The following is a 72,089-nucleotide window of genomic DNA, read 5'->3' on the forward strand; positions in this document are numbered from 1 at the left end:
ATTTTCAAATAAAATTAAAATAAAAACAGAAACAAATTTAAAATAAAAACAGAAACAAAATAAAATTTGTTTCTACACTATTAGATTTGAAATAAAATGAAACTTCAATTTGAAAAAATTCAAAGAAAAACCTAAATCAAATTTGTTACTATTTTTATATTTTTCTTTGTTTAAATAAAAATAAAACTTAAATAAAACAAAAAAATTCAATCGTTTTGAAAATTTTCAAAAAATTTAAAAAAATCACACGATTTTCAATTTTCCATCCTTATTTTTAGTAAGTTTTATTACATTTTGTATTTACACTATAATATTTTTTAATTTTATTTGAAAATTTTGACATGTCGTTTTACTGAATATTATAGTGTGTAGCCAGCTTAAATATTAAACAACCCAAAATAAATAATTTATATGAAAATATGTACGTACAATGAATTGATAAAAAATGCAACCAGTATTTAGTTAGATAAAGATTTAATACAAATAAAACATTAATTAACAAATTACATACATATGTAGTTAGTTAGTTAGTTAGTTAGTTTGAAAGGAGGGTGTATACACATCAAATCCGAAGAAATACACATAGGCCTCAATCGGCCCTCAACCAGAGCCACAGGTGGGAATCGAACCCACCACCTCCGGTCTACCAGACTAGAACACTAACCACTAACCTACCGGAGGCCACACATACATATGTATGTATATTAGAGTGCTCCAAGCTTGTATGAAGGAAAAAAAAATTATCCTACAGGCCGTCCCCTCCCCTAAAATTGTTCTACGGGTTATAAAAATAAGTCGTGCAAAAAATTAGGTCAATAGGATTACGTTAACTGTTGCCGCAACGGCTCTGAAGTTTGAATATGCATTTACAAGGGGAAAATATGCATTTTTTCAGTTTTCACAAAAGTTTAATCATTAACAATTGTATTTGTATTTTATTATCAAAGAATCGTAATGTACACAGAATTAGCGTTACAAAAAGATAAAAAACACAAAAATTGGTTAAAAAATTTAAAAGTTATTAAAAATTCCCCAGGCCATTATCGTGTCTCAGAGCACTTGAATTTGAAATGTGATAAAAAAATAAACATATTTTTGAAAATATTCTAATAAAACAATTGTATTACTTAAAATACATCTGTAGTTTCTTGAATATGAGTTTTTGTCCTTATAGAATAACGTAAACCTGTTCTCAGCTATGGTCGAAAAATTTCGATATTTTTAGCGGTCGTTTCAAAATTCAAATTTTAGTTTTTTTGATACTTTGTTAAACAAATTTAAAAAAAAAAATAAGAGTTTCATTCAATTTGGACGCCATTTACCCATAAACTTTTAAGGCCAAAGGTCATTTTTAGGCAGATTATCATAAAACCTAGGAAATGTATTTATTACCAACCGATATATACAACAATAGTGAAAAAAATAAATTAACCCTTAAGCAGCCTTGGGTTATATTGTTGCGTATTTTAAATGGAACCTTTTGTAAATTTATTAGTCCACATATTTCTAAATAAAAATCAAGAGTTTCTGCAATTTGAACGCCATTAACCCATAAACTTTAAAGGTCAAATTTTGTAATATTTGCAATTTTTGATTGAAACTAGTCGAAATTGTTTCCATTTTTATTATCATAAAACTTAAGAAATTTATTTATTAATAACCGATATTTACAATAATAGTGCAAAAAAATAAATTAACCCTTAAACAGCCTTGGGCCCTTTTATTATATTGTTGCGTATTTTAAATGGAACCTTTTGTAAATTTATTAGTCCACATATTTCTAAATAAAAATCAAGAGTTTCGTGCAATTTGAACGCCATTAACCCATAAACTTTAAAGGTCAAATTTTTTAATATTTGCAATTTTTGATTGAAACTATTCGAAATTGTTTCTATTTTTATTATCATAAAACTTAAGAAATTTATTTATTAACAACCGATATTTACAATAATAGTGCAAAAAATAAATTAACCCTTAAACGGCCTTGGGTCATTTTGACCCCGATGTTTTAAAAACATACCAATTTGGATATATTTCAATAAAACCCGTTTGCAATCCCATTAATTCAGCAAATTGATAAAAAACAATTGGATATTAAAAAAAATATAATATATATAAAATATAATATATCTAAAAATTTCAATATTATTTGCATTAAATATTTTTTAAAATAAAAATAAAACTGGAAAATTATATCACAAATATAAATTATGATATCTTAGTTTTTAATATCAAATTTACATCAACTACAAAAAGTATTACTGAAAAAAATACTTTGATTCAAATTGACACCATATTCAAAAAAATTTAATTTAATTTTTTTAAGCTGAATTAATGGGATTGCAAACGGGTTTTATTGAAATATGTCCAAATTGGCATGTTTTTAAAACATCGGGGTCAAAATGACCCAAGTCCGTTTAAGGGTAAATTTATTTTTTTGCACTATTGTTGTAAATATCGGTTGTTAATAAATAAATTTCTTAAGTTTCAAATCTACCTAAAAATAGAAACAATTTCGACTAGTTTCTATCAAAAATTACAAATATTACAAAATTTGACCTTTAAAATTTATGGCGTTCAAATTGCATGAAACTTAATTTTTATTAAGAAATATGTGGACTAATACATTTACAAAAGGTTCCATTTAAAATACACAACAATATATAAAAAGTCTAATTTTGCAAAATATTACATAAAAATGGGGTTTTCTCAAAATCCGTTGAATTCAAATTGCAGGTACAGGCAAACTATAAGAGGTATTGACCTAATTTTTTTTACTGTTTTATTCTCTAATAAAACATGAGTTGTCCCAAAAATATTGAAATTTATTCAACAAAGTATCAAAAAAACTAAAATTTGAATTTTGAAACGACCGTTAAAAATATAATTTTTTTTTCGACCATAGCTGAGAACAGGTTTACGTTTATTCTATAAGGACAAAAACTCATATTCAAGTAACTACAGATGTAAAATATGTTTATTTTTTATCACATTCAAGTGCTCTGAGACACTATAATGGCCTGGAATTTTTAATAACTTTTACATTTTTCAACCAATTTTCTTTTTGTAACGCTAATTCTGTGTACATTACGATTCTTTGACAATAAAGTGCAAAAAAAATTATTTAATGACAAAACTTTTGTGAAAACTGAAAAAATGCATATTTTCCCCTTGTAAATGCATCTTCAAACTTCAGAGCCGTTGTGGCACCAGTTAGCGTAGTCCTATTGACCTAATTTTTTGCACGACTTATTTGTATAACCCGTAGAACAATTTTAGGGGGACGGGAAGGGTAAAATTCAAATCTTAGTTTTTTGGAGCACTCTAATGTACATACATACATATAACTGAACACATATAACCCTACAAACATTTGGAAGATATCTTCCATAGAAGATATCAAAGCATTTTTATAATTTGGAAGAAAATCACCCAAGCAATATTTTTTGATATCGCAATGTTAATATTTAAAAGTAAAATCGGCAATAAACAATAAAAATATTTAAATTAATATTTTTTTGATTTTGTAAAGTATTTTTTGTTGCCAAATTGTTGTATTTATTTCTGTAAGAGGATTTTCATCCTACGCAATACGTTTAGGATATCGTTATGTTATCTCAATAAGTTAATACACGATAAATCAAGACGACATCATTACAATGGTAATGATGTCGTCTAATGTAAGTTTATCTTTATTTTCACATAAAAAATGGATAGTCATGATGTTTTGGTTTTCAGAGTACTTAAAAGAAATCAATATTAAAAGAATCTTCCTGTGGGTAAAACAAAATTGTGCTGGGGAAACGTTAATTTGGCATATTTATATATTTATATATTTTCCATATTGTAATATTTTATTGCTAACACTAATAAATGTGTATTCAAATTGCCAATTTTTTAATTTCTTATACTTTTCTTCCTAAAGATAATAGGAGAATATCTCAATATATCTTCCAGATGATTATCTGAAGATATCTTCTTATTTTCACCATTCTGATTATCTAGCAATGTCTCTTTTTTGTCTTCTAGGAGTATTGCTTTTGACGTCTGCAAAATAATTCTGTATTATAGCGGACATAGGATCATAATTGGCCCTACCCCCATATAAGGTCCCCTTTAGAAAATGACGAAAAAGCTGATTACTGGGTTAAAATTGGGAATAAAGCGATGAAATTCGACACACATAATTCATGCGAGCCAATATCTCTCCACCAAATTTTATGTGGATCGGTCTATAATTGACCCTACCCCTCCATAAAATTACTTTAACGCTCATTACTGGCTTAAAAATTCGACTATAGTGTTGAAATTTAACAGAAGTAAGACTGATACTAGCCAAAACCTCTCTATTAAATTTTATTAGGATCGGTCCATAATTGACCCTACCCCCCATATAAGGTCCTCATTACTGGCTTAAACAAACGAATATTGCGATGAAATTGTGCATGTGACCCTACTCCCCATATAAGATAACAGAAAAATACTTTAAGGCCCATTACTGGCTTAGTAATACAAGTATAGTAATAAAATTCGACTAAATTAAGTTCCTAGTCAAAAACTCTTAACTTAACTTTATATGGATCGAGCCTAAATTGACTCTACCCCCATATAATGTCCCCATCAAAAAATTAATTACTGGGCTAAAAAAACGAGTAAAGCTATGAAATTCGATATAAATATGAGTTGTACGAACCAAGATCGTTCTACAAATTTTTACGAAGATCGGTCTATAATTGACGCTACCCCCATATAAGGTCCCTTCAGAAAATGACTTTAAAGCTCAGTACTGGCTTAAAAATACTAGTAGATTTATGAAATTTGACATAAACTAGTTTTGTGTAAGTTAATATCTCTATCTCTTCTATAGGAACCGAAATCTCTCTACCAATTTTTATGAGAATCAGTCCGATATAAATTCCCCCCAGAAAATGACGCGAAAAATACGCAGTGCAATTCGACATAAAACAATTTTGATTTATAATCTCTCTATCATATTTTATGACTTTAATGCTCCTTAATGGCTTTAAAATACAAGTAGATCTATGAAATTTTAAATAAATAAAGAACTGAAATCTTTCTACAGACTTTTATGAGATTTGGTACATATATGTATGGATAAAATAATCCTACTCCCTATATAAATTAGCACTGTCAATAGTAAAACCCCTACTAATGGACCTCTTTCAAATGTTACCCTGATGTTCTCACTAACATCGATATATTATAATAAAAAAATCAAAATATCAAAGTTCATTTATATGGCAGTGATTTGATGGTGAGTATAAAAGATTCGGCATAGCCGAATATAACACTCTTACTTGTTCCTCTTAATTTTTTTTCTATATTTGCTTTGTGTACAGTAAACAAGCAACTGATTCCGTATGGCATATGTGGACAACGTCGCTCTCTACTTAAGCAAATACAAATTGACGAAACTCTCTTAAGTACATTATAGTTTGCAACATAAATTTTATATGTATTCGCACAGTTGCTTAAGCTGACTTGAGCTAGTGTATGAATATTATAGTTAGGCCTTTTTTCTGCTAGTTCGTGCATTTACATAAGTTGATAAAAATGGCAAACATTTGTCGTGCAAAATTTATTATATCAAAATGATGGTTTTTAGTAAAATTTCTTTATTCTTTAGGAAAATGATTAGGGATGTAACATAACTTAATCCTCGAAAGTTGTTTTTGAGTACTAGTTAGTTAATTTTATTTGCTAGTTTAAGTGTCCAAAAGTGTAAACAGCTGATGCAAAAAAAAAAAGAGATACAAATTTTATAAAAATAGCAATTAAAATGTTTAATTCAATGTTTATTTAAGTCTTCATAAATTTTCATGTTACATTTATCTTCTTCTTTATAAAACATGCATTGTTTGATAACAAACAGTGACGAATTATATTGCTGTGTTTGTATGCAGTGCAAAATGTAATAAAAAATATCAAAGGGGATTAACATCAGATTAAATTTTTTAGATTGACCTATCTGATTATTAATTGGCATTTGATTGTCAAATCAAAAACTAACTCTTAATAAACAAAATCCCATACCAAAAAACGAATAAGAACACTAAAGATTTGTCTGGACATTTGAAAAACTAGATGATAAATTTTTGTTTTCAAACATATTCATATCATTTTATTTGCTAGATTAAAATTTAATCTAAAAGATAAAATTAAATTTTTTGTTAGAAAAGATGAAGTTGAGAATATATAATTAAATTAGTGTCATACTGACAATTTCATTTTTCCTCGAAATAATTTGTTGTGTTGTAAAATTGTATTAGTTCAATGTAATTAAACTTTATTCAAGAATAACTTATCATAAATTTCACATCTTACAGATTCAGGTTTTTACTTTTTGAAAATAAAGTGAATATTTTAATCAGTTGAACGAATTCTTTAATTTTACTGTTTCAACATTATATTATATCTGCTGTATAATATTGCCAATGTCAAAAAACAGATTTTTTTTATTTTTTAACTCTATTTTATATCGTCATATGAAATCCACAAAACCCTAAGTCACATTGAAAAAAATTTTGAGGAGAAGCAAAAAATAAAATAAGTTACATTAAACAATAGTAAGATTTAACATTTTTAACTAAATTCAATATTCAGGTAATTTTAGAACATAACATTTTAGAATTTTGATAGGGATATAAATAACTTTTTGGTAACTAACGAAAGTTACCGTTCGTAACACCAAGTTTAATGTCAATTGCTTCCATGCGTTATATATTTTATAAAATTCTAAAAAATTTTAGAACAAATATAATAAATTAAACATTTTTCTAAAATAGTCAAGAATTACAATACTAAATATTTAAGGAAAAAAAGGATTATAATTTCACATATTTATAAGTTAAAAATGTCGATTAAAAAGTGATATATATTTAGCTGAGCCATATTCTAAATACCCTCCACCAATTCTTTTATTATTAATGAAATATTTGTGTAAATAATTTTTCTCATGTTTCATAGACAAGATTTATTGAATATTTTAAATACCATTATATTTTATATAGCGATATTTAATAATTTGCATAAGTGCGTGAAACATTTAAGGAAATTCAAATATATTGTTGTACATAAATTGATTATACCAAACTAATTTTACTGAAGATAATGCAACTAGCAAAATAATGTGTTATATGCGTTTAGGTGTGTTATAGGCGTTTAGGTGATTTTCGGGATTCAATAGTGAATATTTTTGCCGAATTTCAATAATTTACTTAGCTTCGTTTATAAGTGATCATGTTTTAAACATCTTTTATAAATTTTAAATTTTTTCCCGACTACATTATTACATCAAAAGCTAAACAAAAAGAACAACAACAACGCTAAACGAAATAAAACACAAAATACACAAGGCATCTAAACCAGCAGACATCTAAACATACATAACGAAAAACACAGAATAACAAAAACAAAAAAATAACAACGCAATGACGCCAACAGCATCCAAACCAAGGGTGCCCAAGTCCTATGCGCTTGGTACTCTTTTGTTTTTGTAAATGCGCTTAGCTATAGGCAGTGTTTTTTATACACTTATATGCGCTTAACACTAGAAATACGTTGTTGTTGTTGTTCTTAACAGTATACAAGCAAGAGTAAAACAACAACACTTTCGTATTCATTGCTGGTAAACATTGACGAGACGTAGATTTTGTTTTTGTTTATAGTAAAAAAACTGTTTTAAAAAGCACTTGGAAAAAATTTGTGTTAGTTTTAAATTTCAAACTTACATTATTCGCATAAAAATTATTATACAATAACTCACAATCTACTCTCATATAATTGAAAACGTTTTAAATACTTTTTTCTATTCATTAAAAAATATATTTGCAAAACAAAAGGGAAAATTATTTTATTTTAACAAAAAATGCAATTCATATTTTTTTGCTGTGTATTTTTGGATTACAAACATACAAAAAATACACAACTGAATAAAACCAAATACATCTGCACACACACGTGTACATCTTTTTCTATGTACAGTGCTGTTGTTGCTTTTATAGCAATTTTTTTTATAAAATTTTCAGAGGTTGTCTCGGATTTTTGCTCATATCTCCGTTATTTACCGACCGATTTTGCTGATTTTAAATAGCGGATCTCGCCGATATCTGGGGTCCTCTAAAAACTGATTTCAACAGACAGACAGACGGACATGGCTTAATCGGACATGGCTTGAACTCACTAATCTCCCACTGATGCTTATTTTATATTAAACTATGTTTTAGATATATTGAATTTTATATTAACACAACACAGAAAAATATATTCAGTAATTTTTTTTCAATAAAGACGTTAATCAGTATTAAATTTTAATTGAATTATATTTTTAATTAATTTGATTATTTTTTGTAATTGGTTTTTGAATTTTTGAAATTTTTAATATTTTGACATTTGTAAAAATAAAATAAAAAGAAAAAACAGTTTAAAACTTTTGCAGAAAAGAATTTTTTCATTATTTTATAAAAAAAATGTGTTATTTCAATTCAAACACAAAATGGACGGAAATTTATTCATCTCTGTTATGTGGACCTACGTAAGTAAAAAAAGTTCTCATTCAAAAATATGTGTACGCAATTTAATATAGTGTCTTTTAGATATTTTGTGGGATGGGATGCTATATTTAGACGCATTATATGCCTGATACATTTAAAAAAAGCAGTGAACTTAACACAAGGTAAGCTTTAATCAAGATTTCTCAAACGTATTTCCAAGTTTTCTTTTGTTGTCTCTTTTTAGATCATTATTTCTTGGCGCATGATCCGGCGGATGGTAGGAGTTTTTATAAGTTATGAAAATATCGTGGCGATTGCATACATACATACAAACATACATACATACATACATACATACATACATACATACATACATACATACATACATACATACATACATACATACATACATACATACATACATACATACATACATACATACATACATAAATACATACATACATACAAACATACAAACATAAATACATACTTCATGTATTTTAATTATGTATAATAATTTATGTATATTCAATAAAAACAATTTAGATAAATCTTCAATTGGAATAATTATTTTTAGTCGATATTTAAAATTACAAGGATTAGGAATTTAATCGAATTCATTAAAGACGTATTTGAAATATGCCACCAGTTCTAATTAAACGAATTAATTACAATAATACTGTTTTAATTGAAATTTTTGCCACGTTTTTTCCAATTAACATTTTTAATTTTCAGTTAATCAATAGTATCATTTTGATGATTAGAGAAAAATCAAAACTTTTTTTAATTAATATGAGCAATTTCATAATTGAAATTCATTTTTATTTTTTCTGTGAATTTATTACAAAATCTAAATTTTACAATATATCACACAACTGATCACAATGAAATGTGCAAATACTTTTCCTTCTGAATTTTGAGAGCAAGAATGATTCTGCATTAAACTATCTTTTTAGTGTATTAAAAAGTGTTAGTTTTTGAAATTTTTATTCTATCTACTTATTATCATTTAATTTTCCTTTTGGTATATTAAAACGCACTAAAATTTAACAAAATTATGATCAAAATTAGAAAGTAATGTATTTTGTTTTTGTAAATTTTTTAACTTAGCACTGACAAACATAAAATTGAGCCTTTATAGTGACTATTCAGTTCATGTATCCAAAATTAAACTCAAATTTGCTGGCAGGGCACAGCTGAATAAAACCAAATACATCTACACACGCACATGTACATCTTTATCTAGGCTTTTTTAACAAAGCATAAAAAATATGGCTATTTTGATGAAATTTTCTAGGTTGTCTCGGATTTTTGCTCAGATTCGGATCTCGCCGATATCTGGGGACCTCTAAAAACTGATTCCAACAGACAGACAGACAGACATGGCTTAATCGACTCCGCTATCTATAAGGATCCAGAATATATATACTTTATAGGGTCGGAAAATTATATTATAGAAATTACAAACGGAATGACAAACTTATATATAATCTTCTCACGAAGGTGAAGGGCATAAAAAAGATATAACCCTTAAATCGCCAATTTACCATAATGTGCTAAAAATCTCTTTAGGGACAATAGATCTGGTTATTATTATTATGTTTTTTAATAATTACAAATTTGTATTACTTAGCAACAAATCATTTTATTGTAATTTGTAAAAAATTTGGACTTTTTATAACAATACACTTATTAAGAAACTGGGCAGCAGCAGTTTTGTGGTCATAGACCCACAAAATTCTGGGTCCTCATTAAATTCTGAGACGATCTAGCCTTGTCTGTCTGTCGAAAGCACGATAGAGTTCAAATGGAACGAGCTAGAGGGTTGAAATATAAATATTTCATATAGGTAAGGTTTGTTTGATTTTTGCTAAAAATATTTACCCATACAAGCTATTGCATATTGCAGCTTACAGACAAATATAAAATGTTTTTACAAGCAATATATTACGCAGCAACTCGCTAACATATTTATAATACCCACATATATTTCAAAATGAACAACAACAACGCTAAACGAAATAAAAAACAAAATACACAAGGCATCTAAACCCACAGACATCTAAACATACATAACGAAAAACACAGAAAAACAATAAACAACGCAATAAACCGAACCTACATCCAAATATACTAACAGAATTAACAAAAACAAAATCCACAACTCAATGACGCCAACAGCATCCAAACATACAAAACAAAATACACGGCTGAATAAAACCAAATACATCTACACACATGTGTACATCTTTATCCAATATACAGTGTTGTTGTTGCTTATTTAACCAAGCATGAAAAAATATGATATTTTTTGATGAAATTTTTAGAGGTTGTCTCGGATTTTTGCTCATATCTCCGTTATTTACCGACCCATTTCTGGAGTCCTCTAAAAACTGATTTCAACAGACATAAAAAAATTTTAATAAAATTGCTTTAAATCACAAATTATAAGCAATCGCTTGTTTTAAAAATAAAATTAAATTAAAATTTTACGAAAAATTTTGCGGCAATTAATAAAAAAAATTGCTTTGATTTTCAATTAAATCAAGAAATAATTAATAATCGAGTATTAAAAAAAGAAAATAAACTATACTTTGAGAAGATTATCGATTCATACGATAATCGATCAAACTTAAAAAAAAAAAAACAACTGAGAGTGTTATATACACATATACACACCATCAAACAGTATGTCTTAAAAGGAATGCTCTTCTATAAACATCAGGGTGATATTACTCATCAAATTAACTGACGAGGACCTTATATGAGAGATAGGGTTAATAATTGACCGTTTTTCATAAAAATTTTTTATACCAATTTAGGTTCATACAAAACATCTTTACATCGAATATCACTTCCCGACACTTTCCGCATGAAATTCGGTAGGAAGATTTACGTTCTTAAAACGTTTCTTATATAAAATTTCATAACTGTTCAACTGTGGGGAACAGCCTCCTCATCTAATGTTGAAAAATTACAAAGAAAGCAGTGAGCACTGTTAAGGTCAATAACAGGTGCCCCGTGGTACATATAACAATTTTATAGTTTTCTAAAAGGTATACAATTCCCAAGGTAGACAATTCGTAATTTTTTACTTTGGAATACCTGTATCGGAAATGACAACTTTTTAAAACTTTTTGATGTAATAAGTAAACTTCCCAGATTTTATGTACCATATTTAATAAATCTACAATGAAGATTACATTAAAGTACGAAGAGTTGTGTTCCGTTTTATGGAGTGTATCTTCAAAAGGGCCAGAAAGAATTTAAGACATTTCAAATTATATAAAAACTACATATAGTAGAAAAGTAGATAAAAAACAGGCATATCAAAAATTTAAAACTTTTTGATGTAAAAAGTAAGTCTGTGGATGGAAATCAAAAGAAATTTCGATTACAATTTTGTAGTTGGATGGAAACTACTTCGGAAATCTCAACTTACAACACATCAGCAGGAGCGCCTTGCACTTCTTCCTGACAACGACGGTTCATAGATCCCACAAGATTCGCACAGACGTCGGGGGGAATTGAATACCATGTCTCCTGAATTTTTTCCCACAATTCCTGTTTATTTCTTGATTTATAGTTGCCGATTTTATTTTTTAGGACTCCCCATAGGTGTTCAATGGGGTTTAAGTCCGGTGATTGGGATTTACAGGCACCTCATTCTGTTGAAACCACAATGCTTCGGATCATTATCCTGCATAAATTCCCATTTTAGTGCCATTTCGTCCTCGGCAAATGGAAGCATTTTATTCTGTAGAATATTTATGTAGTCAACAGCATTCATTTTTCCCTGAATCCAAACAATATGGCCAACGCCAGATGCCGAAAAACACCCCCATAGCATTATCGACCCTCCACCATGTTTGATTGTCTTTTTTGTATATTTTGGGTTAAATTCTGTATTTACAGGACGACGTACGAATGATTTTCCGTCCGAACCAAACAAATTGACCTTTGTTTCATCTGACCACAGTACATTATTCCAGTTTTTACGACACATATGTCGTCTGGCAAATTGCAGCCTTTTTTCTATATTTGTTTTTTGCTCAACAGTGGTACTTTTCTTTTTTTTAGAAAGTCGCACTAAATGTTGGTCAAAACGAGGTGATGTTTTACGCTTTCTACCTCTAGTTTCACGGCTTTTCTTTAAGTGAATGGCATTAAAAACTTTATTTTTGGAACAATTCATTATCTGTGCAATTTTTCTTATAGATAATACGTCTGAATTTAATTTAAGAATATCATTTTTTTCAGAATCAGTGCAATGAACTCCACGACCCATTTTCAAAATGATTAATAGGAAGCACTCAACATAAACATAAATCAAATGTGTTTAAATTAATCTCATACACTTCACTTTATGCACTTTTAATTAGTTTTTGTTAAAAAAATAATTTTAATTGACAAAATAAAACTTATTAAATTGTGTACCTATTATTTTTTCTAGACAAGACAATGACTCTTCTGAGTTTTTTGCAAAATAAAATAATATAAAGACCTATTTTTTATCAAAACTTCAACTTTGGGCGACATGTTCTAAAATCCCAAAGCTGGGATCAGAAAACTGAAAGCAGTTTTGGAAACCTCAATATGTTTTCTATTTACTCCAAAAGTATTTTCCCAGCCCTGAAAGAAATGTGGACCCTATGGGCAAAAATGTAAAAAATCCCATTTTTGGGATTTTCATTCCTATTTTTGGGAATTGCGGGATGCCCTTTGACCTTTTCAATTTTTTTTTGCATTTTCTTATTTGAAATGACAAATTTAACAAGCGTTGAAGATTTCATTGAGTTTTGTTCATAAATAAATATTTTGTCATATATTACATATTTGTTAAATTTCTAAAACTATGATTTATATCAAAATTTTAATAGGGTCGCAGATAGCTACAACAATTTAGTCCATATTTATCCCTTAATATCTATTTTAGTTAGATATGGAAATTCTCGACCCTTTACAAAAATTTCAAGCCAATATCTCAATTACATTCAAAAATATGTTCATTTAAACCTGTATCCTTTAATTTCATATTTTTCATATTTTAGTATTAAATATGACAGAACATGTTTAAATCTTATATTTACCTTTTTTCTATTTGTTTGCTTATCCTTATAATTGAAAGGTCCTATTATGCTTAAATTTTCGGAAATTTATAACTATTTTTTACCAAATTTTTTTCGACAGATCATTTCGTTCTGTTCGTCGTTTTTGATCATGTAGGTAAAAATATACAGGTAATGATAATTTCGATTCATTCACTAATAAGAAATATCAATGACTGAATTACAGGTTATAGTAATATAGTCCTAAATGTTAATAGGTAGACAGTTCGTAATTTTTTTACTTTGGAATACCTGTATCGGAAATGACAAGAATTGGTATATAAGTAAACTTCTCAGATTTTAAGTACCATATGTAATAAATCTACAATGAAGATTACATTAAAGTACGAAGAGTTGAGTTCCGTTTTATGGAGTGTATCTTCAAAAGGGTCAGAAAGAATTGAAGACATTTCAAATTATATAAAAACTACATATAGTAGAAAAGTAGACAAAACAGGCATATCAAAAATTGAAAACTTATTGATGTAAAAATTAAGTCTGTGGATTGAAATCAAAAGAAATTTCGATTAAAATTTTGTAGTTGGATGGAAACTACTACGGAAATCTCAACTTACAACACATCAGCAGGAGCGCCTTGCAAGTCATACGAAGACTTATGTTCAAGGTAAAAAAAAGAGGGTCACACAAAAACTTTTTTCAATCTCAAATGAGGAAATTGCTGATACATTTAACGAAATGCTGAAAAAGGAAAACCAACCTATGGATGCCGTACATATTGCAACTATTATTCCTAATGCATCACCAAAACGACTTAAGCGAATTGTGGAAAGTATACCAACTCCAACATCACAATCAAATTTTACTGAAGAGGAAGCAATAGCGCTTATGTTGGAACTGGGTCTCAGTCGAAATAAGTACCAAATATTAAGGAAAGCTCTCCATGAAAAAGGACACAATATATTACCATCATACAAGGCGATCCAGGAAAAAACAAGCTATCCTACCATCACCTATTGCTGTTAATGATGTGGAAGCTTGTATTGATATATCATCTTTGCTCGAAAAAACAGCATCAAGAATTGTGTCAGACTTTTCAGAAGACCAACTAAGGAAAATTCATAACTGTGATGTTGTCTTAATGTGTAAGTGGGGATGTGACGGTTTATCAGCACTTCCAGAATACAAACAAGCTTGTGGAAGTCGGACATTAGCAGACTACAAAAGTGTATTTATGTCATCATTAGTGCCATTACGAATTCGTTCATATTCCCTTAATCCATCATCGTCAAGCATCGGAAATTCATTTGAAGATATATGGATCAATACAACTCCGGGTTCTAAAAATTTTTGTAGACCCATTGGGTTAGAATATATAAAGGAGTCAAAGAAAACAACAAAAGATTTAGTGGAATATTTAAAAGATGAAATAAATGCACTGGAGCCCATTTGCATAAAAATAAAGGAATTCTCTATTAACGTATCATATCAGCTAAGCTTAACAATGATTGATGGAAAGGTCAGCAATACCATAACAGAAACTTCTTCCTTCTGGAGATGCTCAATATGTAATGAGAAAAAGTCGCAATTCTCAAATATAGACAAAGCAGAAGTATTAATGAAGAAGTCCTGTCTTTCGGAATGCCAGAATACGATTTTTGGATTACTTTTTACACATAGCATACGACCTCAAATATAGAAGTGTGCCAGAGAATCTTACTAAATCAACAAAAAATAATGAAGAATTGAAAGAACTGAGAGCTGCGGAAAAAAGCAGAATCCAAGAAGAATTTAAAGTTCAGATGGGATTAAACATCGACAAACCACTTCCAAGTTGCGGTAGTACAAATGGCGGTAATACGGCGAGAAGGTTTTTCGTGATTTTGAAATTACTTCAAAAATAACTGGAATCGACAAGGAGTTGCTTCGAAGAGTTAACACTATTTTAATGGCACTGAATAGTAAACATAAAATTAATGGAAATCGATTTGGGGAATATACATCTGAAATTTCTAAATTACTTGTATCTCTGTATCCATGGAGGGAACTAACACCAACAGTAAACAAAGTATTGTGTCATGGTCAAATAATAATTGAATCGAATATTCTTCCACTTGGAGAGTTAACAGAAGAAGCCCAGGAAGCGAGGAATCGAGATTTTAAGCATGATGTTGTCTTAATGTGTAAGTGGGGATGTGACGGTTTATCAGCACTTTCAGAATACAAACAAGCTTATGGAAGTCGGACATTAGCAGACTACAAAAGTGTATTTATGTCATCATTAGTGCCATTACGAATTCGTTCATATTCCCTTAATCCATCATCGTCAAGCATCGGAAATTCATTTGAAGATATATGGATGAACCCCGCAGATGCTCCAGGGACGGAGCTGTGGCGGCTCAAAGTAGAGTACCTACGACATGTAAAATTTTTAAACTCGTGCCATTTTTTTGTTTTTCACACATATTTTCTGAAAGCGCTTGACGAGATCTTGAAAAAACATGCTTGGGCATACTACTTATCTCTTATAATATCCGAGTTATAGGCATTTAAAAATTTAGTGATACAAAATTTACCATACCTTGGTCCGCCTTTTTTGAATACCGGGCGTAATTTTGGACCAAATGGACTCAATTTTTTCTTGTTAGTTAGACAACAACAAACTTGTCCTATTTTTTGAAAATGTTGCCACTGCATCCTTCCGAATATGACCTATTTTTTATCAAAACTTCAACTTTGGGCGACATGTTCTAAAATCCCAAAGCTGGGATCAGAAAACTGAAAACAGTTTTGGAAACCTCAATATGTTTTCTATTTACTCCAAAAGTATTTTCCCAGCCCTGAAAGAAATGTGGACCCTATGGGCAAAAATGTAAAAAATCCCATTTTTGGGATTTTCATTCCTATTTTTGGGAATTGCGGGATGCCCTTTGACCTTTTCAATTTTTTTTTTGCATTTTCTTATTTGAAATGACAAATTTAACAAGCGTTGAAGATTTCATTGAGTTTTGTTCATAAATAAAGATTTTGTCATATATTACATATTTGTTAAATTTCTAAAACTATGATTTATATCAAAATTTTAATAGGGTCGCAGTTAGCTACAACAATTTAGTCCATATTTATCCCTTAATATCTATTTTAGTTAGATATGGAAATTCTCGACCCTTTACAAAAAATTCCAAGCCAATATCTCAATTACATTCAAAAATATGTTCATTTAAACCTGTATCCTTTAATTTCATATTTTAGTATTAAATATGACAGAACATGTTTAAATCTTATATTTACCTATTTTCTATTTGTTTGCTTATCCTTATAATTGAAAGATCCTATTATGCTTAAATTTTCAGAAATTTATAACTATTTTTACCAAATTTTTTTCGACAGATCATTTCGTTCTGTTTCGTTTATGATCATGTAGGTAAAAATATACAGGTAATGATAATTTCGATTCATTCACTAATAAGAAATATCAATGACTGAATTACAGGTTATAGTAATATAGTCCTAAATGTTAATAGGTAGACAGTTCGTAATTTTTTTACTTTGGAATACCTGTATCGGAAATAACAAGAATTGGTATATAAGTAAACTTCTCAGATTTTAAGTACCATACTTAATAAATCTACAATGAAGATTACATTAAAGTACGTAGAGCTGAGTTCCGTTTTATGGAGTGTATCTTCAAAAGGGTCAGAAAGAATTGAAGACATTTCAAATTATATAAAAACTACATATAGTAGAAAAGTAGACAAAACAGGCATATCAAAAATTGAAAACTTATTGATGTAAAAAGTAAGTCTGTGGATTGAAATCAAAAGAAATTTCGATTAAAATTTTGTAGTTGGATGGAAACTACTACGGAAATCTCAACTTACAACACATCAGCAGGAGCGCCTTGCAAGTCATACGAAGACTTATGTTCAAGGTAAAAAAAGAGGGTCACACAAAAACTTTTTTCAATCTCAAATGAGGAAATTGCTGATACATTTAACGATATGCTGAAAAAGGAAAACCAACCTATGGATGCCGTACATATTGCAACTATTCTTCCTAATGCATCACCAAAACGACTTAAGCGAATTGTGGAAAGTATACCAACTCCAACATCACAATCAAATTTTACTGAAGAGGAAGCAATAGCGCTTATGTTGGAACTGGGTCTCAGTCGAAATAAGTACCAAATATTAAGGAAAGCTCTCCATGAAAAAGGACACAATATATTACCATCATACAAGGCGATCCAGGAAAAAACAAGCTATCCTACCATCACCTATTGCTGTTAATGGTGTGGAAGCTTGTATTGATATATCATCTTTGCTCGAAAAAACAGCATCAAGAATTGTGTCAGACTTTTCAGAAGACCAACTAAGGAAAATTCATAACTGTGATGTTGTCTTAATGTGTAAGTGGGGATGTGACGGTTTATTAGCACTTCCAGAATACAAACAAGCTTGTGGAAGTCGGACATTAGCAGACTACAAAAGTGTATTTATGTCATCATTAGTGCCATTACGAATTCGTTCATATTTCCTTAATCCATCATCGTCAAGCATCGGAAATTCATTTGAAGATATATGGATCAATACAACTCTGGGTTCAAAAACATTTTTGTAGACCCATTGGATTAGAATATATAAAGGGGTCAAAGAAAACAACAAAAGATTTAGTGGAATATTTAAAAGATGAAATAAATGCACTGGAGCCCATTTGCATAAAAATAAAGGAATTCTCTATTAACGTATCATATCAGCTAAGCTTAACAATGATTGATGGAAAGGTCAGCAATACCATAACAGAAACTTCTTCCTTCTGGAGATGCTCAATATGTAATGAGAAAAAGTCGCAATTCTCAAATATAGACAAAGCAGAAGTATTAATGAAGAAGTCCTGTCTTTCGGAATTTCACCACTTCATGCCAGAATACGATTTTTGGATTACTTTTAACACATAGCATACGACCTCAAATATAGAAGTGTGCCAGAGAATCTTACTAAATCAAAAAAAAAAAATAATGAAGAATTGAAAGAACTGAGAGCTGCGGAAAAAAACCGAATCCAAGAAGAATTTAAAGTTCAGATGGGATTAAACATCGACAAACCACTTCCAAGTGATTTTGAAATTACTTCAAAAATAACTGGAATCGAAAGGAGTTGCTTCGAAGAGTCAACACTATTTTAATGGCACTGAATAGTAAACATAAAATTAATGGAAATCGATTTGGGGAATATACATCTGAAATTTCTATATTACTTGTATCTCTGTATCCATGGAGGGAACTAATACCAACAGTAAACAAAGTATTGTGTCATGGTCAAATAATAATTGAATCGAATATTCTTCCACTTGGAGAGTTAACAGAAGAAGCCCAGGAAGCGAGGAATCGAGATTTTAAGCATGTTCAACTTTTCAGCTTAAGAAAATGCTCCAGGCAATCAAAACGAGGAAGATTTAAAGGACTTATATTACCCTCAGGATATGTATACCGATATGACAGATTATTTTATAGAAAATAAGTAGTGTTAGGAATTAACTATATAAGTAGGTTGTAAGAATTAATTGTATTATGTTTAAGATAAACAGTTCAAATAAAAAAGCTATTATACTAACTGATGATATTGTATTAAATTGTGTTTTATATTTCGGTGGGCGGGAAAGGTGATTTGTGTGGTGTGTTGTTGTGCGTGGCTCATAATAAAATTATATTTTTTATTGTATATACAATGTTATAGTCTTTAATAAAATAATTAACTAAATAATTTTTAAAAATTGTCCAAATATTTTATTCAAGACCAAATGTATGTTCTGTCATACTTAATACTAAAATATGAAAAAGATGAAATTAAAGGACACAGGTTTAAATGAACATATTTTCATATTGGATCCATAACTTATACGGTTCATATATTATGGACTCCTAAAGATGGGCATCTCGCATATATTTGTGGAAAATTAGCAATGTTGACGACTTAATTGAAAAGGAAAATGTCCTTTATCCTTGAATATCCTGAAAATAGGGAATTTTGTTTTTCTTAATTTTTTCTATAAAAAATAGGCAACATAGCTGTTATTGTGATGTAAAAATTTCAAATTGGGATCTCAATGGCAGTTTTTATTTAGCAACATCTAAAATTTCCATCGTAAATGTGTGTTTTTTATACATTTTAATCTATTTTTAGTTCACTCAAATAAATGTTTTAATGCCGAATAGTGTAAAAATTACCACAAACTATCATCTTGATGTTAGGAATATTATGGGTAAAATATTCTGAAATCATGTCTTAACTACACTTAATATTAGAGGTAAAAGGTCAAAATAGGAGTCATAACAAAATTTGTAGAGAATCAAATTTATGACATTTTAATTACAGATTATTTTTTTTTTGTATCATCAGAAGTTTTTCAGTTATTGTAATTTTTTGTTAATTTTTGACTTGTGTTTCTATATTAATCCTTTATAGAAACTTGATATCCTCCTGAAGAAAGGTAATTTAAAAAAATGTCCTTTATCCTTGAATATCCCAAAAATGCTGTTTTTATTTTATTAATTTTTTTACAAGATATAGTCAATTGGCAACCCTATCTTGCATAATAATTACAGTTTGGGATCTCAATGGGTTCAAAAGTTATAACAGGTTTTATTAAGCAACCTCTCAATTTTTCAAAATAAAGCTTATTTTTTTAATTTTCATAATAAATTTTATTACAAACGCAAATTATTTTTTTATTTACAGATGTCGAATGTATTATATATATCACATTCTGAAAAGTATTTTGTCTTTACTTGGCCAATACTGACTGGGGCAACATGATGGACTGACTGTGTTTTAGGAATAGGTTTAAGTTTTGGACAATTAATATTTAACACTTCCATTTCTTGCAAATATTCTTCTTTTGAAACGTATATGAAATTTATATTATTTTTCGCCCAATTGTACATTAAATATGGTGATGTTATTGTGTATCTTGTAGCTAATTTTTTAACGCTTCCACCTAATCCATCACAGACATTTTTACCATGAGCTGTACAAAAAAAGTTCCACACAGCATCAATATTGTACTTATTTTTATGACATGTGAGGTAATACATATTTAATTTATTTTTGTACTGAGCGGCAGAGCCATCGGAAAAATAAAATATTTTGCGAGGAGATTTAACATTTTCTTTTATAAAGTACAAAAATGTTTTTATAAAATACTGAACGACATCCGTGTTATGTTTTAAAATGACGCTTATTATGATGCAATTTGTAAACTTGACCTGGCCTTCTTCCATGTAATAAATACCAAAAGGATGAATTGTGGCTTGAGTGTTGCTCCAGTGGTACGACTGCACTTCGTCTTGAATTATGAAACTATAATTTTCTAAAAAGTCCAGGACTACATTTTATAACATTTCAAATTTTCTCTGACTTTATGAAAATAACTATTTTGTTTTTTAGTAATAAATTAATGTTTTATGAGTTTTGGCAATTTTTCAAGAAAAATATCTATGAAATCATCTACGTGTTCCAGTTTTGCGACAAGCTCAGATCTATCAGTTGCTATCTACATTTTGTACTGAACATGTTCCATATTAAAGATATCAAAATAGTTTTGAATTATTTGTTTTAAATTTTTAATGCCAGGTCAGTTTGAACACTCTCGCATATAACACGATGTTTGTGGTTCTTTGCAGATACTAAGATTAATCCACGTATGATAATCACTTAAGTCCAAGTCATTAACTTTTTTTTTAAAAATTGCTCCGCATATTAACTTAATATTTTGATGAATAACACATACACATTGGGAATGTGTTCCGCTACTTCCAGCTAAAATAAACTGTTTTGGTCTTAGATATGCAAATTTTGAAAATCTATCTTTTATTTCCGGTTACTGTTTCTTGAATTCGTTGTACAATTCTGTCAAATTTGAAAGCAGCAATCTCTTTTGTATATGGATTCTTTTTCTATCAACCTTGAAAAATAATGAGCTTAAAGATTTTGATTGACAAAAAAAATATATATCTTGGCAGACTTAAAGTCTTTTTTCCCTGGCATTATACGACTATATTCATCACTGCAGTAGAAATTTAAAATTATATTATTTACATTTAAAGCGGAATTTGATGCATTTTCTTTATCTCCAATGCTCGTTCTGGAAAGTGTTTTGGCCTTATTTATGGCATAATTGGATGTACATACATACATACATACATACATACATACATACATACATACATACATACATACATACATACATACATACACATACATACATACATACATACATACATACATACATACATACATACATACATACATACTTACATACACATACATACATACATACATACATACATACATACATACATACATACATACATACATACATACATTTTAGTTATTTTTACTTTATTTGTCAATAAAACTTTATTTGATTAAAATGCAAATGTATTAAAATGTCTAACAAATTGTGAATTTAGCTATATAAAAACTGCCATAACTTCTGATCCCATTAAGATCCCAATATCAAATTTTGCATAGCGTTGATAATTATTTTATCTATTTGTTGTTAAAAAAAAGAAAATTAAAATACCATTTCTCAGGATATTCAAGGATAAAGGATCTTTTCCCACTTTCAAGATCCTTGTGCCAGGACCTCAAGTATTTTTATAAAATGTTAATAATGTGTAATTCCTATCGAACGATACCTTAATTGTTAAAATCGGATGACTGGTTCCAAATTTATTCAGTCGAAAACATTCTTAAATTTTCATAAAAATGCTCGAGGTGTCCAACTTTGGAGCGCTATAAAATTTTAACCATATATATATTACTGATCCAATTTATACGTTATAGAAAGCGCATTTAAGAGAAGAATATATGATCCGAGTTTTAGCCAAATCAAAGGCATTAAAAACTCATGGTGTTCGAAGTGACTTTGGAATGACTCGTTTATAGTTCAATTATGTTGCAAAATATTTAAAGAAATCTTTTAAAATATAAATTTAAATGTAATAATTTTTTTCAATATTTTTAAATCCGATTTTTTGCAACTACGTTGGCTGAGAATTCTACTAATACATTCTTAGAGTTAGGTACTTTTTGACAGCGTTTCACTTCTTAGTGTTCAGTGATGCATAGTCTGAATTAGGTACTATTTGGCGCTGACTTTCTTAACACACCGTGGTGAAGGGTATATAATATTCGGGTATATAAGAATATAGAACTCTAACTTGTTATACCCTCCACCACCATAAGTGGTGATAGAGGGTATATATAAGTTTGTCGTTCCGTGTGTAACACCAAGAAATATTCATCTGAGACCCAACAAAGTATATATATTCTGGGTCCTTCTGAAATTCTGAGTCGATTAAGCTATGTCCGTCTGTCTGTGTAAAACACGCTCACGTTAAAACTAAGCCATGGAGATCAACCAAATTCACCGAAAATATTTATTATTATCCTAAGCAGTTTGGTATTGAAAATGAGCAAAATTGGTTCACATCGCGAAAAGTTATGAATCAAAATTTGAAACAACCTCGAAAAAATAAGCATTTTTTACACATTCTGATGTAATTTTCTCGAAAACTATGCGAGCTAATTCCATAAAAATCACCATACATTCGTTTCTACGCAAGGGCTTTAGCTCTGCGGAAAATCGCCAGGGTCGGTCCACAATTTCATATACCTCCCATACAAAAGTACATATTCCCGGAAAATTGGTTTTTTGTTAATAACTTCCGTCACAATGTCGATGTCTTTACAAAATATCACAGAATAAAATTTTATATCAATAGAATTCATTCAGAGCAAAAATTTTCTGGATCGGTCCTTAATTGGACATAGCTCCCATACAAGGTCCCCTCCTGAAAATCACTTAAACGCACATAATTCATTACTAAATTACGATATCGATATAGAATTCGGTACAAGTATTGCTCTTATATAAAAAAATATTACTATGAAATTTTTTCCGATCGGTTCACAATTAGTCATAGCTCCCATACAAGGGCTCCTCCCGGAAATCACTTAAATGCACATAATTCATTACTTAATTAAGATATCGATATAAAATTTGGTACAGGTATTTCTCTCCCATAAAGAAATATTACTATGATTTTTTTTCCGATCGGTCCACAATTGGTCATAGCTCCCATACAAGGTCCCCTGGCGAATGAATATAAATATTACTGTGAAAGGTTTTTCCGATCGGTCCATAATTGGTCATAGCTCCCATACAAGGTCCCCTGGCGAAAATCACTTAAACGCACATAATTCATTATTAATTAAGATATCGATATAAAATTTGGTACAAGTATTACTCATATGAATATAAATATTACTGTGAAAGGTTTTTCCGATCGGTCCATAATTGGTCATAGCTCCCATACAAGGTCCCCTGGCGAAAATCACTTAAACGCACATAATTCATTACTTAAGATATCGATATAAAATTTGGTACAAGTATTGCTCTCATATAAGAAAATATTACTATGAAATGTTTTTCCGATCGGTCCACAATTGGTCATAGCTCCCATACAAGGTCCCCTAGCGAAAATCACTTAAACGCACATAATTCATTACTTAATTAAGATATCGATATAAAATTTGGTACAAGTATTGCTCTCATATAAGAAAATATTACTATGAAATGTTTTTCCGATCGGTCCACAATTGGTCATAGCTCCCATACAAGGTCCCCTCCCGAAAATCACTTAAACGCACATAACTCATTACTAAAATAGGATATCGATATAGAATTTTGTACAAGTATTGCTCTTATATACAGAAATATTATCATGAAAATTTTTTTGGATCTGTGCATAATGTGTCACAGCTCCAATACAAGGTCGCCTCACATATATTATACATACATACATACAAATATTATAGTGGAAGGTCTTTCTGATCGGTCCATAATTGGTCGTAGCTCTCATACAATAATTGATCATAGCTCCCAAATATTACTGTGAATTTTCTTGCGATCGGTTCATAATTGGTCCCATACAAGGTCTCCTCCCGAAAATCACTTAAACGCACATAACTTATTACTAAATAAAGGTATCTATATAAAGTTTGGTATAATCATTGCTCTTATGTAGATAAATATTACTGTGGAAGGATTTCTAATCGGTCCATAATTGGTCATTGCTCCCATACAAGTTCCCCTCCCGAAAATCACTTAAACGTGTATAACTCATTACTAAATTAAGATATCCATATAAAATTTTGTACAAGTATTGCTCATATGCACGAAAATATTACTGATACATTTTTTCGATCGGTCCATACCTGGTCAGAGCTCCTATACAAGGTCTCCTCCCGAAAATAACTTAATCGCACATAACTCAGTACTAAATTAAGATATCCATATAAAGTTTGGCACAAGTGTTGCTCATAAACAGAGAAATAGTATTGTGAATTTTTTCCGATCGGTTCATACAGGGACCTATACAAGGTCCCTTTTAGAAAAACACTTTAAAGCACATAACTCATTACCAAATAGTGATACCCATAAAATATTTGGCATAAATACTATTTTTATACGGATGAATGTTATTTAATATTTTTTTTTCTCGATCGGTCCATCCTTGGTCATAACTCCCATACAAGGTTCCCTCCCGAAAATCAGAAAAAATATAACTAATAACCAAATATTGATATCCATACATTTAGCAAAAATATTGCTCTTTTATACATAAATTCACTATTAAATTGTTTTACGATCACTATTTAATAATAATATTTCGATAAAATTCGAAATGTTGATTAATACTTCTTGATCATACTTCTGATTTACAGTCATTTAAATCGTTTCAAAAATCACTCAAACATATTTACTTCACTTTAAATACTGATGTCGGAAAAATACACAAATCGTTATCCCAATTTTTGGCATCTGCATGATCTTTTCATAATAAGTCATGACATCCGTACGAGGTCCACAACCGAAACTCAATATACATTTTTCTGGGCCTAATCAAAATTAGTACGGAAACAAAACTTTTGTCGAGTTATCTAAACATTTGATAATTAAATGGATTTTAATAAGAAGAAGCTTGCTTGTGGAGGGTACTTAAGATTCGGCACAGCCGAATATAGCACTCTAACTTGTTTTTTACTAAAAACGTTTACATGGATGTTACATGTATATGTATCGGTATATTCTTAACACACAGAGTTTCTGTATGTAAATTAAAATTCAACAACAACAAAAATGAAATGTCAGTAATTAGAAAAAAATATTGTTTTTTAGTTTAAGAAAATTAAAAAAATTTTTGTGAAAAGTGAGATAAAATTATTTTAAAAAATTACAGATTTTTTGTGCACAGCCGTAATTTTGCGTACAATCCTAAAAAGTGGCCTTACATTTGAGTGTTTAGACAAGTTTCAATTTCTCTCAAGAGAGTCGAATTCACACGACACTCGTAGATGTGAGAGAGTAATTTGTTATACTTTGATTACAAATATGTTAAAATATAATAACTCATCGAACAATTTTAGAAGGTTAAAAAGATTAAAAAAATTATATGCTTTTGTGTATCAACAATTACATTTAAAAAAATTGTGACTTTTTTTATTCACATTTATATGTTTACTAGCTAATACCCGATGTGCTTCGCTACCCCAACCAAAATAAATACATAATAACCAAAAAAATTATTTATTTAGTTACTAAATTATAAAAATTTTCTTAAAAGTTTATTATAATTTCTTTTGATGATAATATATTTCATTTAAATTCTGAAATAATAGATTAATGATCTATTTATTTTTTACTTGCAAAAATTTAATATATACTTTTATTCTTAAAAAAATAATTCATATTCTTATGCGTTGCGACGTACAATATTTTTTGTTTTACCCACTTAAATTTTGAAAATTTTAACCACAATAGTTTTCCAGATTACCAATATGTTACATATGAGAGATGCCAAGAAAATTATTGTAAATTCGCCAATTTATATCTATCTATGAAAAATTGGAATTATCTAACAGTTTTCAAATATAAGAAATTTTTCATTTAATTCATATATGATAAACGAATTTTTCTATTTTATTTATATGGGGGTTCCAAGCCCCCATAGTAGTTCGCCAATTTAAAATATACGAATTTTATATTTTCTTTATGTGGGCGTGGCTCACCGCCCACTTGAAACTTCGAAATAAAAAGTAGCCTATTACATATCGCAGACACACAGGAATTCGCTGTGAATTTCAAGAAAATCGGTTCAGCCGTTTAGTATATAGCGTTCAAACATACAAACAAACACACGAAGAAAATATGCATAATATAAAAAAGTTATTTAAGTTTGTTTAGGAAAGTAATTGCCGTCCCTATTATTTTTTCCAACACTGTACCGCTCCCCTCATGGGTAGTCCGCCAAATTTATTACCAAAAATGTTTACATGGATGTTATAGTTATTTGTGCAAAATTGTAATATTCTAACTGTATTATTTTCCAAACTAAACGAATTTTTGTTTTTAATTTATATCGGAGGTAACACACCCCAAACGCTAGTCCTCCCACATTGTATCCAAATAATCGTATTGACACTAAAGTGGCCCGACAAAATTTGAGAACTCTAGCTGTTTAATTATCTCAAGATAAACGAATTCTTGCATTTAATTAATATGGGAGGTATCGCTCTCCTCATGGGTAGTCCGCCAATTTATTACCCAAAATATTTACATGGATGTTAAAGTTATTCATGCAAAATTAAAGATTCTAGCTGTAATAGAGTCCAAGATAAACGAATTTTTGTATTTAATTTATATGGTAGGTACCACGCCCCCTAACGCTAGTCCGCCAAATTTTTATCCTAAATAATCACATTGACACTAAAGTGGCTCCGACAAAATTTGAGGACTCTAGCTGTTATATTGTCTCAAATATACGAATTTTATATTTTCTTGATGTGAGCGTGGCTCATCTCCCACTTGAAATTTCAAAATATAAAGCCTATTACCTATTTCAGACATATAGGAATTATTATACTGATTTTAAATGTTCACATAAATGAAAAATTTTAATTAGAATTTTTTCATTTATAAATCATAATCAACCATTTAATTTTATGCTAAATTAGCTATTATTTAACATCTCTGTTCCCATACATTCAATACACTCACTACACTCTAAGCCCAAAAGTTTACAATGGTCATAAAATTCTAACCTCATTCAACAAACAAAACATTGCATTCCACCTAAAACAATTAATAATTTGTTGAGTGTTAGAAAACCGTGTTAAGCGGCCTAAAGTCCAATGGACTGGAAACCAGAGAGAGAAAAAAACTAAAATAGATCACACAAACAAATTATAAATTTTTGTGTAATTTTTTGTCTTCTAATATGTATGGTAAATAAAATAAAATTTTATTTTTGCAAAATAATACTCAAACCCACTACCAATGGGAAATATATTGGAAAAAACCCCAGCTCAAAACAATTAAAGATTTAGAGATAAAAATTATAAAATTTTGTAATAAAAATTTCACAGGCCATAAAGATTTTCGACACGTAGTCATTTAGGGGTTAAAATTTATTGTTTTAATTTTGGTGGAAAAAGTGTATTTTATTATGATCCATGTACCAAAAGACAACTTTACTATTGAAAAGTTTCTTCAGTCAAAGCGCTTTTTTGTGAAAATGAAAATTACGAAAATTATTTCTCTTAAAACCCTTGCCATAAAAATAAACGCTTTTTCTATACAAACATTCCCTCCTGAGAAGACACTTTTCTATAGGAAAAGTCTCTCCCCTTATATGTAATAGAAATGTATTTAATTTGAAATGGAATAGAAAAATACTCTACTTAAAAGACACATTTTCTATTGAAATACATTTGCTAGAAAACAATTTTTCTATAGAAAAAGAAAAAAATGCTATAGAATATAATCTCTCCTTAGAAAATACTGTTTCTATAGAAAAAGTCTTTCCTAAAAAGATTTTTTTTATATACAAAAGTCTCTCCTTACAACGTACTTTTTCTATTGAAAATTTCGATTTAAAAATAAGCTTCTCTTCTTAGAAGATACTGTTTCTATAGAAAAAGTCTTTCCTAAAAAGATATTTCTTTATATACAAAAGTCTCTCCTTACAACGTACTTTTTCTATTGAAAATTTCGATTCAAAAAGAAGCTTCAAGGAGACACTTTGTTTTAGGAGGCACTTTTCCTATATAATGATCCCCCTTTGAATAGAAAAAGACGAATGTCAGAATATACATGTTCTGTAGAATAAGTCTCTCATTTTATAGAAAATGTCTCTCCAAAAGAGAAAAAGTCGCTCCGTAGAAGGCACTTTGTCATTGAAAAAGTTTCTTCTTTAAATACTCTTTTTCTATACAGAATCTCCTTGGATGTCTTTTTAAGAAATTCTCTTGTTAGAGTTATTTTGTTATTTAATTAGTTAGTTAGTTAGTTAGTTTGTTTGTTTGTATGTTTGTGTGTTTGTTTTTTTGTTTGTTTGTTTGTTAGTAAGTTGTCTTAGAAGTCACATTTTTTCGACGAAGTTTTTTAAAATCCTTAAAATTTAATTTCAAATTGAAAAGCATAAAACTTTATTTTCCATTAATATTTATTAACAATTAATTAAAAATCCTAAAACATTTTAATAACCTAATAAACAGACTTAAATTGAAACCTATTTTCTTTAAGTTTTCCCCGAACGCTAATTAAAACCCAATCACCATGAAAATATTCAAACGACACTCTCTTCACATTTCATATAAAATTAGTTGTTCTAATTACATTTTTATAAACAGTTTTTTTGTAACTAATAAGCCGAGCACGTCTTAGTCATTGTCATAAGACAAAAATAACTAAGAAAAATAAAATTTCTATTGTTTTAGGAATTAATATGTCAACAGACGACATCTATGCGATAATGATCCATAGAGAATAGTTGCCAAAATTATGACAGATAAATTCAATAATAAGAAAAGAAAAGCTTACTTAACATAAACTTACAATAGAATAAGTAAATAAACATATGTCTGTTGTATATTTAAAACATTCTATTAACAAAATGTCTATTTTGTCTAAACACAGGACAAAAATCGTCCTAAAACAGAAGTGTCATTTTATGTATATGCCTTTTATGTGTATTTCCTTTTACTGTATGTTTTGATATAGTTATTTTAGTAGTTGAAAAGGATATAGTTGTTGTTTTGAGATTGTGTGGTAGTGATGGTAATGATGGTGTTAAAATAGGCACTGTGGCTACCAACAACAATTTAATTAAGTTACATGAAAATACTATATAGTTGCTTTTGTGATAACAGCAACTATTAGAATTTTAACAAAACCACAAACAATAACATGCACACAGGCTTAAACAATAATAAAGAATACCCAACAAACATTTAGAACTGAACTTGAAATGAACTAAACTGAATAAGATGTAAACTAGAACTGAACTAGAACTGAACCAGAACTGAACTAGAACTAAACTAGAACTGAAGTAGAACTGAACTAGAACTGAACTAGAACTGAACTAGAACTGAACTAGTACTGAACTAGAACTGAACTAGAACTGAACTAGAACTGAACTAGAACTGAACTAGAACTAACTACTAGAACTCAACTAGAACTGAACTAGAACGGAACTAGAACTGAACTAGAACTGAACTAGAACTGAACTAGAACTGAACTAGAACTGAACTAGAACTGAACAAGAACTGAACTAGAACTGAACTAGAACTGAACTAGAACTGAACTAGAACTGAACTAGAACTGAACTAGAACTGAACTAGAACTGAACTAGAACTGAACTAGAACTGAACTAGAACTGAACTAGAACTGAACTAGAACTGAACTGGAACTAAACTCGAACTGAACTAGAACTGAACTAGAACTGAAGTAGAACTGAACCAGAACTGAACTAGAACTGAACTAGAACTGAACAAGAACTGAACTAGAACTGAACTAGAACTGAACTAGAACTGAACTAGAACTGAACTAGAACTGAACTAGAACTAGAACTGAACTAGAACTGAACTAGAACTGAACTAGAAGTGAACTAGAACTGAACTAGAACTGAACTAGATCTGAATTAGAACTAAAGTAGAACTAAACTAGAGCTTTCTGAGGTTGGTATATATATATATATATATATATATATATAATATATATATATATATATATATATATATATATATATATATAATATATATATATATATATATATATATTATATATATATATATATATATATATAATGTATGTATATATAATATATATATATGTATATATAGTGCACTCGCGGTAACCGTATAACTTCAACACCGCCTAACGTGAACAAGATGTTTTTTACATTGACTACTCTGTAACGTGAACAACCACAGAAAGCTCTATAACGTGAACAATTTTTTCACAGCATATGTTTTCTAAGCATGTAGACAACATGAAATACATTCATTAATTTCGAATTTTAAAATTTTTTCATAGATATACTGATTTTATATTTTCTTAATATGGCAGGTGCCACGCGCATTTTGTTCAAAAATATTCTTATGAATTTCAAAGTTATCCATACGAAATTTGAGAACTCTAAATTTTGCAGTTTCTGAAATATGTTAAAATTATAGAAAAATTGGTTCAGTCGTTTGATGTCTATAAAGACCAAACAAATATACAAATACTCATTTATTTTTATATATGTATATAGATTTGATATCATTAAGGATAGCGGTGAAGTGATCGCTGTAATAATGTGTATAAATTTAATGAAAGGTGTACGTCAAATCTTTTTTGGTTTCTTTAGTTTTTTGGTTAAGAAATTGGTATTCTTTGTTAATTATATGTTATAAATATTCATATGCATATTTATATGCTAGTTGTACTTCATTATTTATGTTATAAAAATATGTTATTTTTCTTATTTAGTTAAAAATATACACACGTACAAAATGTATAGATACATATATTATACATAAATAATATTCAAATTTTTTATGCCCTACACCACGAAAGTGGTTTTAAAGTAGTTTAAAAGTGTTATAAATTGTATAATATATAATAATATAAAAAAATTATTAATATTTTCAACTTACAAGTAATTTTTTTATTTATGTTTTGTTCACATTGTTGTTAACGGAAATTTTTGTTAAATTTTATTTTGACACAATCCTGAATTATTCCAAAAACATATATTGTTGTACAACAAGAGATGTCGCTACTTTATTTATTTACTTTGCTTAAACGTCTAAAATTGACTTGTAACTATATGTATCGCAATGAATCACAACAAAACTAACTGTTATTTAAAAATATATCCTTTTCCCAAATTTACCGAGGATCGGCCCATGTTTGACCTATACTGCTATATAAAGCCTCATTTAGAAAATTTTGTTTTTTATTAATTAATTACTTAAATACTTTGGCATTGAGGTAAAATTCAACATAAAAGTTTGTTTATGCAAAATAAAAATTTTAAAAATATACTCATGGTATATTTCGGCCATGCCCGACTATACATTCCTACTTGTTTTAAATTAGAGGTTTTGTTTAATAAAATTTCTTCAATTAAACCAATTTTATTTTAGAGTTAATTGATGATTCTTTATTCGCGCTATTTCACTTCCTAATAACTTCTTTAAAAAAATATAAAAATTACTAATGTACTTAAATGAATTGATATAATTCCTCCTTGGTTGATAACATTTAATATAAAAGTGCTTCAGTTTTCACAGTACAATGTTTCTAGAATTTGAAATAAAATTGTTGTAAAAAAATTTTATAGAATTACTAAAATATTTGTTAAAATTCAATATGTCCAAAAAGCCCTAGTTACTAGGGTATACAATTATTCGGGTTTTTTGTCTTTTTCGGTTTATTCGACAAATAATTATTTGAAGTTTAACGTTAGCCGATTATTAATTAGATAATTTAAAATTATTCGGCTAATCGATTAAAAAAACGCTATGTTTTGATTGCTTTTTTACAAAAATTTTCTTCCTCTTATAAACAAAATTATAATTTTCACTCCTTTCATTTCCACTCTATGTAAATTTTTATTGAGTTTTACTCTCAAATATTATAAATTTGTTTTTATGTGAAATTCTTTTCCTTATATAAAAATTAATATTTTGAAGACTTTTCCACGAGTTCAAAATACATACGTTCCAATGAACTAGACTGTTGCTGAAGAACTTGTTAGACATATTTAGGTACAAAAATATGTTTCTCAAAATGGCTGTAGATGTAAAGGCGAGATCATTTTTTCCATGACATATTTTCAAGAATCAGAAGCACTGTTATAAAAAACATCAAATAAATGTTCTTTATATAGAAAATTAAGGAAGAAAAGTTATTACAAAACAAGTATGAATGTATAGTCGGGCGTAGCCAAACATATGATACCCATACCAGTCAGTTTGTATGTTAAAAATGGGGATTATTTAAAAATAAAGCATTTGGTTTGTTTTTTAACTTTATTTCGGAATATTTTTATTTTTTTTGGCAAAAAAAGAGATTTTTTAGAAGAGGGCTCAAAGCGGAGTAGGGCAAAAAATGGCCCTATCCTTATAAATATTAGTAGGGGGAGTTAAGTCTACTTCTATATTATTTATGTAGAATTTAAAAGTGTCATTAGTGTTTGTAAGTGAATTTTGACCTTTAAGTCATTTTCTGAAGGGGAGTATGTATGGGGGCTGGGGTCAAAAGAAGTTTTGTCGACTTTTGTTGACATAACAGATCATTTCCTTGGACCAAGAAAAGTGTGTGTTCCAAATTTCCAATTATCCCCACTAATGTGGTTGTAGGGTTTATATATTGAATCGATTAACCGATCGACGATTAATCGTTTGAATACTCTACTAGTTACATTGAACAAATTTTTCAGGAGAAGCATAAAACCTAGTGCAACATTTTCTCAAGTTTAACTTATTTTTCATTAAGATAAATTTGTGCTTTTCGTTTTACTTACGGAGATATGAAACTTATATCCCTTGAGAATTAGTTTTTTCTGAAAATCAAACAGATGGATAAGCGAGATGTACGATATAACTACCAGGAAAAAGCTATTTCGCGGTATACCACAGGGTGGCATTTTGTCACCTAAGGACGGATGGATAACCAAGAAAGGACTTACCATGTCTGATATGCAGATTATGTACTACTTTTAAAGGGAAAGGATCCAATTACTTGTGTAGAAGAGCTGCGAAGGCTCTAAATACGGCCTTAAGCTGGGCACAACCGAGAGGCCTCAATGTTAACCCGGCAAAAACAAAAACCTGAGTTTCTGAACACTGAAAAATAATTCATTGAGTTCCCTTTTTCATAATAAGGACCGCATAACAGTCCCGATAGTTTCCTAGGTGTATATCCTCGGATCAACTTATTCAATTAACAATTATTTACATCATTTTTAGGGTAGCGAAGAACACTGGGTATAGCTAGTATTAAATAAATAAAATATAAATGTGGAAAACCTTAACAATTCTGTAAAAATGTTCAGTAATAAATTTAAAATAGTTTGGAATGTTTGTTTCTAATAAAAAATCATCCTTAAAAATAACGGGGCTTTAAAGCAAAAAACGGGCTATTAGACGGATTAAAAACCAAGTCGCTCACTTATATGTAAACAAGAGAGAAAAAGTGAATTAAACAGATTATATAAATTAAAATAGCTAAAATACGATTGTAATTTTCTTTTTCAACACCTTGTTTATACATCGTTCCTTATTATTATCTATTTCGCTTGTTATTTTTTAATGAATATTGTTTAAATCGTACACTAAGAAGAGTTACCAAAGCTTTTGGGTTTTATTTAATAAACGGCAACAGAATTTAATATAAACTTCTTAAGACCAATAGAAAATATATATATGTTTTTTTTTTATCAATTTCAAGTTTATAAATTTTAATATATCTATACCCTACACAACTATAGTGGGGAGGGCATTATGCATATGTTTTACACCTTAAAGTATACCAATGGGCTCAGAATCACTTTCTAAGTCAACTTGGCTTAATGACGTACGCTATTGAAAATGGCTACCATACAGCCGAACCAAGCGAAAAGGGCTTTTAGCACATAATTATGTTAAATGTTCTATTAAAAATAAATAAAATAAAGTGTAAATTTTATATATCATTAATTAAATTTCTTGTACATCAAAAATTGTTTGTCTATTTTGGTTCTGATTTAAATATTTGGATCTACTTAAGCCATTCTTTAATTTTTTGCTTTCCCAAATACGATTATTTTCAAAAGAAATCCGTTTTTGTTTTGTGCTTTTAGCACATAATTATGTTAAATGTTCTATTAAAAATAAACATAATAAAGTGTAAATTTTATATATCATTAATTAAATTTCTTGTACATCAAAAATTGTTTGTCTATTTTGGTTCTGATTTGAATATTTGGATCTACTAAATACGATTATTTTCAAAAGAAATCCGTTTTTGTTCGTTATTTAGCCGAATTTTTTGATTATTTGTGGTCAAAAATTAATATATTGGATTTAGGGCGATGCTCTGAGCAGGTCATTCCAATTATTCAGTGTTGTTTTTTTCTTACAATAATGTTTTTAACCTTTGTCGTGTGTTTAAAGTCATGTATCTGTTGAGGCATTAAGTCTCCCAAACCCATTTTTACAGCATTTATTTCAAAATTTTGTTTACTCTATTTTCACTAAGATTCCCGCTCCTAATGATGAATAATGTACCAATACCGATAACCCTCCACCATAATGTTTAAATCCTGTTTAAATTAGGCTGAGCTCACACTAATTGTCGACATTTAAAAATTTTCGGTACAAATTGGGACTCATCTGACGAACTACGAAAATTTGAGCTAAAAAATACAAAATTAAATACTAAAATCGAAAAAATGTCCATCCTTTTAAATATGTTGGTGTAAGATTGAAGATATGGGTCAGTTGACTCTTCATATGTGTCCAATTTTTAACGTTAGGTATAGGGAACCTAGGGAAAATTTATTCAAAAGGCTCCACTATGTGAGCATATTACAGTCAAATCTTAAGATCAATGCCTTCGAAAAGGACTTGGGCAACTTTATATCTCTACAAGATAATAACTTAAGCACTTGATAAAGTTAAAAAATCACATTAATGTAGGAAAGAACACTGAAAAATTGGAACAAGTTGGTCAGAGCACCGCCTTAAATCCAATAGATTAATTTTGGACCATAATTGATCAAAAACTTTCAATGAAACAGTGATTAAAAACGGATTTCTTTTGAAAATAATCATATGGGGAAAGCAAGGGGAAGGCAATGCGATTGCGGAAAATAATGGGGAAAATTATCAAAATGGCTTAAGTAGATCCAGATATTCAAACCAGAACCAAAATAGATAAAAATTTTGATATACAACAAATTTAAATAATGATACATAAAATTTACACTTTATTTTGTCCGACAAAAAAGTGAATTTACTTTAATTTTAGATAATATACAGAAAAATTTTAAGTACAATAATTTGGTTTTATTATTATTTTTGTAGCATCGTATATTAACTAAATGATTTTGAAAAAAATTTTCCATATTCAATAATCATTTAACCGATTTTTCTAAAACTTGTTTTATTATTGTATTCCATACGCTGACATAAAAATAAAACTCAAACAAGAACATTCATTAAATCAGTAAAAATATTTACTAAAAATTTAATTTTCATTTTCGTTTGTAGAACTTAAAAGCAGCAAAAAACTGTAGTATCACGAAAACCAATGTATTACTTTTTTCCAACAAAGTATTGAATTTTTAATCGAACATAAAACCGAATAATTTGGATTTAATGTGTATTGTTAAAAAAAAATAAGTTATGATAATTATTGACAACATCGATTAAAATTTCATTTTATAAGATATTCATACAATTAAAAGAAATATGTCAAACTTCATTCATATATATTTATTTTTTCCATTACAATACAATATTGAATATTTCTTTACATTTTTAGTATTTTTATACCCTACACCACTTTAGAGGGAGGGTATATTGAGTTTGTGCTGATGTTTGTAACGCACAATAATATTGGTCCTATACCCACCTTAAAGTATACCAATCAGCTCAGAATTATTTTCTGAGTCGTAGACGAAGCCTATTGAAAATGGTTAACATCGGTCCATTATTTCACCCAGCCCCCATACAACTGAACCCTCCAAATAGGACTTTTAAGTTCATAATTATGTTTAATATACTTGTGTCTCGACAAAAGCTGCAAAACCAAATTCTATACTAGGCTTGATGACCCTCACAAACTTTATAATTATAGGGCCTCATTTAACCCTAGGCCCCCAGTTTTTATTAACAATAAATGGCAAGGTACAATTCAACTTAATTTTTTTTGCTATTTTACAGTATATTTTCAAAATTTTAGAGCATATCTTCGGTTTCCTGTACCGATTCGAGAAAAATACCGAAACGAGGCACTGAACTACTTAAAATAACAAAATTTTCTAGCTTTTAATTTTGTTTCGAAACAAAATTTTGACATCTATTTTATACTAATTTAAAAAACATAATATTTCGTGTCAAATAATCCATCATTTAAAATTAATGTCTTTGATTTGGATGAAATTTTGCAGCAAGGATAGTACTATTGGATAGTAGGTCAGACACTTTTAGCTTAAAATTTTCTTTAAGGGTTTTAAAAGTCCTTTGCGATTGGGATATCTATCAAAAAATGTATTAAGTCAAGACTAATAATTTTTAAAAATTTGGCAGTTAGTTGTGGCATATTTATTTAAAATGGATGTTTTTGCCCAAAGGAAAGCTTAGACTATATCCTTAAAGATATTGGTTAAAAATATTTTTACTCAAAAAAAGAAACATTTTGGAGTTAAAAAATTGTTATTTTACATATTTAATAGAACTATCCTTGGTGCAAATTTCTTAGAATCTAACCTATTTTTTGTTTGACAAATAAAATAAAGCACAATATGTATAATTTTTTAAAGTAAAATACTTAACTTTATTAACATGTTTTTCACAGTTACAACCTAGATTTTGTATCATCGACCCAAGCAGACTAATTAAAAAAATAATAGAAGAAAAAATTATATTTTTATACCCTACACCACTTTAGTGGGGAGGGTATATTGGGTTTGTGCTGATGTTTGTAACGCACAATAATATTGTGCGTTTAGTATACCAATCGCCTCAGAATCATTTTCTGAGTCGATTTAGCTATGTCCGTCCGTCTGTCCGTCCATGTAAACCTTGTAATCATTTAGAAGATAATTGAATGAAATTTGGTACATGATGTTCTATTGTCCCAGGGACGAACCCTATAGAAAATGGTTAGGATCGGTCCATTATTTCACCTGGCCCCCATACAACTGTACCCCCGAATAGGGCTTGTAAACATTGTAATCAAACTACAGGTCGCAATTTTGGAGATAATTCAATTAAATTTGGCACATGATCTTTTATGACACTGTAGACGAAGCCTATTGAAAATACTTAACATCGGTCTATTAATTCAACTAGGCCTAGGTCTATTATTTCACCTAAGCCCCATAGACCTGAACCCGCCAAATAGGGGTTTTAAGTTCATAATTATGTTTAATATACTCGTATCTCGATAAAAAGCTGCAAAACCAAGTTCTATCTAGCCTTGATGACCCTGATGAACTTTATAATTATAGGGCCTCATTTTACCCTAGCCCCTCTAAAAAGCCTCGCCCGACTATAACTTCTTACTTGTTAAACCCTAATTTCTTGTTTTTATACCCTTCACCCTCATAAGAAGGGTTTATGTATATAAGTTTGTCATTCCGTTTGTAATTTCTATAATATAATTTTCGACCCTATAAAGTATTCTGGATCCTTATAGATAGCGGAGTCGATTGAGCCATATCCGTCTGTCTGTTGAAATCAGTTTTTGAGGACGCCAGATATAGGCGAGATCTGAACCTTTAATAATTCTGTTAGACATGCTTTCGAGAAGATCACTATTTAAAATCAGCAAAGATGCACATGTGTGTGTAGATGTATTTGGTTTTATTTAGCTGTGTATTTTGTTTTGTATGTTGGGATGCTGTTGGCTTCATTGAGTTATGTATTTTGTTTTTTTATTTGAGAATTATGATCGTATATTTGGATGAATGTTGGCTTTATTGCGTTGTTTATTTTGTTTTTCTATGTCTTTCGTTCTGTATGTTTAGATGTTTGTTGGTTTAATTGCCTTGTGTATTTTGTTTTTGTTTTCTTACTTACTCTTACTTGCTTTTTTTAAATACAGATAGAAAAACTATTTATATATAAACTTCTTTTGTGGATCTTTCATTCTAAAATTAATAGAATATTTTTTTTGACGGAACCGTACTATGATCGTCACTTATTTGTTTACATATAGATTTCCGGGACAAATTGCCATTTTTACGTTTTTTCTTTAGAAAATTATGAATGAGCAGTATTAAGGAGTTCTCGATTTTCTAAATACCGCCACTGGTTTTATTCAGCATGTTTATTCAAACAAAGCAAAATATTTTATTTAGATTTTAAAATATAATTTTTAAGTTTGTTGTAAAAAATGTACTTTCGATTATTCGAGGATTTGTTACAAATGATTTCGTTGTATGAAAATAATTACCAAAATATTGGGACTTGAAAAATTGTTTGTAATAACCGAGAATTTGTTATAAACGAGTTCGACATTTTATAGAAATTCAGGTTTATTTTTCCGACCTCGTGCTTAGCACATACACGAAATTTAATAAATTTCATTTAAAATCTTTTGCAAATCTAGACCCTTTATTCGTACTCTTTTTGAAATTTAGAAAGATTTAATTTTTTCTAACATTTCCCGAAAAAGTGTGTGATATTAAAAACTAGAAGGAAAAATGGGATATTTATTATAATTTTATTTATAATAAAAAATAGATATTTAAATATAGCATTACCTTTTATTTTAGATTATATTTTCATTCATGTTTTTCAATTTATAAAAATTTTATCGACATTTAAATATTTTTGTTTGTTTTCTTTTTTACTTGTGTAGCGTCGTAGTTTTTAGTATTAATTAGTAAAAACATGAGTTGCATCACTACAAACTATTATATTTTGAGTAATTTTTAATGAAATCTAGGTACGAAGATTTAGTTTTGTATGAGAAATATAGGTAAAATCAACTAGATTTGGCTCGAAATCTCATAAGTACTAGATTTCGTGTATGTGTAAATGGGGTATTAGTCATTTATGTAGGTATGTAGTCATTTTGCAGCAATCATTTTTAATTGAAGTTTAAAAATAATATCAATTATTTTTATCAACAAATACATAATATGTATGTACAATATATAATATCTGTAATTGTAAAACGTTTCAATCGTAATAATTTACAAAGTAATTCTCTGTGTCAAAATTAAAATAACAATATTAATAGTATTATAATATTCAATAACAACAGGTACCGGATTATTTCTAAGTTAAACCTTTTATGTAATCATTGTGTGTTGGCAACTCTTAAAACGAGTATCATCAAGAAACCAGAAATATTTATTCAGTACTCAAATCTTGATGAAGTAAAGCAAATATGTGTCTTACGAGAGGGGTGGAATGGGTATAAAGTAGCCATTGTGTCTGAGAGAATCAGGAATTATGTATATGGCTGCGTGCTGTCTGGGTAGTTGTTTTTGTTGCATTGTTTATGTTTATGAGTTCCCGTCGTTTAGCTTAAGGGAGCATTGTTATTTAAAAAAAAAGTATGGTTGAGAGAGCATTTGTTTGAGTTAATGTGGTTGGTCATAGTGCTTGTTTAACAAATTGTTGTTGTTATTGTTAGTTTTATTCGTGTTGTTGTCGTCTAAAGGTCTGTGATTTTGTTTAACAACTCGCATGTTGTTGTTATGTGTGATTCGATTGTTGACTGTTTGGCGATTGGTGCTCTTTTTATAGATTTAGATTTGTGTGCGCGTTTATACAATTATGTAGCGAACGGATAAATGTAATCGTCGTCTCATTGTACGTTGTTCTACAATTACGTTGCCGAGTTTAAGAGCGCAATAAATAAATATATAAAACAATATACATGCACGTAAACTTAAGAAAATATCCGACGGAAATTACTTATGAATTATTTTAATACTTCAAATAGAGCAATAAGACAAAAAGTTTATTCGATAATAATATATTATTCCTGTTCGTATATAATTATTGATGAAAATAGATAGAAATGAAAAAGGAAAGATAATAAATATTGATAGTGCTTGGTGTTTTAATTCACAGTGCATATTTAAAATCAAATAATCAAAATCCAAATAAAGAAGTGTTTTGAATGTATAAAGACCAAAGAACGTATGTTTTGTGGTACTAATGACCACAAAGTACGATTGACTGCGTGCGTTTTTATCGTACGTTTTGGGAACCGCAGGTATGCCAAGACCATCGCGCGAATCATATGGTGATCAAAAGCCTCCATATTCATATATATCCTTGACTGCGATGGCTATTTGGAGTTCACCAGAAAAGATGCTACCTTTAAGTGATATTTATAAATTTATAACAGACCGTTTTCCCTACTATCGCAAAAATACACAACGGTGGCAGAATTCATTGCGACATAATCTTAGTTTTAACGATTGTTTTATCAAAGTCCCTAGAAGACCTGATAGGCCGGGAAAAGGAGCGTATTGGGCTTTACATCCGCAAGCATTTGATATGTTTGAAAACGGAAGTTTATTAAGGCGAAGAAAAAGATTTAAGCTGCATAAGAACGATAAAGACATATTAAACGAAGAACTTGCTGCTCTTGCAAATCTAAACAGATTTTTCTTTACAACAACTGCACATCACAGTGGTACAATAGGAACTACAATGCCGACTTTAGACGTAACACCGACGTCTTTAATAGCGGATACAAGTTTTTACGTCACAAGAATGCAATCAGCAAATATTGCGCTACATTCCTCCCCAAATTCTGCGATTCAACATATTCATGATGTAATTTCACCGACGGTGTTAAAACACCATAGCAATCATTCAGTTTCCTCTATGCCAACATCCACTGTAACATCAACGACAATTCTTCCGCAGCATCCGTCTCCCTCATCATCTGCTATTGACACAACTATGCAATTTAATAGTTACCGTCCAAAACGGGCATTTACTATCGAAAGTCTTATTACTCCAGATAAAATCAATGATTCGTCTACTGAAGACAGTTTGAATGGAGATGATCGAACCGATGATATAGATGTTGTTGACAATAGTAGCATACTAGTTGATGATTCACACCCCATAACAATGATGGCTTCTCCTGATTCGTCCAAAAATTCTACAAATAATAAAAATCCACCGATTGATGATACATACAGACCTTTGCCTCCACTACATACAATAACAGCTGCAGCAAATCTACCCTTTTTGCAATATACAACTGGTGTCAATGTCACAACAACCCAATCGAATATGCCTCAATGTTACGATATTCCCGCCTCTCATCCGATGCTAGTAATGACAAATCCAATGAGCAACCTTCATCAGACTTATTATTCAAATATAAGTATACCTATATCAGTGTCCAATGTTCACCATACAACTGCCGATATCCATCACCACCGCCCTAATTCAACCTTAAGAACTGTGTAGCAACCTAACTCTACTATAGTATTATAAATGGTATATAAAACTTCTAGTTCCTAATATTAAGTGTTTAGTATCAAAAACATTCAACATGTTAATGTTAAAACTCCAAATGTATAGAAATATATTCTTGGGATTATATGAACTTTATAACATGTTTCCAACATTCGTTTGTACGTACATTTCGAATAGCGAACTATAAATTTGTTTACATCGAGTATCGAGTATATAACGAACAAAAACATATTTAGTACTTAGTTTAATAAGCAAATACATATGAATAAAATTAAATCAGAAACAAATATCTTAAAAATCATGTATGAAAACTACGACTATATTCGAAGATGTACATTGTACATATCATCACCTGAAATGCAAAAAGTCGAATCAATAGTTTTCAAAATTTCACAGGAGGGACAAAAATATAAAAATTACATTTTCTTGCCTGTATTACATTCCAACAGCAATAAACACGTTTTAAAATAAATGTGCCGCCAGAAATATTTACATATTTTACTTGCGGAGACAATTAGTTTTTTTTTTATATTTTGATCCAATGGACCACTTGCAATAAAAAGACTATGATCGCTTTTGCATATCAGGTGTTTATATATACTACTTTTCTAATTTTTTTAAGAAAAAAATTTATCAACCTAGAAAATCCATTAAAGATTTAAAGAAATGTAAGATATTTGATTATCTATAATGTTGAATAAATGTTGATAAAATTAGAACATTTGTCTATCATTGCGTATAAAATTAGTACTTAACTATTGTTATATTTTGTGTCTTCTCTGAGAAAAAATAATAATTACTTTTAAATGCAAAAATTAAAATGTTTCGCTACAAAATTGCAAACAGTGTGACCAGGTCTCAAAAAATTTCGCGGCTAGATTCTATCCAAAATAATGCTAAAAATAAATTTAAGGCCAGAAGCAACTAATTAACATTTGTAACTCTCTCTCTCTATATATATATATATATATATATATATATATATATATATATATATATATATATATATTTAATATATATATATATATATAATATATATAATATATATATATATATATATATATATAAATATATATATATATATATATAATATATATATATATATAAATATATATATAAATATATATATAATATATATATTATATATATATATATATAAGTCTTTCTTATAATATTTTCTCAGCAGTTTCTAAGGATCCTATAAATAACATTTCAATAGATACTGACCCATCAACTACTTACAAAGAAAAGCCAAATTATGGACTTTGGAGCTTACAAATGCTCAAAGAATCCATACGTATCAAAAAATGTTTAAAGGACTTAGCCCACATCTGCAAATCCCTTTTTTAATTTGATGCCCATATTAAAAACTGTCCAGGAATGTCTACTTTTCAATATTGCATAACAGCTATTCCCACTTTTAGAGTATTAAAATTAAATGAAATCTGGCATTTATGCATCCTTGCTAAATACATATTTTCAGGTGTTTCTCTCATTAGTTAATAGACTGATATTGCAGTTTTAGCCTGTTTGGGAACTGCTGAAGGAGAATTAGTCAAAAAAGTCCTGGTTTTTCTACCTACTAGTAATTTTTTTACTTACTTATATAGATAGTGACATCCATACCTTATTTGTTCATTAAAAGGTAATTGTTAATTTGGGTACATTAAGGTTTATTAAAAATTATTTTAAAAATTTTGCAAATTTTGTATAAAATGCTTAATACGAGCCCGGAATTTATTTAATTCCAGGCCTTTTGTCGAAAAAATAGGTCCTCGCTATTATTAATTCAATATTTAATTTAAATGAAATCGAAAGTTATTTTTTTATCAATTTATTATTCAAAACTGGTAAATTAACCAAAACGTAAAACAACAACAACTAACGCCAAACGAAACGAAACCAAAAAAAAAAAAACAAAACACAAATCAACCAACTGATGAAATTTTTAGAGGTTGTCCCGGATTGTTGCCTTTATCTCCTCTATTTATGAACGGATTTTTCTGATATTAAATAGGAAACTTCTCGAAAACATGTCAAACACAATTATTGAAGATTTGGATCACAAAGATATATGGGGTCTTCAGAAAATTGATTTCAACAGTCAGATCGGCATGACTTAATCGATTCCGATATCTAGAAGAATTATGAATATATACACTTTATCGGTTTGGAAAATTATATTGTAGATTTTACAAACTTATATATATACCCTTCTCACAAAGGTGAAGGGTATAAAAACGTTAAATATAGCCTCAAAAATGCTAAAAAGGTCACACTGCTTGCAAGGCATAATTTTTTTAAATATATTTCAACAAACTCCTTATTGAAATAAATGTTATTTTCAATAAATAGTTTAATAATTAAGACAATGTTTTTGTTTTGCATCCACGAAAAAAATACAATCGATGTTGTAGCGTTGTATGTCAGCAGCTGCTACAATATAACAATGTTGTTGGTATTTTCTATGCAAAAGCTCTATACAACTCTTACGACAATTTTTCATATGTTTTTCTAATGTCGTAAGAAAGTTCAGTGTTGTCAATTGTTTATTTCAGCATGTAAATAAAAAATTCAATCGATTTTGGCATAAAAAACGATAAAGTGGTAACACAGAAATTACAAACAAACAGCTGTTTGCCAAAACAAAAATAAGGTTTTATTAAAAACTGTTTATTTATTAGTTTAAAATGTGGAATAATGAAAATAAGAAATAGAAATTTAAATAAAAAGAAATTAATTTGGTTTATTTTGCTCGCTTAATTAGTTTAATACTATTTGATTTTTTTTTATCTTTTGACATTGTTTGTTTTGATTGTTTTTTCATTGTGAACATAAACATATGACTTGCTGCAAAAATCTGTTCACAATCACTGTTACTAAACTTTAGTAGGTACAATATACAACTTGATTGTGAATTAAACAAGTGATTGTGAACAGATCTTTGCAGCAAGTCATAAGTTTATGTTCTCTATGAAAAAAACGATCAAAACAAATACACATAACAATGTCAAAATATAAAAAAATCAAAAATATTAAATTAATTAAACATGCGAAATAAACCAAATTAATTTCTTTGAATTTTCAATTCATTTATTTTCTTTATTCCACATTTTTAACTAAAAAATAAACTCTTTTTAATAAAATTTTAGTTTTTGTAAACAGCTGTTTGCTTTTGATTTCAGTGTTACCACTTCATCGTTTTTTATGCTAAAATCGTTTGAATTTTTGTTTATACCCAATAAGCAAAAACCTTTGAAATGATGTAAATATGTATTTGAAAACCTATTCAAATTTCATACATAGCCTTTGAGAACAAATTTGAAAAATTTTGTTTTCAAATGGAAAATTATGGCCTTCTCAAACAAAAAGGCAGTTAGAAATCAAACGTATTTTTCAAATGTATTTCAAATTTAAAAAAAGGCTAGAGGTAAACTTGAAACTAAAAAAAAATTTTCAAACGTATTTCAAGTATTCTTTACTATTATTTTCATACATATTTCAAACCCTAATTATAATGCTAACTATTGCAAAATTCATATATTTTTTACATCACCTGAAAATAAAACATTCATACATTTATTTTTGCATATTTTTCTTTTATATCTCCGATTATTTCTCCTATATTTAACGTTTTTTCGCTCCCTTGCTGTAGAAAAAATGTTCTGTTTTTATTTTTCTAAAATAATTTATTTTTTGAAAGAAACTTTTCTAAGTTCAATTAAAACAAAACTTTGAAAATTTTATAAATATCACACATTATATTTTTTAAACGTTTTTGGATATTATCATGTTTATTTCAAAGGCTAAACTTTAAAATTTGAAAACAATTTGGAAAATACATTATTTAGTTAAGAAAATTTTCAAAAATATTCACAGGTTTGAATCGATGTTTATTGGGTATGTTGAAATAAATTTCCTACAACATTCGAAAATCATATGAAAAATTATCGTATGAGTTGTATAGAGCCTTTGCATAGAAAATACCAACAACATTGTAATGACTATTGTAGCAGCTGCTGACATACAACGCTACAACATCGATAGTGAATTGAACAATTAAGTGTATAGGTATTTCAGTTTTTATAGTGTAAAATAGTTGTGATTCATGAAAGGATTTTTAAATCTGTAGTTTGTTTAAGAGTTTTAAGTATATTTTCCTTTATTTATAAAAATATTCTATGTCTAACTATTTTTTTAATTTTACCGATTCTTTTTGAATATAGTAATTTTCTACATTTTACTAATTTTTTTCTTAAGAAATTTTAGTTCACTGATTTAGTAAAATTTAAATTCAATAAATATTTTAAAATTATAGTATAAATTTAAATAATTTGTTTTATTGTGTTAATAAAGTACTTAATTGTTTAGAGAAGTTCGGATTTTTTATTTGCAGCAATTGTTACTGGATTCCGATCACGTACATTCGAAATCTTGAAACATTTGTGTTATCAATCAATTATTATTTTAAAACATCCAGTTTTCTTTTGTTCATATTTATTTAAATGGATAAAAAATTAATTTTATTTGAGTTTTTATTTGTTGTTTATTTATTTTTCACTTTTGCTTAAAATTAAAAATTTAATAAATAGTATACAACTAGTGATTTTCATTAACGATATAGCGTCTTAAATTTTAAAATATTTAAAACCAAAAAAATATCTTAACATATAATTTTACAGTAATAAAACATTAATTAATATTAGAAATATTGATTTTAAATGTATTTTACATAGTTAATTTTTTTTAATTTTTAATAAATCTATACATTTTTATAAATTATCTAGTCAGTTGTATAAAATCATGTCTGGATAATATTTCCAAATTGGCGTTCGCGTACTTTTTTAGCAGAGAGTCATTAATATACAATGTTTATAGCTCAAATATGTTGCAAAATATTTAAAGAAATCTTTTAAAATATAAATTTAAATGTAATAATTTTTTTTCAATATTTTTAAGTCCGATTTTTTGCAACTAATACATTCTTAGAGTTAGGTACCGACTGACAGTAGACTTATGTATTTATTGAAAGCGTTTCACTTCTTAGTGTTCAGGGTTTCTTATTTTATTTGATTGAAATCCTGAAGATCCAATAGAAGAAATTTAGTTGGATGATAAACCCAATGGAAAAAGTATTTTATTAATTCCTGATAACAACTTTGTTGTGATCAATATTGAAGTCACAAAAACAGAATACAGTTTCCCGAGTAATAAACCTCCATGTTAAATAATGGACTTTTTAATAAGTAAATTGTTATTTAAATATGAACTGTTAATTTTGAAAGTCGTATATCCACATTCATTGGGCGTAGGAATTACTATATGTGATCTTTTAATAAAAAGAACTACCTTTTTGTACCCGGGATTTTAAATGGTTTATAATATTAAATCTCTTGATCAATTAATATTGTCTCTGCTTTTTACCCCTGAAATTTAAATCTACTTTCAAATTATATAATTCAGAACAATTTTCTCTTTCTTCGGCTTGAATGGTAAAAGAATTACCTTTAAAATTAGCAACAAAGCAATAAAAAATATTAATACTTATGATTTCGGATTTTTAATAATTTTCTTCTTTAGAGCATGATTTAAACTCTTCAAAGCATTTGAAAACGTACTTCACTAAAAATTGAGAAAGCTAATTCCAAAACATATTTAAGGAGCCTTCACAAAATACACTTTACGTACGTAAAGTCTAATGAAAAGAAAGATGAAATTCCATACGTATTTCAAAAAATATAACAAAAGTCGTATGATTTATATTTTTTTATACCCTCCACCACCATAAGTGGTGATAGAGGGTATATATAAGTTTGTCATTCCGTGTGTAACACCAAGAAATATTCATCTGAGACCCAACAAAGTATATATATTCTGGGTCCTTGTGAAATTCTGAGTCGATTAAGCTATGTCCGTCTGTCCGTCTGTCTGTCTGTCTGTCTGTGTAAAACACGCTCACGTTAAAACTAAGCCATGGAGATCAACCAAATTCACCAAAAATATTTATTATTATCCTAAGCAGTTTGGTATTGAAAATGAGCAAAATTGGTTCACATCGGGAAAAGTTATGAATCAAAATTTGAAACAACCTCGAAAAAAATAAGCATTTTTTACACATTCTGATGTAATTTTCTCGAAAACTATGCGAGCTAATTCCATTAAAATCACCATACATTCGTTTCTGCGCAAGGGCTTTAGCTCTGCGGAAAATCGCCAGGGTCGGTCCACAATATCATGTACCTCCCATACATATTCCCGGAAAATTGGTTTTTTGTTAATAACTTCCGTCACAATGTCGATGTCTTTACAAAATATAAGAAAATATTACTATGAAATGTTTTTCCGATCGGTCCACAATTGGTCATAGCTCCCATACAAGGTCCCCTCCCGAAAATCACTTAAACGCACATAACTGATTACTTAATTAAGATATCGATATAAAATGTGGTAAAAGTATTGCTCTCATATAAGAAAATATTACTATGAAATGTTTTTCCGATCGGTCCACAACTGGTCATTGCTCCCATACAATGTCCCCTCCCGAAAATCACTTAAACGCACATAACTCATTACTAAAATAGGATATCGATATAGAATTTTGTACAAGTATTGCTCTTATATACAGAAATATTATCATTAAATTTTTTTTTTGGATCGGTGCATAATGGGTTACAGCTCCCATACAAGGTCGCCTCCCTAAAATCACTTAAACGCGCACAACTCATTGCTTAATTAAGATATCGATATATATTTGGTATAAGTATTGCTCATATGCATACAAATATTATAGTGAAAAGTTTTTCTGATCGGTCCATAATTGGTCCCATACAAGGTCTCCTCCCGAAAATCACTTAAACGCGCATAACATATTACTAAATAAAGGTATCTATATAAAGTTTGGTATAATCATTGCTCTTATATAATTAATATTACTGTGGAAGGATTTCTAATCGGTCCATAATTGGTCATTGCTCCCATACAAGTTCCCCTCCCGAAAATCATTTAAACGTGTATAATTCATTACTAAATTAAGATAAGTATCCATATAAAATTTTGTACAAGTATTGCTCATATGCACAAAAATATTACTGATACATTTTTTTCGATCGGTCCATAACTGGTCATAGTTCCTATACAAGGTCTCCTCCCAAAAATAACTTAAACGCACATAACTCAGTACTAAATTAAGATATCCATATAAAGTTTGGCACAAGTGTTGCTCATAAACAGAGAAATAGTATTGTGAATTTTTTCCGATCGGTTCATACAGGGACCTATACAAGGTCCCTTTTAGAAAAACACTTTAAAGCACATAACTCATTATCAAATAGCGATACCCATAAAATATTTGGCATAAATACTATTTTTATACGGATGAATGTTATTTAATAATTTTTTTTCTCGATCGGTCCATCCTTGGTCATATCTCCCATACAAGGTTCCCTCCCGAAAATCAGAAAAAATATAACTCATAACCAAATATTGATATTGGTCTTATATACAGAAATTCACTATTAAATTGTTTTACGATCGGTCCATATTTGGTCATAGCTCTCATACTAGGTCCAGAAAATAACTTAGATTCACAATATTAATTACCAAATAATGATATAGATACAGAATTTTGAATTTTGTCTTTATATACATAATACATATACATTATAAACATAGTCCATTTCTGAAAAATATTTAAACGTAAATTGACAATCAAAGTTTTCGGGATAAAATTTTACATAAATGCGTATTTCTGAAAATTGCTAATTAATACATAGTTCACTATTAAATGATAATATTTTGATAAAATTCGAAATGAGTATGTTCTGTGTATAGATAGATCATTCTGATAAAATGTTTTCAAACTGGCCTAATATTGATCATACTTCTGATTTTCAGTCATTTAAATCGTTTCAAAAATCACTCAAACATATTTACTTCACTATAAATACTGATGTCGGAAAAATACACAAATCGTTATCCCAATTTTTGGAATCTCCATGATCTTTTCATAATAAGTCATGATATCCGTACGAGGTCCACAACCGAAACTCAATATAAATTTTTCTGGGCCTAATCCAAATTAGTACGGAAACAAAACTTTTGTCGAGTTATCTAAACATTGGATAGGTTAATGGATTTTAATAAGAAGATTCGGCACAGCCGAATATAGCACTCTAACTTGTTATGTTTATACGATTGGTATAAAACAATAACAAAGTTTCCAGCTTTTTCACTTTTTTGAGTTTACATAAAAATACATCCCTGATCTAATACAACGTAGAGAGCCATACGAATGTCAAATTTTCCATTAGTATATTACTCGATGTAGTAAGGTTTCATTACATATCGTGTTTAGACGTATCTACATAAAATTTTGACAGATCATATTACTTGTGTGCTCGTGTGAAAGGGGCCTTAGAATAAATAATATTCATTGACGTAGAAAAAAAGTGTGTACTAATTTTTCACCTTTCTGATTTATGTTTTAAAAAATGCCTATTAATACTTTCCAAGACAGTCTTGAAGTGTTTTCCGCGTTCCTTATTTCGTCCCGTTTTGATTTTCTGGAATAATGATATAACCAATTGAATCTTCTAAGTAAAGATATATTTCTGTTAAAAATTTCTTAAAATCGGTCCAGTCATTTATGAATAACACGAAACTCCCCTTTTTACCCTTTAAAGTACCAAATTTACCAATTTTTTAAATAGTATAGTCCATTCAAGTTTGAAAAAATCAATATATTTGCAATACTTACTAAAAGTTATATGAATTTTTTATCACAAGTCAAAGCCATATTGAAGATTGAATTGACACAACTGAATTTCTATCGCGAGCTAATTAAAATTGATGTCGAGAACGATTTGTAAAAAATTAACATGAATTTAAAAAATGTACATTATTTTTAAAAATTTTCAATGGCAAATAAATCATGGAATACTTCTTTTAAATGAGGTAAAACGAATAAATATTTACAAAGAATTGATTTTCTTAAAGAGGGATCATATATAAAATAGAGTTAAATTTGGACTCAATCCGTAAATTTTGCTTCTAACAAAACTTGTTTATGTCGTGTTTTATCGCTATACTATATATATATTTATGTATATGTACCAAAAATGGACTATTAAAAATTAGCGTAGCGATTTAAGTTCATATAAGTTTTGTTTATATAAAATTTCAAAGCTTAATGAGTATTAAAATAATTTTCTGCAGGGGACCTTATATGGTGGCTTTATAGTTTTTGAACACAAAAAAAAAATTGTTTTAAATTTTATCACGATGAATATATAAATTACTGTTTAACGTTTTTTCGGAAGAGTCACTGGTATGGAGGCTATTAAAAATTGTTGACCGACACTTACTAAACTTATAAACTTCGTCCGAAGCATTTCTGTCAAATTATATCGAATTATCTTTGTTTCCCAAATAAACGAAATTTTGTATTGAATTCATATGGGAGGTGCCAAGTCCCCCATTGAAAAACCGCCCCTTATACTCTAAGTGTTCAGATGAATGTCAAAGTTCTTCAAGAAAATGTTGAATATTATAGCTTTAATAATATCTCATATATACGAATTATTACATTTAATTCATGTGGTAGCTTCAAGCTCCCCTACTGAAAGTCCGCCCTTTTTCCTGATTCAGTTGATTATTAAAGTCTTTCGTGAGAAATTTTAATGAACTAGCTTTATTTGTTTTGTATATTTTATTCATATGAGAATATGTTGATAAAATGTTGATAGTTCTTCGTGCAAAATTTGAAAATCCCAACTCTAATAGTTTTCCAGATAAGCGAATTTTTGTATTTAATTCATATGGGAAATGCCACGCCCCTTCAGCTTTTTCTCCCCTTTTTATACCCTTCACCTTCGTGAGAAGGGTATACATATATAAGTTTGTCATTCCGTTTGTAATTTCTATAATATAATTTTCCGATCCTATAAAGTATATATATTCTGGATCCTTATAGATAGCGGAGTCGATTAAGCCATGTCCGTCTGTCTGTTGAAATCAGTTTTTAGAGGACCCCAGATATCGGCGAGATCCGAATCTTCAATAATTCTATTAGACATGCTTTCGAGAAGATCGCTATTTAAAATCAGCAAAATCGGTCTGTAAATAACGGAGATATGAGAGAAATCCGAGACAACCTCTGAAAATTTTATAAAAAAATTGTTATAAAAGTAACAACAGCACTGTATATAGAAAAAGATGTACACGTGTATGTGTAGATGTATTTGGTTTTATTTAGCTGTGTATTTTTTTGTATGTTTAGAATCCAAACATACAAAAAAAAAACACAGCAAAAAAAAATATGATTTGTTTTTTTTGTTAAAATAAAATAATTTTCCCTTTTGTTTTAATGAATAGAAAAAAGTATTTAAAGCGTTTTCAATTATATGAGAGTAGATTGTGAGTTATTGTACAATAATTTTTATGCGAATAATGTAAGTTTGAAATTTAAAACTAACACACATTTTTTTCAAGTGCTTTTTAAAACAATTTTTTTTACTATAAACAAAAACAAAATCTACGTCTCGTCAATGTTTACCAGCAATGAATACGAAAGTGGTGTTGTTTTACTCTTGCTTGTATACTGTTAAGAACAACAACAACGTATTTCTAGTGTTAAGCGCATATAAGTGTATAAAAAACACACTGTCTATAGCTAAGCGCATTTACAAAAACAAAAGAGTACCAAACGCATGTTTAGATGTCTGTTGGTTTATTTATAAAAGATGTTTAAAATACACTATGGTGAAGGGTATATAAGATTCGGCACAGCCGAATATAGCACTTTTACTTGTTTAATTAAGAATCGTATTGACAGTAAAGTGACTCCGACAAAATTTGAGGACTATCTGTTATATTTTCATAGATATACTGATTTAATATTTTCTTCATATGGCAGTTGCCATGCCCACTATAGCCATTCCTCATATATTATCCAAAAATATTCTTATGGATGGATGGATGTTGTCAATTAAGGGCACTTCACAAGATCCCACTTTACGCACGTAAGGTCTAATAAAAAAGTAAGATGAAATTCAATCCGTATAACAAAGAAGAGAATAAAAGTCGTATATATATGTTTTTACGGGATTGCTATAAAAAACAAGTAAGAGTGCTATATTCGGCTGTGCCCAATCTTGTATACCTTTCACCATAGTGAATTTTAAACATATTAGTTTATAAATTTTTCCCGACTATATTAATATTATACCAAAAGCAAAACAAAATGAACAACAAAAACGCTAAACGAAATAAAAAACTGTAATTTGGCATCTAAACCAACAGACATATAAACATACATAACGAAAAACACAGAAAAAAACAAAAACAAAATAAACTACGCAATAAAACCAACCTACATCCAAATATACGAACAGAATTCACAAAAACACTAAGCGACTTGCTTGTTTTTTTATACAGTTCAAAAAATTAAGAGAGCCATACGAATGTCAAATTTTCCATCAGTATTTTTTCTCAATGTGTGATGGTTTCGTTACAAATTACGTTTAGACGATCATATCCGTACTATTCTACACAAAATTTTGACAGTTTATACTACTTGTGTGCTCGTGTGAAGCTGGCTTTAGAATGGAACATGTATTTCAGGAAATAAATTAACCAATAATAGTGAAAACTGCTATAATGTCCATTTTATGCATAAAAAATTTTATAGAGACAAATATATTTTTAACAGACTATTATAAAGAGATTTTTGAATAAAATAAACGCTAATAACGTAAATTTCTGAAGAAAAGTTTAAATTGAGCCGACAAATTAGCCACCGCCGCCGATCAAAAATGGTCGGAATATACATCAAACCCGAAAAAATACACTTAAGCCTCTATCGGGCATGTTGTGCGCTCCTTAACCAGTGTGTTAGGTGGGAATCGAAACCACAACCTCCAGTCTACCACATTAAAACACTAAGCTACTGGAGCCATACATATTTATTATACAGTGGACGTCCAATAGTACGTACCCTCTTTATTACGAATGTCCAATAATACGAATGACAAAATTATTGCATTGTATACTCTATAGTACGAATAAAGTCAAAATTTTTCTGTTCGATAGTACGAATAACGCATTTTTATTAGAATTTTGGGTTTATTTACGTATGAATGAAGTTTTTATTATGTTTTTATTTTATTATTTCGGTATCATTCACCTTTAGCTCAGTAATTTTGAAGTTTTTTTGTATTTATTATAAGTGTTTTTAAAAGTCATATACACACAATTTACTGCATTTATATTTACAAATCAACAGTTATTTAGTGTTGTTAATTTATTTTCTTGGATTTTCGATGACCCATGCAAATTTTCTTTGTCAAACATATTTTTAAAAACATAAAAATTTAAGACCTTCTATATCTCATTTCAACCATTTGACTCACAATACTTTCAAAATTAAAAATTCGTATACGTAAATATGTCCCTTTTATGCCTGTTTATCTACAATAAATTTATTGAAATAATACACATTTATTATATTTTGTTTCGTTATGTAATTTTTCATGAAAAAATAACACAAAAATAAATAAAATCCAAAATTGTATGTGTATTATTTGAATTTAAACATACAAAATGTGTTGTTCAATAATACGAATTTTTCGGTACTACGAAAGGGCCTGACACTATATAATTCGTACTAGTGGACGTCCACTGTATGTAGTTTCATCTATATACATATATAAAAATGAATGTACGTGTGTATGTTTGCATATTTGAAGTTTATAGAATTCTAATCGGCTGAACCGATTTTCGATTTGAAATTTGTGTATTCCTGTATGTCGGAAAGAGGCTACTTTTTACTTCTAAATTTCAAGAGGGCGAGGAGCCACGCCTATTTAAAGAAAATAAAAAATCCTTATATATGAGATACTATATCAGTAAAGTTGGCGGACTAGCATTAGGGGGCGTGGCACCTCCCATATAAATTAAATATAAAAATGCCTTTATCTTGGAAACTAATACAGTTAGAACTCCTAAATTTTGCACGAATAACTTCAACATCCATGTTAACATTTTGGGTAATAAATTTGCGGACTACTCATGAGAGGGGCGGCACCTCCCATATTAATTAAATACCAAATTTCATTTATCTGGGAAACTTAAAGAACTAAATTCTTAAAATTTTGCACGAAGAATTTTATTATTCATCTGAAAATTTTTAAGGAAAAAGAGCGGACTTTCATCTGCGGAACTTGGAGCCCCCATATGAATAAAATAGAAAAAATCATATATCTGAGAAACTATAAGAGCTAAAGTCTGTAACTTTAACGGACTTTCATTTGTGGAGCTTGGAGCTCAGGCATGAATTATAAAAAAATCATATATATGAGAAACTATTAAAGCTAGAATCTTAAAATTTTACTTGAAGAATTTTGACATTCATATGAACACTTAAAATACAACGAGCGGACTTGACAACTCTTATGGATAAAATAGAAAATAGTGTTTATCTAGGAAAATAATAAAACTAAATTCATCAAATTTTGCATAAATTCCTTTAATATTCATCTCAACATTTTAGAGGAAAAAGGGCGGACTCTAATAATAAACGTATATGTAATAAAAAAACGTATATGTAAGAAACTATTAGAGCTATAATCTTCAAATTAATTAAATTTAATGAAGAACTTTTACATTCATGTAAACATTTAGATAATATTTGGCACCATATACATGAATTAAATACACAATTTCTTATATCTTGGAAACTGTTAGATTATTAAAAATTTTTTTTAGATAGATAGCTATGTAACATATTGTAAATCTCAAAAACTATTGTAGTTAGAGTCTTCAAAATCGTAAAGCACACAGAGAATAGCTAGCAATTTTATAAAAATTACAAACCAATCCTCCCTCGTCCGTTATTTGACACATATTAAATTTAATTTATATTTTTCTTCGTTTTTATATTCTAAATTTTAGAGCATTGCAAATCAGACTCACATCCATATGTATGTACAATGTATGTACGTTGGGACAAAATTGCATTCGTAATTGATGCAATGCGCAATTTTGGGAATGGTAATCTATAACCAAAGTTAGCAGAATTATCTGGTACAATTCACACACTCAAAATTAAAAAGAAACACGTTGAATGGAATGATAGTTTAAAGGCCTTCGAAGCTATTAAAGATCAATTCGTTTCAAGTACCATATTAAATCATTTTAATAACGGAGCTAAATTGACTTTAACTATTAATGCTTTTAACATTGCAGTTGGTGAAGTTTTACAACAAATACATAATGAAATTCCCAAACCATTAGCATTCTTTTCGAAGAAATTATTTCATCTGAATCCAAATATATAAACATTTTAGGCATATCTTAGAAGGAATGACATTTAAAAGTCCAGAAAAAAGTCAATCAAGACATCTAGAATATATCTCTTAATTTACCAATGATATTAAACATATAAATAGAGACTCAAACGTTCTAGCAGATACGCTATCTAGAATACTCGGGTGACACGCCTTTCAACATTCAGATATAAATTTGAAAGTTTTATACGATGAGCAACCAAAGAATGTAGAACTTAAAGAGATTTTGGAAGACAAGAACAGACGCCTTAATTTAATGTACGTGAATATTCCACTATTTAATGTTTGTTTATGGTGCGAAACTTGTCAAGAGACAACAAGGCCTTTCGTTCCGAATACTTTTCGCAAAACAAAGATAAGTTACATTTAATTTCCCATACAGGTATTAGAGCCGTCTAATTTCTTATCGTTTTTTGGCCAAGTATAATTAAGGATATAAAATTGTGGTCTAAGCAATTACAAATTGTCTGAAGTCAAAAGTAATGTACTTACAGTTATGGATCTCAAAAGATATGCATTAGAATTGCTTACATATACTCTGTTCTAATTATTTATATAGCGAAAAATTTCAATTTAAAAAATTATATAAAATTGTTTGTTTATTTTTCATTTTAGAACTAAATATGTTTAAAATGTCAATAAAAATTTACTCCCACAATCAAAATAGATGGGGGTTTATTGTTTCTCTCATTCCGTTTGTAACACATCGAAATATTCGTCTAAGACCCAAAAAGTATACATATTATGTGTCCTTATTAGATTCTAAGACGATCTAGCCATGTCCGTCTGTCTGTTGAAAACACGATAGAGTCCAAACGGAAACAGCTTTAACGCTCATAACTGTCTAAAGAATGCAAATATAGTGGTGAAATTTGATACAAACATATTTTATATGTTTTATGTAAAATTTTATAAGGATCGGCCCATAATTCACCCTACTCGCCATATAAGGTCCTTTTCAAAAATTGGCTTTAACGCACATAACTGTCTAATAGAAACATAAGATTCTATAAAAACATATTTTATACGAACCTCTCTTTGTAAAATATTATAATGATCGGTACATAATTGACCCTAGCCCCCATATAAGGTTCCTTCAGAAAACGCTCACTGCCTGGAAAATGCGAGTACAGCGAAGAAATTGTAGATAACTAAGTTTATTACAAGCAAAAATCTTTCTACCAAATATTATGATGATCGGTTCATAATTGACCAGAAAATTACTTTAGCGCTCACAACTGGCTTACAGGATAATTGCAGTGTAGTGGTAAAATTTGTCATAAACAAGTTTTATAGCAACTCAAATATCTCTAAAGGCCCTATTTCGAAAATCACTCTGATGTCTATATTAATTTCGAATTGTAAAGTTCAGTATATATCAAATAAATGAGAAGACCTTAAAAAATTTACTTTAATTTTTTTACAAAATTTGATGGTGGGTATAGAACAGTGATGCCAAGTGTAGGGATTTTTCCTTTTTTGTAGAGATTTCTTTCAAAAATTTCACATGTACACGAAGCATCGAAAACGACTCGAAGTTTCGTCGATATTCTCTGTGGACGCAATACACACTGATGTTGTATAAAATAATGTGGGAAATTTGGTACTTTATTGCCTGTAATAGACATGTGTCCCAGCTCAATGTACTCTTTCATACAATTATTGTACATCTCTTTCGTTTTCAAATCTTTTGATAAGCGACGTTCCAGTGAAAGAAAACGTCTTCTGGCTATGTCAAAAGAACAACCCAATTTACTCGGATCGTCTTTGAAAGGGAGCGACACTTCAAATCTGCCAGACGGCAATTGTCTAATTGATTCAACAAATTTCTCTTCACATTGTTAGTGTTCTAAAGTTAGAACTTTTGTGTCTCTGGGAATTTCTTCCAATTCCCAAAATCTCTGAACAATTTTATCAAGAGACAAATCATTTTCATCATTACCCCATGTACTTATGTGACACGATTTGTTGGTGGAAGTCTTACAATTTTTGTATTTACCAGACACAACCCAACCGAGAAGTGTTTTCTGAACAGTTGGGATGTCGGGACTTCGTCTTATTTGACCAACGCATAATATGAAATTTGCTTTGGAATAGTTCTGTTCAGTAAGTTGATAAGCCTTCACAGTACCTAGAGCTTCATCAGAGAGACATGAAATTAAATGATTGAACTTTTCGATTTCAGTAAGCGACATGTCATGATCAACTAACTCTCAAACAAACTAATGAAATTTTTGTACTCTGAGTACTTGCCGCTAAATTTTGGTAATTTCATTTTAGGAAGACTGCTGTGGTGTGTTGGATAACCAATAGTAGAATCATGGCTGCTTTGTCTTCGAATCGGTGTCAAATATCCAAGAAGTAGACATTTAGTAGGCACACACAAGTCTTCAACAGCAGATCTTTCATCGTTCTCAGGATCTAAAAAATCGATTTCTGACTGATAAGTCATTGCCTTTTCAATATATGAATTTAATATATCGAGTCGACATTCCAATTCAAGTGGATTAAAAGAAATCGTTTTTCCTTTATAGATCGCCGAACGTGATTAATATTATTTAAAACTGTATTCTTCTGTTGATTTAGAATTTCCAGTTTGCTTTTACCAGTTTTCTTTGATGCGTGCATTTTGTATTATTTTAATTTAACTTTATTCGCAAATTAGTTTTACAAATAGAGGTATGGAAGGATCTCAAGAAAATATAATTGTCTATTTGATGAAGCAAATTAACAATTTTTGAGATCTAAAAGCGATTAAGCGACTTCCAGTTATTATCGAAATAATTTGTTATAATTTCAGAAATTTTATATTGATTTTACAAAAAGCTATGGAAGGATCTCAAGAAATCTTATTGTCTATTTGATTATTAAAATTGACAATTTTAAAGATCTAAAACGATTAAACGACTTCCAATTATAATCCAAATTATTTACTATAATTTCAGAAAATTTATAGATTTATAAAAAATACTTTTCTGCACGTTATAATTTTCGTTAGAATTCAAATAAGTATTAAACTTTTGATTATAATAATCGTTTGCTAGCTTAAATGTTCAAACAAATTCAATTTGCAAACACAAGCAACAGAATTCGTTCAATATTATCAAGAATTCTACGAATTAAAAACTCACAACGACCTCTAAATCGATTTGTTCTCAATTGTAAATTATTTTTACTAAAATAATTTCTCAATCTTATCTTTACTTAATTAAACCAATTTGTGCTCAATCCTCAAGCTTTTTATAAATAATTATAAGTATTGGAAATTTATAATTAAAAATGATAAAGATATTTATCTATTTATATATTATTTAATTTTCATATACTTTTTTCACTTTATTCAGTTTACATAAAAATGTTCGCTGGGTTGACGTTTGTTTTTTCTTATGTTGCCTTCTCTACTTTTTACATGTGTTGATCTACGTTACAAACATGTGTAACAGTGGAGCCAAGTCTCAATATTACAACAGCTATGTAAAAGTAATTCCAAATATGATCAATCACAATAGTTGTAATTAGTAGGTACAAAAAAGAAACAACTCTGTTTATACAAACGAATGTCAAAACAAACAAACAACACAATAATAAATTAAAGTGAAAGTAAAAGAAAAGTAGGAAAGTGGTAAGTATTAGTTATTAATTAATATTAAATTTGCAACTTCCAGGAAAATAAAACAAATTAAAGCGAAGAGAGCAGAGTAAAAAAAATTAAGAGAAAAACAATGACTAAGAGAACCGATCGAGATCAACGAATTTATTGTAATTTTAATTAGTGAAAATATGTGCAATATTTTTGACAATAAATGTGTAAAATGTATTATTTGTTTTTATTTAATGTTTCACTTTTTAAGGCGAATAATAAAATAAATTGGTAAGAAAAAATAATCGTTGTGTGGAATAAACTTGCGGAACGTGAATTTTTTTTAATTCTTTTTAATTAAAAGAAAAAAGTATTTACTATACTTTGTATCTCGAGTCTCACACAAAATTATTTATTCTTGAATATCTGGTTTTGTTGTTGGTTCGAACTTCCCTTTTCTTTTTGGCACAAGCAGCAATTACAGTGCATTTGGATGCTCCTTTGATGATTAAGGGGATGAAACACAAACTTTATTGTTTTTATTAAATGTTTTGTTTATTAACCGAGCGTTTTACTAACGACCGCGGTTTTTGAACGTTTGGTTAATTGTTTTAGCACTTAAAACACAAACACTTTGTTCTTATAATGTTTCTTTTTTAACCAAAATGTCTGGTTGCGAAAAAAAATACAATTTTAGTATTCGATTATTTAAATGTTTTTTTTTTATTAAAAATCAGTCCCTGCTCGGGCGCCAAAATGTTTAGCAAGAGTTTTTGCTAAATTAAATGGACCGATTATTAAAAAAACCACTAAATAGCCGATGCGAAAAAAATATAAAATTGGTGTTCACGATTTGGTGTTTAAAAAACAAGTGTTTTATTAATTTTAAAAATGGCAATTATTTTCTATATAGTATAACATTTTTTTCTAAAATTACCCAAGCCTTACAAAGAGCAAGGGTGTAAAAAACTACTTTTTTACAAAAAGTTTAAGGGTTTGCAGTTCAATTCAAATTTTTTTTATATAATTATTTTAAATTGATTCCAGAATTCATTATTATAAATTATTAAAATGGCCAAACAGGTTCGTTTATTATAATTTCTTATTGCCTTCTGAATTAATTGTTTTAATGGAACATTTTTTTCTATTTTATACAATATCCTGAATTTTTCTGCTATTGTATTGTGAAAACGTTGTATGTGACTGTTGGGTTTAGTTAAATGCAATTCAATATTTTCCTTTTGTAAAAATTATTTTATTCGTACTGCTTTGCATTCATTGTCCGCTACTATTTTTTGTGTTTACCTATTTTTGAAAAGTGGTATTCTAATTGTCGATAGTTAAATGGTTTCTATCGTTTAATGGGTAAGCCGCTTAAAATTTAGAAAAACTATATTACTGTTAAAAATCACTTCTTTTTATTACATAGATATCTAGGTGAACAATCTCATTTTGTTTCGATGGTGTCAATAAAAATTTAGGTTGGATTGTGTTTCTGTAAATTTTACCTCTTGACAGATCTCACATTCGTTAATTACCAATTCAATTAATTCCATGATCAATTGGATAGTAGGAAGTAGGAACTTTGGTATTTATTCTCAGTAGGAACTTTGGTATTTATTCTCACTGCCTTTTTTAAGTACTTTGTAATTTGTAGTGCTACTTTGGCATAATCCTGTAATTCCTAAAGAACTTTTGATCTGCCTTTCTGTTCTAGGCAATTCTAATTTTTCTATTACTTTAAGTTTATTTGAAAATTCCGTCTCTCTTTCTTTAAGAAATTTATCTATTTGAATTCTTAAATTTTTATTTTCCAGCACATCAAAGATCTCAAGTATTACATTTAAGTGTTGTTGTAGCGAAGTGCTAAATATTAGGATATCATCTAAATACATGACACATGTTTTATTAATATAATCATTTAAGATTTCGTTCATTAAAATGCGGCTTGCGCATTTTTTAAGCCAAAAGGCATCCTAATAAATTCATACAACCCATGTGGTGTTACAGTTTTTCCCCTGTCTTCACTAAAATCTGATGATAACCTTTTGCTAAATCTAACATGGTAAAATATTGAGCTCTACCTAACTTGCCTAATATTCACTTAATATTTGGTAATGGAAACTTATCGTCTAAAGTAACCTCATTTAACTTCCTATAATCTATTACTATGCGTCATTTTTTCACTAGAATTGTCCATTTTTTAAGGCACAACTATAAGTGGACTTGAATACCTGGAGTAACTTTCCTGAATAATACCTTTTGTTCTTCCATTTCTTTAATTTGATTTCTAACCTCCATTTTGTCTTGTGGTGGATATTTATTATTTCGTGCTGAATTTCAGTTGTATTAGTTAATAAATGAATGTAACTTGCGTGCTTTTCTGCCTTTACTAAATTTACGACAACGACTCACACGTATTAATAACTCATTCAGTCTAGTTTGTGCGTTCATTGAACGAGGTTGAGTTGTCGCACGTCTGCTGAAGCCAGGCCGATTTTTTCCCAAACAAATTAACGAATCTATTACAACTTTACAAAAGCACATATGACAGGAGCTTTTAAATCAATTGGGAAAAGAAAATTTGTATTACTGCAAAACACAATTTTCTCCATCAGCAATATCGATTGGAACGGAATAAGTTTCTAAATGTCAAATTTAAAAAAAATAATTGGTTCGAAAATGAATTTACACATTTTGTGGAAAAGTGAAAAAATTTAGAGATAATTTTCAATAAAAATTTATTCAACAAAATCTTTACCTATCCGGTTTTTTTCAACGATAACCAGATAATAACTGATTGCCCATGTGCTAACCCTATTTTACGGGATTTAATATCAGTTTTACAGTTATTTTCTGTGTTTATTAGTATATTCTCTTACTCAGTGCATCATCGTCATATTTGGAATGGTTTTGTATTTTTTCAAAAAACTTTTAATGTTGACTAGAATTAGAACCATTTACTAATCCCATATTAGACAACCAGTGGTCTAGGTTTCAAATCCTATTGGAAAAATTAACGAATATTGTTGATAACGATAAAGTAATGTATAATATCTACATCACGTATATTCAAAATTTGAAAATTTTATACAGAATTGTATTCCACAAATAATAATACATTTTTCTATAAAAAAATTCTAATAGACTTTTTTCAGTAAATCAGTGTTTCAGTGTACCCTTACAAAGAGTTCTGTTATCAGACCCATTCTGAATAAAATTTCCCTTAGTCATGTATAAAAAATATTGTAATTTTTAAATTAATTTGTGATAATTTTTTTTATTGCCGATTTATTGATGTTTTTTAAATCGGCACAAATGCCGTTTTTTTGCGAAAAAAAATTGCCGATATTCCTACAAATTTATCTGGCAGCCCTGTTCATTGGGTGCTTAAGCTAGCAAACAAAATTAACTAATCGAGTACTCAAAAACAACTTTTGATGATAATTGTAATTTAATCGCTAATAGTTCACCTAAAGAGTGGTCCTTAGTAAAACAGATTTGTGATAGAAATTTCAAATAAAGGAGGAAAAAGAGTATGATAGATATGACTGCAAATTTTTTACTAGTATGGTGAAGCAAAAACAAGTCAGAATTCGTGTTGAATCTTATTTAATCGTACATACATACATTTGTGCTGATGTTTGTAACGCACAATAATATTCTGCTCAAAATCATTTTCTGAGTCGACTTTGCTATGTCTGTCTGTCTGTCTGTCTGTCTGTCCGTCCATGTAAACCTTGTAATCAAACTACAGATCGCAATTTTAAAGATAATTCAAAGAAATTTGGCAGATGATCTTTTATGGTACCATAATTTGAAAATGGTTAAGATCGGTCCATTATTTCACCTATCCCCCATACAACTGATCTCTATGAAAAGACCCCACAAATGCCGTTTTTTTGCGAAAAAAAATTGCCGATATTCCTACAAATTTATCTGGCAGCCCTGTTCATTGGGTGCTTAAGCTAGCTAACAAAATTAACTAATCGAGTACTCAAAAACAACTTTTGATGATAATTGTAATTTAATCGCTAATAGTTCACCTAAAGAGTGGTCCTTAGTAAAACAGATTTGTGATAGAAATTTCAAATAAAGGAGGAAAAAGAGTATGATAGATATGACTGCAAATTTTTTACTAGTATGGTGAAGCAAAAACAAGTCAGAATTCGTGTTGAATCTTATTTAATCGTACATACATACATTTGTGCTGATGTTTGTAACGCACAATAATATTCTGCTCAAAATCATTTTCTGAGTCGACTTTGCTATGTCTGTCTGTCTGTCTGTCTGTCCGTCCATGTAAACCTTGTAATCAAACTACAGATCGCAATTTTAAAGATAATTCAAAGAAATTTGGCAGATGATCTTTTATGGTACCATAATTTGAAAATGGTTAAGATCGGTCCATTATTTCACCTATCCCCCATACAACTGATCTCTATGAAAAGACCCCATCAAAAATTCACTTAAATGTCCACAAGTTTATTCAACAATAAACGGATTAAGTATATATAAGTTTTTAGCTTCAAATTAACGATCTTTTTCCAAGCAAATTAAATTTTATTCTAAGCAAATTAAATTATTTTCAACGCAAATTAAACTTTTTTCAATATATTTTTTTTTCATTTGAAATTCATTCTTTTTCATTTTGATTTAATATTTTTTCTTTTTAAATTCAATATATTTAATTTCAAATGAAATCTTTCTAGAATTTAATATAAGTAGAAATGTTTTGAAATTATATTTCCATTTTATTTGTAAGAATCTTTCTCACAAATAATTTGCAAAACAAAAGAAAAACAAGTAGGAAAGTATAGTCGGGCATGGCCGACCATATAATACCCTACACCATGAGTATATTTTTAAAATTTTTATTTTTCATAAAGAAACTTTTATGTTGAATTTTACCTTTTTTCCAAAGTATTTAAGCAATTTATTAACAAAACAAGTAGGAAAGTATAGTCGGGCATGGCCGACCATATAATACCCTACACCATGAGTATATTTTTAAAATTTTTACTTTTTATAAAGAAACTTTTATGTTGAATATGATTCTAAAATATTTAAGCAATTTATTGATAAAAAACTAAAATTTCTAAATGGGGCTTTATATAGGTCAAATATGGGCCGATCCTCGGTAAATTTGGGAAAGGGATATATTTTTAAATAACAGTTAGTTTTGTTGAGTTTCATTGCGATCAATTTTAGACGTTTAAGACATTTTTTGAAGGTGGTTTTGTATGGGGGCTAGGGTCCTTACGAGAATTTGCAGTGTCATTTACACTTGTGTAAAACTTATTTGCGCCAATTTTTAGACAGATAGTAGAATATTTGACGTAATTATGGCATAAAAAGTTCAAATCGGGAGGTACGGTTGTATGGGGGCTAGGTGAAATAATGGACCGATTTCAACCATATTCAATAGGCTTCGTCCATGTGCCAAAAAAACATGCTTGGTCCAAATTTTATCAAACTATCTTGAAAATTGCGGCCTGACGGACGGTCATGTCTTAATCGACTCAAAAAATGATTCTGAATCGACCGGTATACTTTAAGGTGCATATTGGACCAATGTTTTTGTATGTTACAAACATCAGCACAAACGTATAATACCCTCCCCACTATAGGGTATAAATACAAAATTTTCTAATTGGGGCTTTATATAAGTCAAATATGGGCTGATCCTCCGTAAATTTGTGAAAAGAATATATCATTAAACAACAGTTAGTTTTGTTGAGTTTCATTACGATTCAAATGTCACAAGGGCTGATCCTCCGTAAATTTGTGAAAAGAATATATCATTAAACAACAGTTAGTTTTGTTGAGTTTCATTACGATTCAAATAGTCACAAGTCAATATTAGACGTTTAAGGACCGATCATTACGAAAATCTGCAGTGACATTTATACTTATATAAAAGTTATATATGCCAATTTTTAGGGATAGGTGAATTAATGGACCGATTTCAACCATTTTGAATAGGCTTCGTCCCTGTGCAAAAAGAAAGGCTTTGCCCAAATTTCATCAAATTATCTGGAAAATTGCAGCCTGTACCTTTCTCACAAGGTTTACATAGACAGCCAGCCAGCAGGACAGACGGACGGACATGGAAATTTGACATAAGTATGTATCTTAGGAACCAAAACTTTTCCACCAAATTTTATGTGGATCGGTCTATAATTGACCCTACCCCCCATATAAGGTCCCCTCCATAAAAATACTTTAACGCTCATTACTGCCTTAAATATACGAGTATATCGATAAAATTTCACAGAAGTAAGTTTTTTACAAGCCAAAATCTCTTTACCAAATTTTATGTGGAACAGGCCTTAACCCTAACCCCAACATAAGGTCCCTATCAGAAAACACTTTAAGGCCCATTACTGACTTAAAAATACGAGTATAGTAATAAAATTCGACTCAATTAAGTTTCTTGCCAGTCAAAAACTCTTAACTTAATTTTATGTGGATCGAGCCTTAATTGACCTACCCCCATTTAAGGCCCCTTCAGGAAATGACTTTAAAGCTCAGTACTGGCTTAAAAATACTAGTAGATTTATGAAATTCGACATAAACTAGTTTCGTGTAAGCTAATATCTCTATCTCTTTTATAGGAACCGAAATCTTTCTATAAATTTTTATGAGGATCAGTCCCCCATATAAATTCTGCCCCAGAAAATGACGCCAAAAATACGAATACCGCAATACAACTCGACATAAAACAATTTTGATTTAAACTCTCACTACCATATTTTATGACTTTAATGCTCCTTAATGGCTTCAAAATACAAGTAGATGGATGAAATTTTAAACAAATAAGGAACTAAAATCTTCCTACAGACTTTTATAAGAATTGGTCCATATATGTATGTATAAATACCCCTACTCGCTATAAAAATTAGCTCTGGCAATAGTAAAACCCCCATCAATGGACCACTTTCAAATGTTACCCTTATGTTCTTATTAATATCGATATATACTTAATAATAAAATATTCAAAATATCAAAGTTCATTTATATATCAGTGATTTGATAGTGGGTATAAAAGATTCGGCATAGCCGAATATAACACTCTTACTTGTTTTCAATGTTAAGTTCCTTAACAGAAGGTTTAGGGTTAAAAAAATAAGATTTAAAAATTAAATTAAAACAAACTAAAAGAATTATATTATTTTTAGCTTTTCATTTTATTCTTATGTTTTTTTCTTGAATTTTATTTTAACCCTTTCACGCATAAAACTAAACCGCTGGATTTTTTGTGGATATGACTTTACCACACACTTTATTTTGACGTATATTGATCATTTTTGATAAAAAATTTAAAAAGTGTTTTCGAAGAATATCGCAGGATAATGTTAAATCTCTTAGAGCAAAATTTGAAGATTTTAGGTCTATTAGTTTGCCAGACAAATGACAACGATAATTTATTTACATGGATGTTAGAGTTGGACTTGAAAAATTTGAAGATTTTAACTCTAATAGTTTTTCAAATATATGAAGTTTTCAATTTAATTCATATGGGGGGTTCCAACTATACTGTTATAAGAAATTTTAGGATACAATAACTAAATTAAAAAAATGATCTAAACAATATTCCTACTTACAGAGATTAATTAAAAATTTTAATTCCACTGTGCTTGACGAAATAATAAAATGAAAATTAGCACAAATAAGTTATTACAACTAATTAAATAGTTAGGTTGACCTTAATTCGATTCTAGTTATGATGTTTCAGTTCATCTTATTAAAAATATGTAGAATTTATAGATTTATAATATCTACAATAAATACTCTAGTTGTGTTTTGTTGCTAACGATATAAGATAATTTCATTTAAATTTAAAATTTATAAACTTAAGTAGTTAATGTGAAAATTATACAAGTTAATTTTAACGTCGATAAAAGTGCTACCAATTCTAAAATAAAAACACAAATTTGAATGTTTTTATGTCAAATAATAAAAAAATATTTTTAAATTACATTTAAATTGAAGATTATTACAAAATAAAAAAAACTTTTTAGGGAATTTTAAATAATTTCAAGATTTATCTGATTTTTTCTGTGGGGTAATGCCAACCTTTATAAACAAGAGCAACAAGACTTTAGACATTTGCAAATCCTTATAATATTTTTATTAATATATATATTGGTGCAAATATATATGGTTGTAAACAAATGTAACCAACATTTTTCTTTTTTTTATACCACTATAGTGGGGAGGGTATTATGCGTTTGTGCTGAAGTTTGTAACACCCAAAAATATTGGTCATAGCCACCTTAAAGTATACCAATCACCTCAGAATCACTTTCTGAGTCGATTTAGCTATGTCCGTCTGTCTGTGTGTCCATGTAAACCTTGTGCGCACGCTACAGGTCGCAATTTTCAAGATAATTTGATGAAATTTGGCACATACTCTTTTTCAAGGACGATCGCTATTGAAAATGGTTGAAATCGGTCCATTATTTCTCCTAGCCCCCATACAACCGTACCCCCCGAATCGGGCCTTTAGGCTCATAAGTACGTTAAATGTTTTATAATGTCAACAAAAATCAGCAAAAATTAGTTTTTTAGAACAATAAATGACTACAAATTTTTATTGTAATCGGGCCTCATTTGATCCTAGCGCCCATACAGACTCCCCTTCAGAAAATGACTTGAAGGTCAAAATTAACTTATAATTACTAATAAACGTTTAAAATCTACATAAATGACTTTGAAGTAGACGTTAATTCATTTACCAAAATTTATAAGGATAGGCCCATATTTACCCCTTCTCCCCTATGAGCCCTCTTGTAGATAATCTCTTTTTTTGTCAACAATAAGTAAAAATATTCCACAATAAAACAAATTAAATGCTTTATTTAAAAAAATGCACAAAACTAACATACTGACTGGTGTAGGGTATCATATGGTCGGCAATGTCCGACTATAAATTCATACTAGTTTTTATGTATGTATGTATGTATGTATGTATGTATGTATGTATGTATGTATGTATGTATGTATGTATGTATGTATGTATGTATGTATGTATGTATGTATGTATGTATGTATGTATGTATGTTTGTTTGTATGGACTTTATAGACCGGCAGGATTTTCCTGACATTCACAGTGACTTCCTATGTGGTTGGAAGAAACTATAGGTTACATTTTATTTTAAAATTTTATGTGGGCAAAGTGCCACATATATCAGAAACAGAAACAGCTAGAATTTTAAAATTTTATATGGACATTTTCAAACCTTAATAAGTGCTGCAAATTTCATTAAATACCGGAGATGGTAAATCCGAAAACTGCTATTTTCTGTCCGTTTCGCAATAATATTGTAAATTTGGAAACTATTGTAGATAGAATCTTCAAAATCGTTAAGTGGGTTTTTATTGTACCAAAATCAAATGTAACACATTAAAATATGGATCCACCAAAGTTTCAATATTCTGGTTCCTTATTAAATTCTAAGACGATCTAGCCATATCAGTCCGTCCGTCTGTCTACTGAAAGCACGTTAGTGTCCGAACGGAAAGAACTAGAAGCTTGAAATTTTACACAAATTTTTCGATTAGGCGATATTGGTCTACCTTTTCATATAGCCCCCATACAAGTGACCCTCCGAAAAACAACTTTAACTGTCATAACTGTTTCAAAAATGCAGGCAGCCAAAGTTTCTCTAGCAAATTTTATGAGCATCAGTCCATTATTAACCCTACCCCTCATATATGGTCCCTCCAAAAAATGGCTTTAACGCCATTACTGGCCTAATACGAGTTTAGCGCTGAAATTCGATATAAGTGAGTTCCTTACGAGTAAAAATCTTTCTACCGAATTTTATGGGGATCGGTCCATTATTAAGGACCCTCAGAAAATAACTTTAACGCTCACTACTGGCTTCAAAACACGAGTATAGCGCTGAAATTCGACAAAATTGAGTTTCTTATAAGCACTCTCTACTGAAATTTATGAGAATCGGTCTATAATTGAACCTACCCCCATATAAGATCTACCTTAGAACTTGTCTTTAACACAAATTACTGGTTTAAAACTACGAGTATACCTAGTTTGAAAGGAGGATGTATACACATCAAATTCGAAGAAATACACCTAGGCCTCAATCGGGCCTGTTGTGCGCTCCTCAACCAGTGCCACGGGTGGGAATCGAACCCACCACCTCCGGTCTACCAGACTAGAACACTAACCACTAACCTACCGGAGGGCATACCTATGATATTTAATACGCAGTAGTAAGTTTCTTACAAGCCAAAATCTCATAATAATATCAACCTAATATTTATAGGAGACCATTCTATTTAGTGCATACGGTTTGATGGTGGGTTTATACGAGGGAAAAATAAATATACACGTCTGGTACCAAATTGACTCGTTGTCAATTATATATGTTTGTACGACAACAGTATGCAATGTTAACGTCGCAATATAAATTTTATAACATCCATTGTCTAAAAGTTAACAAACGTGGTAAGCTCAGACCTGGTTCACACTGGGAAACTTTAGATTTTTGTGTGTGAGAGAAAGAGAAAAAATATCAACCATTTCTTTCTCTTACACACAAAATCAGAAATTTTCCAGTGTGAACCAGGTCTTACTATTACAATGGATTGTGAGCTTTTTACTTTTCTTAACTTATATACAATGGATGTGTATAACATTTTGATTGCGACAGCATAGTGTTGATAACGTTGCGTTGTCAACATTACATAGTGTTTTCGTACGTATGTATATCATAGATACAAGCCGAAACGGCTAAAATCGGCGGCGGCTGGCCGCCGTTAATATTTTGAAAGCCGCCGCCGACTTCTTTCGGCTTAAAAGCTAAGCCGGCTTAAATGTAGGCTCTGATAAAGATTGGAATCGTGCATGTATTTCGGAAAAAAATTTACCAATTTGAAGGAAGTTGCCACTATTTTAAATTCTTATTGCAAATTGAAAAGTGAAAACTACTGTAAATGTGCATTTTTGAATTATTATACTTAGATTTTTTATATAAGAAACACTTATAAGGTCAATTTCTGAAGAAAAAGGTAAATTGAGCCGACAATTTAGCCGCCGCCGTCGAACTTAAATAGTTGCTCTGATGTATATACTGAACAACAGATGTTATTAAAAATTTGGTGTCGATATGGAACTAGACATGTATATATTTTTTCCATCTGTATACTTGTTTATATTGTTTTTAGGTTAGCAAAGCACACACAAATATAAAAATTGAAATGTTTCATATTAACAAAAAAGGATGTAGGAAGATTTTTTTCAGAACAGTGTAAGTCTTTGGTACAAATGCAAAATATTGTTTGGCAAAATCCGAATGTTCATTCCATTTAAATCATATCAAATTTTCTTGGAATTACAGTCTTTTTTTTTTGTATATACCCATCATCATTCGCATTAAACTTGTTTATGTCGAATTTCACTGCTGCACTCCTATTTTTCAGCTAGGATGGGATGGATGGGGCTGTTATGGACCGATCCTCAAAAAAATTGGTTACAAGATTCCGATTCGTATAAACCATGTCTGTATCAAATTTTTAGATGGACTCGTTTTTTACGGCAGTAATGAGCATTAAAGTCATTATCTTATGGAAGCTTTAAAAATTCTAAATGGATTTTGGTTTCTATTAAAACAGCTTATGTTCTCCTTTGAAGGTTTTTAAATATGTTTCATGGGTAGAAATTATAATTTATTTAAAAATAGTTTAGAAAATTAAACGAGTAAAAAAAGTCGAGTTTTTGGGAATTTAGTAGCAACGCCACAGGGTAAAAATAAATTGCTTATTAATAAGAAATATCATAGAAAACTCAATGGAAAATGGGGGGAAACAGAAAAAAGAATCAATACTATATATAATCTTGGAACTATAGTTCCTTGGTAAATTGGCTTCCTTCAAAATGGTCAGTAAAATCGTTGCTGGTAAACGATTTTACTGACCATTTTGGAAGAAGCCAATTTTCCAAGGATCTACTCTAACGATTTTTTTTACTAAATGAGTTTTTCAATCCTTACCAT

General features: G+C 29.2%; 1 protein-coding gene across 1 annotated transcript; it reads left to right on the forward strand.

Moving 5' to 3' along the window:
- The first annotated feature begins 40,435 nt into the window (after positions 1-40,435).
- On the forward strand, positions 40,436-43,091 carry LOC111683326 (fork head domain-containing protein FD4-like). The gene has a single exon (XM_023445385.2). It carries the CDS (start codon positions 40,921-40,923, stop codon positions 42,133-42,135), a length of 1,215 nt encoding a protein of 404 aa, XP_023301153.2. The 5' UTR covers positions 40,436-40,920; the 3' UTR covers positions 42,136-43,091.
- The last annotated feature ends 28,998 nt before the right edge of the window (positions 43,092-72,089 follow it).

Source organism: Lucilia cuprina, chromosome 4, assembly GCF_022045245.1.
Source record: "Lucilia cuprina isolate Lc7/37 chromosome 4, ASM2204524v1, whole genome shotgun sequence".
Classification (NCBI taxonomy): domain Eukaryota; kingdom Metazoa; phylum Arthropoda; class Insecta; order Diptera; family Calliphoridae; genus Lucilia; species Lucilia cuprina.

Coding starts and splice junctions, on each gene's coding strand:
- LOC111683326 (XM_023445385.2), top strand. CDS start 40,921: ATGCCAAGACCATCGCGCGAATCATATGGTGATCAAAAGCCTCCATAT.